The sequence below is a fragment of the Pelophylax lessonae genome (genome assembly GCF_965119305.1).
Source record: "Pelophylax lessonae genome assembly, chromosome: 9".
NCBI lineage: Eukaryota > Metazoa > Chordata > Amphibia > Anura > Ranidae > Pelophylax > Pelophylax lessonae.
Window position 1 is genome coordinate 273,757,489 of NC_138776.1, and position 71,766 is coordinate 273,829,254.

Genomic DNA, 71,766 nt, shown 5'->3' on the forward strand with positions numbered 1-71,766 from the left:
TAGAAGAGGTGAAGTAGGAGACACAGGTCACGGAAGAGGTGAAGTAGGAGACACAGGTCATGGAAGAGGTGAGGTAGGAGACACAGGTCATGGAAGAGGTGAGGTAGGAGACACAGGTCACGGAAGAGGTGAAGTAGGAGACACAGGTCATGGAAGAGGTGAGGTAGGAGACACAGGTCATGGAAGAGGTGAAGTAGGAGACACAGGTCATGGAAGAGGTGAGGTAGGAGACACAGGTCATAGAAGAGGTGAAGTAGGAGACACAGGTCACGGAAGAGGTGAAGTAGGAGACACAGGTCATGGAAGAGGTGAGGTAGGAGACACAGGTCATGGAAGAGGTGAGGTAGGAGACACAGGTCACGGAAGAGGTGAAGTAGGAGACACAGGTCATGGAAGAGGTGAGGTAGGAGACACAGGTCATGGAAGAGGTGAGGTAGGAGACACAGGTCATGGAAGAGGTGAGGTAGGAGACACAGGTCATGGAAGAGGTGAGGTAGGAGACACAGGTCATAGAAGAGGTGAAGTAGGAGACACAGGTCATGGAAGAGGTGAGGTAGGAGACACAGGTCATGGAAGAGGTGAGGTAGGAGACACAGGTCACGGAAGAGGTGAGGTAGGAGACACAGGTCATGGAAGAGGTGAAGTAGGAGACACAGGTCATGGAAGAGGTGAGGTAGGAGACACAGGTCACGGAAGAGGTGAGGTAGGAGACACAGGTCATGGAAGAGGTGAGGTAGGAGACACAGGTCATGGAAGAGGTGAGGTAGGAGACACAGGTCACGGAAGAGGTGAGGTAGGAGACACAGGTCACGGAAGAGGTGAAGTAGGAGACACAGGTCATGGAAGAGGTGAAGTAGGAGACACAGGTCACGGAAGAGGTGAGGTAGGAGACACAGGTCATGGAAGAGGTGAAGTAGGAGACACAGGTCATGGAAGAGGTGAAGTAGGAGACACAGGTCATGGAAGAGGTGAGGTAGGAGACACAGGTCATGGAAGAGGTGAGGTAGGAGACACAGGTCATGGAAGAGGTGAAGTAGGAGACACAGGTCATGGAAGAGGTGAGGTAGGAGACACAGGTCATGGAAGAGGTGAGGTAGGAGACACAGGTCATGGAAGAGGTGAAGTAGGAGACACAGGTCATGGAAGAGGTGAGGTAGGAGACACAGGTCATAGAAGAGGTGAGGTAGGAGACACGGGACACTGGAGAGGTGAGGTAGGAGACACAGGTCATGGAAGAGGTGAAGTAGGAGACACAGGTCATGGAAGAGGTGAAGTAGGAGACACAGGTCACGGAAGAGGTGAAGTAGGAGACACAGGTCATGGAAGAGGTGAAGTAGGAGACACAGGTCATGGAAGAGGTGAAGTAGGAGACACAGGTCACGGAAGAGGTGAGGTAGGAGACACAGGTCATAGAAGAGGTGAAGTAGGAGACACAGGTCATGGAAGAGGTGAGGTAGGAGACACAGGTCATGGAAGAGGTGAGGTAGGAGACACAGGTCATGGAAGAGGTGAAGTAGGAGACACAGGTCATGGAAGAGGTGAGGTAGGAGACACAGGTCATGGAAGAGGTGAAGTAGGAGACACAGGTCATGGAAGAGGTGAGGTAGGAGACACAGGTCACGGAAGAGGTGAGGTAGGAGACACAGGTCACGGAAGAGGTGAAGTAGGAGACACAGGTCACGGAAGAGGTGAGGTAGGAGACACAGGTCACGGAAGAGGTGAAGTAGGAGACACAGGTCACGGAAGAGGTGAGGTAGGAGACACAGGTCACGGAAGAGGTGAGGTAGGAGACACAGGTCATGGAAGAGGTGAAGTAGGAGACACAGGTCATGGAAGAGGTGAGGTAGGAGACACAGGTCATGGAAGAGGTGAGGTAGGAGACACAGGTCATGGAAGAGGTGAAGTAGGAGACACAGGTCATGGAAGAGGTGAGGTAGGAGACACAGGTCATGGAAGAGGTGAGGTAGGAGACACAGGTCATGGAAGAGGTGAAGTAGGAGACACAGGTCATGGAAGAGGTGAGGTAGGAGACACAGGTCAAAGAAGAGGTGAAGTAGGAGACACAGGTCATGGAAGAGGTGAGGTAGGAGACACAGGTCATGGAAGAGGTGAGGTAGGAGACACAGGTCATGGAAGAGGTGAAGTAGGAGACACAGGTCATGGAAGAGGTGAGGTAGGAGACACAGGTCATGGAAGAGGTGAGGTAGGAGACACAGGTCATGGAAGAGGTGAGGTAGGAGACACAGGTCACGGAAGAGGTGAAGTAGGAGACACAGGTCATGGAAGAGGTGAAGTAGGAGACACAGGTCACGGAAGAGGTGAGGTAGGAGACACAGGTCATGGAAGAGGTGAGGTAGGAGACACAGGTCATGGAAGAGGTGAGGTAGGAGACACAGGTCAAAGAAGAGGTGAAGTAGGAGACACAGGTCATGGAAGAGGTGAGGTAGGAGACACAGGTCACGGAAGAGGTGAAGTAGGAGACACAGGTCATGGAAGAGGTGAGGTAGGAGACACAGGTCACGGAAGAGGTGAGGTAGGAGACACAGGTCATGGAAGAGGTGAGGTAGGAGACACAGGTCATGGAAGAGGTGAAGTAGGAGACACAGGTCACGGAAGAGGTGAGGTAGGAGACACAGGACACGGAAGAGGTGAGGTAGGAGACACAGGACCCTGGAGAGGTGAGGTAGGAGACACAGGACTCTGGAGAGGTGAGGTAGGAGGTATGGGAGAGGTGAGGTAGGAGACATGGGATAGGTGAGGTAGGAGACATGGGAGAGGTGAGGTAGGAGGTATGGGATGCTGGAAAGGTGAGGTAGGAGACATGGGAGACGTGAGGTAGGAGGTATGGGATGCTGGAGAGGTGAGGTAGGAGACACAAGACCCTGGAGAGGTGAGGTAGGAGACACAGGACTCTGGAGAGGTGAGGTAGGAGGTATGGGAGAGGTGAGGTAGGAGACATGGGATAGGTGAGGTAGGAGACATGGGAGAGGTGAGGTAGGAGGTATGGGATGCTGGAAAGATGAGGTAGGAGACATGGGAGAGGTGAGGTAGGAGGTATGGGATGCTGGAGAGGTGAGGTAGGAGACACAGGACCCTGGAGAGGTGAGGTAGGAGACACAGGACTCTGGAGAGGTGAGGTAGGAGGTATGGGATGCTGGAGAGGTGAGGTAGGAGACACGGGACACTGGAGAGGTGAGGTAGGAGACATGGGAGAGGTGAGGTAGGAGACATGGGAGAGGTGAGGTAGGAGACATGGGACACTGGAGAGGTGAGGTAGGAGACACGGGAGATTTGAGGTAGGAGACACGGGACAGTGGAGAGGTGAGGGAGGAGACACGGAGATTTGAGGTAGGAGACACGGGACAGTGGAGAGGTGAGGGAGGAGACATGGGACACCAGAGAGGTGATGTAGTGGATATAGGACACTGGAGAGGTGAGGTAGGAGACAAGGATCGTTGGAGAGGTGAGGTCACAAACAAGGGACACTGTAGAGGTGAGGTAAGAGACATGGGAGAGTTGAGGTAGGAAACATGAGATACTGGAGAGGTGAGGTAGGAGACACAGGTCATGGAAGAGGTGAGGTAGGAGACACAGGTCATGGAAGAGGTGAAGTAGGAGACACAGGTCATGGAAGAGGTGAGGTAGGAGACACAGGTCATGGAAGAGGTGAAGTAGGAGACACAGGTCATGGAAGAGGTGAGGTAGGAGACACAGGTCATGGAAGAGGTGAGGTAGGAGACACAGATCATGGAAGAGGTGAGGTAGGAGACACAGGTCATGGAAGAGGTGAGGTAGGAGACACAGGTCATGGAAGAGGTGAGGTAGGAGACACGGGACACTGGAGAGGTGAGGTAGGAGACACAGGACACTGGGGAGGTGAGGTAGGAGACATGGGACACTGGAGAGGTGAGGTAGGAGACACGGGACACTGGAGAGGTGAGGTAGGAGACACGGGACACTGGAGAGGTGAGGTAGGAGACACAGGTCATGGAAGAGGTGAGGTAGGAGACACAGGTCATAGAAGAGGTGAGGTAGGAGACACGGGTCATGGAAGAGGTGAGGTAGGAGACACAGGTCATGGAAGAGGTGAGGTAGGAGACACAGGTCATGGAAGAGGTGAAGTAGGAGACACAGGTCATGGAAGAGGTGAGGTAGGAGACACAGGTCATGGAAGAGGTGAGGTAGGAGACACAGGTCATGGAAGAGGTGAGGTAGGAGACACAGGTCATGGAAGAGGTGAAGTAGGAGACACAGGTCACGGAAGAGGTGAGGTAGGAGACACAGGTCATGGGAGAGGTGAGGTAGGAGACACAGGTCACGGAAGAGGTGAGGTAGGAGACACAGGTCACGGAAGAGGTGAGGTAGGAGACACAGGTCAAGGAAGAGGTGAGGTAGGAGACACAGGTCATGGAAGAGGTGAGGTAGGAGACACAGATCATGGAAGAGGTGAGGTAGGAGACACTGGTCATGGAAGAGGTGAGGTAGGAGACACAGGTCATGGAAGAGGTGAGGTAGGAGACACAGATCATGGAAGAGGTGAGGTAGGAGACACAGGTCATGGAAGAGGTGAGGTAGGAGACACGGGACACTGGAGAGGTGAGGTAGGAGACACAGGACACTGGGGAGGTGAGGTAGGAGACATGGGACACTGGAGAGGTGAGGTAGGAGACACGGGACACTGGAGAGGTGAGGTAGGAGACACAGGTCATGGAAGAGGTGAGGTAGGAGACACAGGTCATGGAAGAAGTGAGGTAAGAGACACAGATCATAGAAGAGGTGAGGTAGGAGACACAGGTCATGGAAGAGGTGAGGTAGGAGACACAGGTCATAGAAGAGGTGAGGTAGGAGACACAGGTCATGGAAGAGGTGAAGTAGGAGACACAGGTCATGGAAGAGGTGAGGTAGGAGACACAGGTCATGGAAGAGGTGAGGTAGGAGACACAGGTCATAGAAGAGGTGAGGTAGGAGACACAGGTCATAGAAGAGGTGAGGTAGGAGACACAGGTCATGGAAGAGGTGACACAGGTCATGGAAGAGGTGAAGTAGGAGACACAGGTCACGGAAGAGGTGAGGTAGGAGACACAGGTCATGGAAGAGGGGAAGTAGGAGACACAGGTCATAGAAGAGGTGAGGTAGGAGACACAGGTCATGGAAGAGGTGAAGTAGGAGACACAGGTCATGGAAGAGGGGAAGTAGGAGACACAGGTCATGGAAGAGGTGAGGTAGGAGACACAGGTCATGGAAGAGGTGAGGTAGGAGACACAGGTCACGGAAGAGGTGAGGTAGGAGACACAGGTCACGGGAGAGGTGAGGTAGGAGACACAGGTCATGGAAGAGGTGAGGTAGGAGACACAGGTCATGGAAGAGGTGAAGTAGGAGACACAGGTCACGGAAGAGGTGAGGTAGGAGACACAGGTCACGGAAGAGGTGAGGTAGGAGACACAGGACCCTGGAGAGGTGAGGTAGGAGACACAGGACTCTGGAGAGGTGAGGTAGGAGACACAGGACTCTGGAGAGGTGAGGTAGGAGGTATGGGAGAGGTGAGGTAGGAGACATGGGATAGGTGAGGTAGGAGACATGGGAGAGGTGAGGTAGGAGGTATGGGATGCTGGAAAGGTGAGGTAGGAGACATGGGAGAAGTGAGGTAGGAGGTATGGGATGCTGGAGAGGTGAGGTAGGAGACACAGGACCCTGGAGAGGTGAGGTAGGAGACACAGGACTCTGGAGAGGTGAGGTAGGAGGTATGGGAGAGGTGAGGTAGGAGACATGGGATAGGTGAGGTAGGAGACATGGGAGAGGTGAGGTAGGAGGTATGGGATGCTGGAAAGATGAGGTAGGAGACATGGGAGAGGTGAGGTAGGAGGTATGGGATGCTGGAGAGGTGAGGTAGGAGACACAGGACCCTGGAGAGGTGAGGTAGGAGACACAGGACTCTGGAGAGGTGAGGTAGGAGGTATGGGATGCTGGAGAGGTGAGGTAGGAGACACGGGACACTGGAGAGGTGAGGTAGGAGACATGGGAGAGGTGAGGTAGGAGACATGGGAGAGGTGAGGTAGGAGACATGGGACACTGGAGAGGTGAGGTAGGAGACACGGGAGATTTGAGGTAGGAGACACGGGACAGTGGAGAGGTGAGGGAGGAGACACGGAGATTTGAGGTAGGAGACACGGGACAGTGGAGAGGTGAGGGAGGAGACATGGGACACCAGAGAGGTTTTGTAGTGGATATAGGACACTGGAGAGGTGAGGTAGGAGACAAGGATCGTTGGAGAGGTGAGGTCACAAACAAGGGACACTGTAGAGGTGAGGTAAGAGACATGGGAGAGTTGAGGTAGGAAACATGAGCTACTGGAGAGGTGAGGTAGGAGACACAGGTCATGGAAGAGGTGAGGTAGGAGACACAGGTCATGGAAGAGGTGAAGTAGGAGACACAGGTCATGGAAGAGGTGAGGTAGGAGACACAGGTCATGGAAGAGGTGAGGTAGGAGACACAGATAATGGAAGAGGTGAGGTAGGAGACACAGGTCATGGAAGAGGTGAGGTAGGAGACACAGGTCATGGAAGAGGTGAGGTAGGAGACACGGGACACTGGAGAGGTGAGGTAGGAGACACAGGACACTGGGGAGGTGAGGTAGGAGACATGGGACACTGGAGAGGTGAGGTAGGAGACACGGGACACTGGAGAGGTGAGGTAGGAGACACGGGACACTGGAGAGGTGAGGTAGGAGACACAGGTCATGGAAGAGGTGAGGTAGGAGACACAGGTCATAGAAGAGGTGAAGTAGGAGACACAGGTCATGGAAGAGGTGAGGTAGGAGACACAGATCATGGAAGAGGTGAGGTAGGAGACACTGGTCATGGAAGAGGTGAGGTAGGAGACACAGGTCATGGAAGAGGTGAGGTAGGAGACACAGATCATGGAAGAGGTGAGGTAGGAGACACAGGTCATGGAAGAGGTGAGGTAGGAGACACGGGACACTGGAGAGGTGAGGTAGGAGACACAGGACACTGGGGAGGTGAGGTAGGAGACATGGGACACTGGAGAGGTGAGGTAGGAGACACGGGACACTGGAGAGGTGAGGTAGGAGACACAGGTCATGGAAGAGGTGAGGTAGGAGACACAGGTCATGGAAGAAGTGAGGTAAGAGACACAGATCATAGAAGAGGTGAGGTAGGAGACACAGGTCATGGAAGAGGTGAGGTAGGAGACACAGGTCATAGAAGAGGTGAGGTAGGAGACACAGGTCATGGAAGAGGTGAAGTAGGAGACACAGGTCATGGAAGAGGTGAGGTAGGAGACACAGGTCATGGAAGAGGTGAGGTAGGAGACACAGGTCATAGAAGAGGTGAGGTAGGAGACACAGGTCATAGAAGAGGTGAGGTAGGAGACACAGGTCATGGAAGAGGTGACACAGGTCATGGAAGAGGTGAAGTAGGAGACACAGGTCACGGAAGAGGTGAGGTAGGAGACACAGGTCATGGAAGAGGGGAAGTAGGAGACACAGGTCATAGAAGAGGTGAGGTAGGAGACACAGGTCATGGAAGAGGTGAAGTAGGAGACACAGGTCATGGAAGAGGGGAAGTAGGAGACACAGGTCATGGAAGAGGTGAGGTAGGAGACACAGGTCATGGAAGAGGTGAGGTAGGAGACACAGGTCACGGAAGAGGTGAGGTAGGAGACACAGGTCACGGGAGAGGTGAGGTAGGAGACACAGGTCATGGAAGAGGTGAGGTAGGAGACACAGGTCATGGAAGAGGTGAAGTAGGAGACACAGGTCACGGAAGAGGTGAGGTAGGAGACACAGGTCACGGAAGAGGTGAGGTAGGAGACACAGGACCCTGGAGAGGTGAGGTAGGAGACACAGGACTCTGGAGAGGTGAGGTAGGAGACACAGGACTCTGGAGAGGTGAGGTAGGAGGTATGGGAGAGGTGAGGTAGGAGACATGGGATAGGTGAGGTAGGAGACATGGGAGAGGTGAGGTAGGAGGTATGGGATGCTGGAAAGGTGAGGTAGGAGACATGGGAGAAGTGAGGTAGGAGGTATGGGATGCTGGAGAGGTGAGGTAGGAGACACAGGACCCTGGAGAGGTGAGGTAGGAGACACAGGACTCTGGAGAGGTGAGGTAGGAGGTATGGGAGAGGTGAGGTAGGAGACATGGGATAGGTGAGGTAGGAGACATGGGAGAGGTGAGGTAGGAGGTATGGGATGCTGGAAAGATGAGGTAGGAGACATGGGAGAGGTGAGGTAGGAGGTATGGGATGCTGGAGAGGTGAGGTAGGAGACACAGGACCCTGGAGAGGTGAGGTAGGAGACACAGGACTCTGGAGAGGTGAGGTAGGAGGTATGGGATGCTGGAGAGGTGAGGTAGGAGACACGGGACACTGGAGAGGTGAGGTAGGAGACATGGGAGAGGTGAGGTAGGAGACATGGGAGAGGTGAGGTAGGAGACATGGGACACTGGAGAGGTGAGGTAGGAGACACGGGAGATTTGAGGTAGGAGACACGGGACAGTGGAGAGGTGAGGGAGGAGACACGGAGATTTGAGGTAGGAGACACGGGACAGTGGAGAGGTGAGGGAGGAGACATGGGACACCAGAGAGGTTTTGTAGTGGATATAGGACACTGGAGAGGTGAGGTAGGAGACAAGGATCGTTGGAGAGGTGAGGTCACAAACAAGGGACACTGTAGAGGTGAGGTAAGAGACATGGGAGAGTTGAGGTAGGAAACATGAGCTACTGGAGAGGTGAGGTAGGAGACACAGGTCATGGAAGAGGTGAGGTAGGAGACACAGGTCATGGAAGAGGTGAAGTAGGAGACACAGGTCATGGAAGAGGTGAGGTAGGAGACACAGGTCATGGAAGAGGTGAGGTAGGAGACACAGATAATGGAAGAGGTGAGGTAGGAGACACAGGTCATGGAAGAGGTGAGGTAGGAGACACAGGTCATGGAAGAGGTGAGGTAGGAGACACGGGACACTGGAGAGGTGAGGTAGGAGACACAGGACACTGGGGAGGTGAGGTAGGAGACATGGGACACTGGAGAGGTGAGGTAGGAGACACGGGACACTGGAGAGGTGAGGTAGGAGACACGGGACACTGGAGAGGTGAGGTAGGAGACACAGGTCATGGAAGAGGTGAGGTAGGAGACACAGGTCATAGAAGAGGTGAAGTAGGAGACACAGGTCATGGAAGAGGTGAGGTTGGAGACACAGGTCATGGAAGAGGTGAGGTAGGAGACACAGGTCACGGAAGAGGTGAAGTAGGAGACACAGGTCATGGAAGAGGTGAAGTAGGAGACACAGGTCACGGAAGAGGTGAAGTAGGAGACACAGGTCACGGAAGAGGTGAGATAGGAGACACAGGTCATGGAAGAGGTGAAGTAGGAGACACAGGTCACGGAAGAGGTGAGGTAGGAGACACAGGTCACGGAAGAGGTGAGGTAGGAGACACAGGTCATGGAAGAGGTGAGGTAGGAGACACAGGTCATAGAAGAGGTGAGGTAGGAGACACAGGTCATGGAAGAGGTGAAGTAGGAGACACAGGTCATGGAAGAGGTGAGGTAGGAGACACAGGTCATGGAAGAGGTGAAGTAGGAGACACAGGTCACGGGAGAGGTGAGGTAGGAGACACAGGTCACGGGAGAGGTGAGGTAGGAGACACAGGTCATGGAAGAGGTGAAGTAGGAGACACAGGTCATGGAAGAGGTGAGGTAGGAGACACAGGTCATGGAAGAGGTGAAGTAGGAGACACAGGTCATGGAAGAGGTGAGGTAGGAGACACAGGTCACGGAAGAGGTGAAGTAGGAGACACAGGTCATGGAAGAGGTGAAGTAGGAGACACAGGTCACGGAAGAGGTGAAGTAGGAGACACAGGTCACGGAAGAGGTGAGATAGGTGTTATACCTGAAGGGTTTCACATGTACTGTCACTTTAAGGCTGGCTCCACCCAGGAGTGATGACAAGGGTCAAGGGGCAGAGTGGCCATCTTTAGACACATGTAGACATGTATTGATATGCAGAGCTGTCCTGTAATGCTGTACAGTGAGTCCTGAATAAACAACCGTTGTTCCAGACCAGAGTCCTGTGTCTCTCACAACACGGAGAATATAACAGTGGCGACGAGGGTGGGATTTTCAAGGTTACTATCCGTGTGAGAAAGGAAAGGAAGAAAAAAAAACTCTGGATTGTCAGGAATACAAAACCCACAGAGCCCAGCAGGAAAATGTCATTGATCGGGACATTAAGTGAATTTGATGGAGAACAGACAACGTGGATTTCTTGGATTGAAAGATTAGAACAATATTTCTGTGCAAATGCCATCCCAGGCGACAGGCAAGTAGCAGTGTTTCTGACAGTGGTTGGTGCTAGGACATATGACACTCTTAGGGATCTCCTTTTCCCTGAAAAACCAGCAACTAAGACTTTGGCAGAGCTCCTGACACTGTTAGGGAATCACTTCCAGCCTAAACCACTAGAGATTGCAGAAAGATTCAGGTTCTATCAGCGGCAGCAGCAGCCAGGTGAAGATATTAAGGCTTATGTGCTCGCCCTTCGCAGACTAGCCTCAACCTGTTCTTTTGGGGAGTACTTACCAACTGCACTGAGGGATAAGTTTGTCATGGGACTGAATAGTGAGTCTAGCCAAAAGAGACTGTTAACAGAGAAAGACCTTACCCTTACAAAGGCAATTGAGATAGTTTCAGTGATGGAAATGGCTGTGAAAGATACAGAGGCATTGAACCCCCAGAGCAGAAGGGGAGAGGTTAAAGAGGAAGTTTTCAGAACAGCAGTCAAGCAAACTGCAGCTAACTGTAAATATAGAACCTCACCAACCAGGACGTCAGCTTGCTACCGTTGTGGGAATACAGACCATGATCACAAAGTCTGCCGGTTTAAGGATCAGCTCTGTCATAATTGTGGAAAGGCAGGCCATCTGAAACGAGTCTGCCGTAGTAAGAAGGTGCGAAATAAACAACCTCTGAACCCCAGGACAAAGGCATATATGGTGGGAAGATATACATCGTCATCTGAATCAGAGGATGAGGAAGTGCTCCACAGATTGGACATACATCATATGCATTCAGCACCCTCAGCAATGACTGTAGAGGTAACCGTGGAAGGAAAGAAACTCAAGATGGATGTAGACACAGGAGCAGCAGTTTCAGTTATCACCCAGAAACAATGGAGAAAACTTCTGATCCGAACAACTGTCCGTCCAACACCAATCAAACTGCAGACATATTCAAAGCAGATACTCCACCCACTGGGGTACGTGAAAGTACAGGTATCCTACAAGGGTCAGACAAAGAGAATGCCATTGTATATCCTAGAACATGGGGGACCCCCTCTTTTTGGGAGAGACTGGATTGCTCACTTTGGCATGCCAGACATCGCCATTAACCCCTGCAACACCGTGACCATCCCATCAGGGGATGAAGAGGGATGGGTGAAGTCCCTGAAACAGCGATTCCCGCAAGTCTTTGATAACCATTTGGGAAAAATAAAGCATGACTGTGTGAGACTCAGGCTGAAACCCAATGCCCAGCCTAGGTTCTTCAAAGCTCGGACGGTACCTTTCGCACTCCGAGCAGGTGTGGAAGCTGAACTAAGCCGGCTGGAAGAACAAGGTGTCATCTCAAAGGTAGAGCACAGCGAGTGGGCATCACCAGTTGTACCAGTAAAGAAAGCGAATGGGGACTTACGCATTTGTGGCGATTTCCGCATGGCACTAAATTCTCAACTGGAGATAGACCAGTATCCCCTACCCAGAGTAGATGACATTTTTGCCTCTCTTGCAGGAGGTCAAAAGTTCACCAAGCTTGATCTCAGGCAAGCTTATTTACAGTTTGAGGTCCACCCTTCGTCCCGCAAGTTTCTAACAATCAACACTCACAAGGGACTGTATGAATACAATCGGATGGTGTTTGGGGTAGCCTCCGCCCCAGCCATTTGGCAACGCAAAATGGATGAGATTTTGGCGGACATTCCTTTCACACAGTGCCTGTTAGATGACATGCTCATCACGGGCCTGACGGACCAGGAACACAAGCGTAACGTGGAGCTTGTGTTGGCCAGACTCCAAGAGCAGGGTCTAAAAGTGAACTTAGCGAAATGCCAATTCATGGTACCTAAATTGGAGTTTTGTGGCCACCTTGTGGATGCAGAGGGTATACACACCACGGAAGCCAAAGTTGATGCTTTAGTAAAAGCTCCAGCCCCGAACAAACGTCCAGCAGCTGCGATCATACCTGGGCTTGCTGAACTATTACCACAAATTCCTGCCGGATCTAGCACACACTTTGTTTCCATTAAACAAGCTTTTGGAGAAACACTCCAGATGGAACTGGTCGGCTGCATGCCAACGTGCTTTTGAAGTTTCTAAGCGAAAGCTGTTGGCGTCACGCATGCTCGTGCACTATGACCTCCAAAGGCCTCTCACCTTGGCTTGTGATGCCTCACCCTATGGTCTAGGGGCTGTACTATCTCACGTTTTACCAGATGGGTCAGAGAAACCTGTGGCATTCGCCTCCAGGTCCTTGACAAAAGCAGAAAGCAATTACTCTCACATTGACAAAGAGGCTCTGGCGCTCATATGGGCAATTAAGAAGTTTCATCTTTACCTGTATGGTAGGGAATTCACCATACTGACTGATCATAAACCACTCCTTCAGATCTTTAGCCCTGACAAAGGCATCTCCCAGACGACTGCAGCCCGTCTTCAACGCTATGCCCTATTCTTGGGAGCATATAGCTACAAAATCCAGTATCGCAGCCATGATGCCAACGCTAATGCAGACGCCATGTCCCGTCTGACAAGGACATTAACAGACTCTTCTCCACCTGTCAAGAGTTGTCGTTACACTAGCCTGTCCTTTCTGTCTTCCGGGGAAGTAGCAGCCCATACAGCCAAGGATACCTTCCTTAAGACAATACTCTCCTGGGTACGGTACGGTTGGCCTGCAACTGTCACACAGGATTATGAGCCTTACTTCCGTAGGCGTCTGGAATTAACTGTGTCTGGCAACTGTGTTTTATGGGGAGACCGAGTGATCGTTCCACAGACCCTCCGGAGACACATTCTGGAATTGCTACATACTGGTCATCCCGGGGGCACACGTATGAAACAAAAGGCCCGAGGCTATGTGTGGTGGCCAAACCTCGACTCCGATATCACGACATATGTGAATGCGTGTGCTGGATGTGCACAAACTGCGAGAGACCCTCCTCGAGGGTGCGTCCAGCCCTGGACTTGGCCCACGGTTCCCTGGTTTCGCCTACACTTGGACTTTGCAGGCCCGATCAGAGGACACACCTTTTTGATCATTATTGATGCCCATTCAAAGTGGCCTGAGGTCGTTCCTGTTACTCAGCCAACGACTAAGGCGACGATTTCCATACTGTTACATCTCGCTGCTACGTTTGGATACCCCAGAGAAATTGTCACAGACAACGGTGCACAATTCACAAGCCAGGAGTTTCAGGGTTTCCTGACTGCCCACAACATCAAACACAAGTTGACCGCACCTTACCACCCGGCTACAAATGGTCAAGCAGAAAGGTTTGTACAGACCTTCAAACGCTATTTCAAAGCTACTGTGGCTACAAGTAAACAACAGTCCCTGTCACCCCAGCAGCTGGACTCCTTCCTTTCTGCTTACAGAACCACACCACATGCAACCACTGGGAAAACTCCAGCTGAACTTCTTTTGGGTCGGCAGCCATGGACTGTTTTGGATATGCTCCGCCCTCAAACGGTCCAGGAACATGTACGGCAGTCCCAAGACAAGAGGGTCGAACACGACGAGATTCCCCGGTTTACAGCCCAGCAAAAGGTATGGGCCCGATCTTATGGCGCTTCCAACACTCGTTGGCTTCCTGCTATCGTCGCAGAGACTTTGGGACCCAAAATGTATAGGGTCTGCCTGGAAGATGGTTCCATTTGCAGAAGGCATGTGGACCAATTGCGTTCTCGTTCTCAGCTGCCCGAATCCCTGACATCGGCTGCACCTCCAGTGTCTCAAGGATCTGCTCCTACCGGATCAGGAGGCATTGAGACTGATGCTTGGGGAGACTCTGAACTTTTGAACTCAGCTCCAACAGAGCCCTCCAGCCCTGGTCCAGAGGTCTGCTCACCCTCTGAGCTAGGGAATCCCCTCTTGGCCCCGCCGGTGTCCATTCCGGCCAGCCCTGCTTCCTCCAGCCCCGAGTCGCTGGGTGCCCGTCCTCAACGACACTGTCGCCCTCCTGACCGGTTTCAAATGCAAGACCGGTTACGAGACTTTCGACGGGCCCGCCGAAAGTGATCCGCTGCCATTTTCTCCCCGGAGCTTCCCTGGAAGTTGTTCTCACATCCGGACATGGAAGAAACCATGTAAATCTCCTGAGTTGGAGGACTGTATTGGACAATTATGAGTTACTGTTTTATGCCTGTTCTCGTTTTGTTGTTTTGTTTTTTTTTGTTTTTTGTTTTTTTTTAGGTATGGATGGAAGGTGTTATACCTGAAGGGTTTCACATGTACTGTCACTTTAAGGCTGGCTCCACCCAGGAGTGATGACAAGGGTCAAGGGGCAGAGTGGCCATCTTTAGACACATGTAGAGATGTATTGATATGCAGAGCTGTCCTGTAATGCTGTACAGTGAGTCCTGAATAAACAACCGTTGTTCCAGACCAGAGTCCTGTGTCTCTCACAACACGGAGAATATAACAATAGGAGACACAGGTCATGGAAGAGGTGAAGTAGGAGACACAGGTCACGGAAGAGGTGAGGTAGGAGACACAGGTCACGGAAGAGGTGAGGTAGGAGACACAGGTCATGGAAGAGGTGAGGTAGGAGACACAGGTCATAGAAGAGGTGAAGTAGGAGACACAGGTCATGGAAGAGGTGAGGTAGGAGACACAGGTCATGGAAGAGGTGAAGTAGGAGACACAGGTCACGGGAGAGGTGAGGTAGGAGACACAGGTCACGGGAGAGGTGAGGTAGGAGACACAGGTCACGGAAGAGGTGAGGTAGGAGACACAGGTCATGGAAGAGGTGAAGTAGGAGACACAGGTCATGGAAGAGGTGAAGTAGGAGACACAGGTCATGGAAGAGGTGAAGTAGGAGACACAGGTCATGGAAGAGGTGAGGTAGGAGACACAGGTCACGGAAGAGGTGAAGTAGGAGACACAGGTCATGGAAGAGGTGAAGTAGGAGACACAGGTCATGGAAGAGGTGAAGTAGGAGACACAGGTCATGGAAGAGGTGAGATAGGAGACACAGGTCATGGAAGAGGTGAAGTAGGAGACACAGGTCATGGAAGAGGTGAGATAGGAGACACAGGTCATGGAAGAGGTGAAGTAGGAGACACAGGTCATGGAAGAGGTGAGATAGGAGACACAGGTCATGGAAGAGGTGAAGTAGGAGTCGCGTCACGGAAGAGGTAAATATAATACCTTCTATTGCATGGATCTCATGTTTCCAGCTACCCCAGGGCTGTTTGCCGGCACAGGGACAGGTTCAGCATAGTTGAAAGTGTTGTGGAAATGTTATTAGGATTAGTGAGGACATTTTTCAGGATTGTTATTCTGGCTCCTGTTGTCGGTTTTCTTGCAGTACTCTCATTAGAGGGAGTACGGGGGAACCGGCATTGAGGAAAGACTACTGGCAGTGAAAACCTTCCCTTAGATGTGTAGACGTGTTCGCTCTACAAAGACGTCTCTGCCGGTGAACACTCTGTGCGCTATGCGTGGATCCGTTTGCTGGTAGAGATCTATGTGTATTGCAGTGTTCAAGGATCAAGCAGCAAGGATATGACCGTCAGCAGGGGCCCCTGGATAATGTGCAGATTTGTTCGCTCAGCGGGGATATGTTTGCTGTGCGGAGTCAATATAATTTTGATATCTATCTGCCTCTATGAAGGGATACACGCTCATGTCTTTCTACTGTGCCTGATCACCATAGTAGAAACAGCATGGCTCTTTCCCTGCAGATAGCCTCACGTCTATGCAAAGAGTAGTATCATCCTATTAGACATTGTTCTCTGAGCTTTGCTGAATGGGAGTCACACCAGTAGTAGTGGTGGGAATACATGCACGAGTTTTATCAGAGCAGCGTTCACGGTTCTACACGCTGGTTTCATTGTGTAGTGTTAGGGAAGCCGTGCACTCTGTTCTACTCATTCACCATCGTGTACTCCCACTTTCTATTGTATATTTGAATTTATACAAGTGTGTCATTGGCTGATTCTATGTAACTTGAGTCATGTGACTGATTGGCTGATGTTGTGTAGTCATCACTTCCTGCTGTTGTCCCATAAAAAAAAAAAAGATCTCCATGCCTTAAGGAGGACAATCTAATGAGCAAGCAATGTGATAGCAGCCTGTGTGTCTGTATTCCTGGGTACTGCTGAGCTCTCCATTACCTTATAAACAGAGCTGAGAACTGCGCTTATTACCACAACGGGATGGATTGGCGTACATTAATATCCAAATCTGCACTTATTAGCGCAACTGAGTTATATGTGCATCAAGCGTATAATAATTTCCAAGACAAAAGAAACTTCTCTAAAGCTCAGGAGTCATGGAAAACCCATCATAACCTTAGAAGCCCGCCTTCATTTTGCTAATTTCCTCCGTAACACCAATTCATTTTGTAAACATTTCGTTATAATTTCCCCGTATTTCACCAAAAAAACGTATTCCATCGGCAGCCCTGGTCTGAGGTCATCGGAAGAATGTGAGGGGACGTGGATGAAGGACGTTTCTCATCCATGATGTAGAGGAGATGCTCTCATATGTCGTACAATGCCGTGCATCCGCTGAGTACAACACACAGCCCCGGCACAGCCTAGACCTGTCCATATACGGAATCCACACATCACCATATGATGGATAATAACGTCCGTCGCCCCCCCCCCCCCCCAATAAATATCTTATTTCACCATACAGCTGTGCTTACGTTTTTATTTGCAGTGCGGAGATGAAAAATACACAAAGACATCAAATATAATTGCACATAAAAAGCAAAAATAACAAGTAATAAAGAGAGTGTAATCTACAATAATAAAGCTACAGTCTGACCACCAGGATGTCAAGTTTTGGGAGGTTCTCCTGGATGACGGGGACCCGGAATCAATTTGCAATGGTGCTTGCTCTGATTTTGGCCATTGATGGAATTGTTGATGCGTTCGGTCCTCGCCCGACTATGACATCCCTGCACTCAAGTATTTGGCTTCCGGCTTCTCTGGAAATAATTAGCTAAATATGTTGAAGACCCCATAGGAGCCAAGGCCAATCTGGGACCCTCTGTATGGATACCTGTATGAGGCCGATGTTTCTTGGATTGTGTGGCTGGTAGGAGGTCACCTTTCCCATTATTTTCCTCTTTAGACTCTTCCACTCTAAGAACCACACTGAGTGTTGCCTAGGCCCCCTTAGCTTGAAAGGTTTTTGTGTCCCCTCCGGAGAGATTTACCTGGTGACTGTCAATGTGATCTCAACGTTTGCAGTTGTCACCAGAAGAATAGAGGGGGAATTTAGCAATGGGGGCACCTGGTTATAACAGTTGTGGAGAGATTTCCTGCTGTGTCTCTGGGGTGGGGAAGGTACAGGAGAAGTATCGGGGAGTAACGATTCCAAGCTACTCTCAGGCCTGGTATAAGAAAATGAGTTTATTTCCAGGCGGCTCTCTGATAGTTGTAGGTCTGAACACCTCTCGGATCAAACAGAGTTCAACGAGGGAAGTTGCTTGCTAGGGCCAACCATAAAGGGTATCCCCAAATGTGAACCCCCCCCCCCCCCCCCCCGAGGATGACTGTCCCTAAAGGTTGTCCTGAGAGAGACATGAAAGCCAGAAGTCACAATTTGGAAGAAAAAAAAAAGAAGGGGTTCCTCAGGCCTGGCGTATACTGAAGACAGGAAATGTATATCAGACGGAGAATGGAGCGATCCCGAAGAGTCATCTCTAGGATAACAATGATCTGGACTTGTACATAATGTGTCTGGAAATTCAGAATGTTTAAGGCTTATAGTACCCCCAAGATTCTTTTTTCTATCCATAAAAAGGCTGTCCACCTCTCTGGAGACCCCTGAACCTGGTATAAAGATGTCCGTCCGTATCTTTGGAGAGCACTGGGCACAGTTTCTGAACATGGCCATCCATCGCTCTACAGATTACTGGGCCTCATCTGCAGGCCAGTGGTTAGAGTTGGTCCTCCCTGTCCCTTATACGGTATGGAGCTCTATAAAATGGGTGGGCAGGTGGTGAGAGCGGGTTGTGTCTGTCTGGTATACAGTACAGAGCTCTATACAATGGCCGGTCCAGCGGTTAGGGCTGGCTCTGTCTCTTTGGTACAAGGTATAGAGTTCCATACAATGGTGGATGGTCAGTTCTGTCTGTCTGCCCAGTATATGGTACAGAGTTCTATACAATGGTTGAGGGCCGGTTCTGTCTGTCTGTCCAGGAGATGGTACAGAGTTCTATACAATGATTGAGGGTCAGTTCTGTCTGTCTGTCTGTCCGGGAGATGGTACAGAGTTCTATACAGTGGGTGAGGGCAGGTTCGGTCTGTCTGTCCGATAGATGGTACAGAGTTCTATACAATGGTTGAGGGCCGATTATGTCTGTCTGTCTGGTAGATGGTACAGAGTTCTATACAATGGTTGAGGGCCAGTTCTGTCTGTCTGTCCGGTAGATGGTACAGAGCTTTATAGAATGGTTGAGGGCCAGTTCTGTCTGTCTGTCCGGTAGATGGTACAGAGTTCTATACAATGATTGAGGGTCAGTTCTGTCTGTCTGTCTGTCTGGTAGATGGTACAGAGTTCTATACAATGATTGAGGGCCAGTTCTGTCTGCCCAGTAGATGGTACAGAGTTCTATACAATGGTTGAGGGCCAGTTCTGTCTGTCTGTCTGTCTGGTAGATGGTACAGAGCTTTATACAATGGTTGAGGGCCAGTTCTGTCTGTCTGTCCGGTAGATGGTACAGAGTTCTATACAATGATTGAGGGTCAGTTCTGTCTGCCTGTCTGGTAGATGGTACAGAGTTCTATACAATGATTGAGGGCCAGTTCTGTCTGTCTGTCCGGTAGATGGTACAGAGTTCTATACAATGATTGAGGGTCAGTTCTGTCTGTCTGGTAGATGGTACAGAGCTTTATACAATGGTTGAGGGCCAGTTCTGTCTGTCTGTCTGGTAGATGGTACAGAGCTTTATACAATGGTTGAGGGCCAGTTCTGTCTGTCTGGTAGATGGTACAGAGTTTTATACAATGGTTGAGGGCCGGTTATGTCTGTCTGTCTGGTAGATGGTACAGAGTTTTATACAATGGTTGAGGGCCGGTTCTGTCTGTCTGTCTGGTAGATGGTACAGAGTTCTATACAATGATTGAGGGTCAGTTCTATCTGTCTGTCTGGTAGATGGTACAGAGTTCTATACAGAGGGTAAGGGCCGGTTCTGTCTGTCTGTCTGGTAGATGGTACAGAGTTTTATACAATGGTTGAGGGCCGGTTATGTCTGTCTGTCTGGTAGATGGTACAGAGTTCTATACAATGATTGAGGGTCAGTTCTGTCTGTCTGGTAGATGGTACAGAGTTCTATACAGAGGGTAAGGGCCGGTTCTGTCTGTCTGTCTGGTAGATGGTACAGAGCTTTCTACAATGGTTGAGGGCCAGTTCTGTCTGTCTGTCCGGGAGATGGTACAGAGTTCTATACAATGATTGAGGGTCAGTTCTGTCTGTCTGTCTGGTAGATGGTACAGAGCTTTATACAATGGTTGAGGGCCAGTTCTATCTGTCTGTCTGGTAGATGGTACAGAGTTCTATACAATGGTTGAGGGCCGGTTATGTCTGTCTGTCTGGTAGATGGTACAGAGTTCTATACAATGATTGAGGGTCAGTTCTGTCTGTCTGGTAGATGGTACAGAGCTTTATACAATGGTTGAGGGCCAGTTCTGTCTGTCTGTCCGGTAGATGGTACAGAGTTTTATACAATGGTTGAGGGCCAGTTCTGTCTGTCTGGTAGATGGTACAGAGTTTTATACAATGGTTGAGGGCCGGTTATGTCTGTCTGTCTGGTAGATGGTACAGAGTTTTATACAATGATTGAGGGTCAGTTCTATCTGTCTGTCTGGTAGATGGTACAGAGTTCTATACAGAGGGTAAGGGCCGGTTCTGTCTGTCTGTCCGGTAGATGGTACAGAGCTTTCTACAATGGTTGAGGGCCAGTTCTGTCTGTCTGGTAGATGGTACAGAAGTCTATACAGTGGGTGAAGGCCAGTTATGTCTACCTCTCTGGTATATGGAGTTCTACGTACTGGTTAAGGGCCGGTTCTGTCTGGTATAAGGTTTTGATCTCTATGTACTGGTTGGGGGCCGGTTCTGTCTGGTATAAGGTTTTGATCTCTATGTACTGGTTGGGGGCCGGTTCTGTCTGGTATAAGGTTTTGATCTCTATGTACTGGTTGGGGGCCGGTTCTGTCTGGTATAAGGTTTTGATCTCTATGTACTGGTTGGGGGCCGGTTCTGTCTGGTATAAGGTTTTGATCTCTATGTACTGGTTGGGGGCCGGTTCTGTCTGGTATAAGGTTTTGATCTCTATGTACTGGTTGGGGGCCGGTTCTGTCTGGTATAAGGTTCTGATCTCTATGTACTGGTTGGGGGCCGGTTCTGTCTGGTATAAGGTTTTGATCTCTATGTACTGGTTGGGGGCCGGTTCTGTCTGGTATAAGGTTCTGATCTCTATGTACTGGTTGGGGGCCGGTTCTGTCCATCTCTCTGGTATATGGTATGGATTTCTATACACCGGGGGAGGGGGTGGTTTGGCTCGGCAGACTATTTGGCACTATAAGGCCTGTGACTTGTTCTTCCAGACACTGTCTTTGGACTGATCCCATTATCCCTCCCCAGCTTCTAAGGCCAAATAAGGTCTCTTCGTTGAGCGTTTCATAAGTGCAAATTCCAAAATTCATCCGAAAGTACGAATTTTAACATCAGGAAAAGTGCTGCCAATCTTTCCTTATTTTGCCGGGGTGGGGGGGGGGGGGGTGGTGACCTTAATTTTCGGACACATTTCTTGCTCTGTAAAGAAAGCACATTTCAGTCTTAAATACGGGATGACGATTGTCTGTCACATCCAGCATGGCATCCGCGGTACTTCGGTGATGGAACGCGCCGGTGGTGTTAGAAGGCCCGAAGTCTCTAGAGGTGAACTCCACATTCCATTGTAGGAACATGTTGAATGTGGAACGTTGCTATTGGTTCCCGTATTTCAGGCTCAGTGGAACGTTGCTATTGATTCCCTGGTGACAGTCCCGTATTTCAGTCTCACTGGTCAGCCAGCATCCTCTCCCCGGTGATGAAGACAGGCGGCAGCTGCGGGTGGCTCTTCTGGTGTCGGAGAAGTTTGGTGTACTGGGTGAAGTCTCTGCCACAGCCGGAGCACAGGAACAGCTCCTCAGCAGGGTGCGCTCTGCGGTGGGTGACAAGCTCGGACTCCACCTTGAAGCACTTGCCGCAGTCCTCGCAGGAGAACTTCCTCTCTCGGTTGTGCATGAGCTGGTGGTGGAAGAAGTCGTCGGGTCGGGTGAAAGACTGGCCGCACTCCAAACACTTGCAAAGCTTCTTGCCAGCATGGATCTTCCCGTGGGTGACCAAGCTGGAGCGGGCGTTGAAGCGCCTGCCGCACTCGGTGCAGCCGTATGGCTTCTCTCCGGTGTGGGTGCGGCGGTGGATGACCAGGGCGGTGTTGTGGCGGTAGTACTTGCCGCACTCCAGGCATGGGAAGAGTTTGACGCTCAGCGCATGCATGGGCTCGTGTCTGGTGAAGGCCTCAATGGTGGCAAACATCTTCTTGCAGTTGGAGCAGTAAGTGGGAGTTAGGACCAGGGAAGAGGTGACATCGGGCTGTGTGAGGGGCGGGGAGGGCCGGCTCCCTTCAGTCATATAAGCCCCGCCCTTACTAAAGTCCGCCATATTGGAGAGAGCATACTGCGCGGGGGAAGGGTGTCGGGTGCTCAGAAAATTTCCGCTCCACGGTGGCTCCGCTGACCCCATGATTGCAGAAGGTCGCTCATCAAAACGACCTGCGGGGGGATGGGTGGCGGCACCCAGGAACTGGCCAGTAGAGGGCGGAATCCGATTCTCCATCAGATGGGGGGCCTTGGCCACAGGATCTGCAGTCCAGGACTGTGGGAGGGGCGGAGCATCAGATGAACCTGCGGGGGAGAAGTCACTCATTAGTACTGCGGTCCTGGAAATCACCAACACGCCCAGCAAATGTCTGAGATACAAAACTCCACCCACAACTCCTCCTCTAGGGAGGGGCACATCCTGACGATGTCACCCAGCAGCCATTAGTAGACCCCAATTATTGCCCTCTACAGCCTGCGTCCACCCAACCCACCCCCTCCCCCATCTATGGGTGCAGTCTCTGGGATGTCACATGACGGGAAGTACCGCTCTCTATGGGGTGTGCGGGCTCTGTGACGTCACATGACGGGAAGTACGGCTCTGTATGGGGTGGGCGGGCTCTGTGATGTCACATGACGGGAAGTACCGCTCTGTATGGGGTGTGCGGGCTCTGTGACGTCACATGACAGGAAGTACGGCTCTGTATGGGGTGGGCGGGCTCTGTGACGTCACATGACGGGAAGTACGGCTCTGTATGGGGTGGGCGGGCTCTGTGACGTCACATGACGGGAAGTACGGCTCTGTATGGGGTGGACGGGCTCTGTGACGTCACATGACGGGAAGTATGGCTCTGTATGAGTTGTGCGGGCTCTGTGACGTCACATGACAGGAAGTACGGTGTAACGTGAGAATTACCTACCCCGTGAGAAAAACCTACCCCTCGTCACTTCCGGCCAGGAACAGCTGAGCAGCGCAGCAGTGCACATGCTCACAGCCCCGGATACCTAATGGAAGAGCTGAGGATCAGACTACTGCGCATGCGCACTAGTCTGAAACGATCTCGGTGTCCGTTAAAAAAACCTACCGACGCGGTGGTGACATAAAATAGCTGTGCTGCACTATGAGTCATCTCCGCTCCTGTCCCGGTCACTGCCCTGATCTTGGCTAGTAAATATAAAAGCGGCTGGCGGCTCCGTGATTTATCTTTTCATACAGCCGCCGCTGCTTTTATATTTAGTAGCCGAGATCAGGGAAGTGACCGGGACAGGAGCGGAGATGACTCATGGTGCAGCACAGCTGTTTTAATGTAACTGCTCGCGTTACACAGACTGCCGTGAACCGGAAGTGATGAGGGTAGGCTTTTCTCACGGATAGGTAATTCTCACGGAACAACGGCTCTGTATGGGGTGTGCGGGCTCTGTGACGTCACATGACAGGAAGTACGGCTCTGTATGGGGTGGGCGGGCTCTGTGACGTCACATGACGGGAAGTACGGCTCTGTATGGGGTGGGCGGGCTCTGTGACATCACATGACGGGAAGTACGGCTCTGTATGGGGTGGGCGGGCTCTGTGACGTCACATGACGGGAAGTACGGCTCTGTATGGGGTGTGCGGGCTCTGTGACGTCACATGACAGGAAGTACGGCTCTGTATGGGGTGGGCGGGCTCTGTGACGTCACATGACAGGAAGTACGGCTCTGTATGGGGTGGGCGGGCTCTGTGACGTCACATGATGGGAAGTACGGCTCTGTATGGGGTGGGCGGGCACTGTGACGTCACATGGTGAAAAGTACGGCTCTGTATGGGGTGTGCAGGCTCTGTGACGTCACATGACAGGAAGTACCGCTCTCTATGGGGTGGGCGGGCTCTGTGACGTCACATGATGGGAAGTACGGCTCTGCATGGGGTGGGCGGGCTCTGTGACGTCACATGACGGGAAGTACAGCTCTGTATGAGGTGTGCGGGCTCTGTGACGTCACACGACAGGAAGCACGGCTCTGTATGGGGTGGGCGGGCTCTGTGACATCACATGACAGGAAGTACGGCTCTGTATGGGGTGTGCAGGCTCTGTGACGTCACATGACAGGAAGTACGGCTCTGTATGGGGTGTGCAGGCTCTGTGACGTCACATGACGGGAAGTACGGCTCTGTATGGGGTGGGCGGGCTCTGTGACGTCACATGACAGGAAGTACCGCTCTCTATGGGGTGGGCGGGCTCTGTGACGTCACATGATGGGAAGTACGGCTCTGCATGGGGTGGGCGGGCTCTGTGACGTCACATGACGGGAAGTACAGCTCTGTATGAGGTGTGCGGGCTCTGTGACGTCACATGACAGGAAGCAAGGCTCTGTATGGGGGTGGGCGGGCTCTGTGACGTCACATGACAGGAAGTACGGCTCTGTATGGGGTGGGCGGGCTCTGTGACGTCACATGACGGGAAGTACGGCTCTGTATGGGGTGGGCGGGCTCTGTGACAACACATGACAGGAAGTACGGCTCTGTATGGGGTGGGCGGGCTCTGTGACATCACATGACGGGAAGTACGGCTCTGTATGGGGTGGGCGGGCTCTGTGACGTCACATGACAGGAAGTACGACTCTGTATGGGATGGGCGGGCTCTGTGACGTCACATGACGGGAAGTACGGCTCTGTATGGGGTGGGCGGGCTCTGTGACGTCACATGACAGGAAGTACGGCTCTGTATGAGGTGTGCGGGCTCTGTGACGTCACATGACAGGAAGTACGGTGTAACGTGAGAATTACCTACCCCGTGAGAAAAACCTACCCCTTGTCACTTCCGGCCAGGAACAGCTGAGCAGCGCAGCAGTGCGCATGCTCACAGCCCCGGATACCTAATGGAAGAGCTGAGGATCAGACTAATGCGCATGCGCACTAGTCTGAAACGATCTCGGTGTCCGTTAAAAAAACCTACCGACGCGGCGGTGACATAAAATAGCTGTGCTGCACTATGAGTCATCTCCGCTCCTGTCCCGGTCACTGCCCTGATCTTGGCTAGTAAATATAAAAGCGGCTGGCGGCTCCGTGATTTATCTTTTCATACAGCCGCCGCTGCTTTTATATTTAGTAGCCGAGATCAGGGAAGTGACCGGGACAGGAGCGGAGATGACTCATGGTGCAGCACAGCTGTTTTAATGTAACTGCTCGCGTTACACACACTGCCGTGAACCGGAAGTGATGAGGGTAGGCTTTTCTCACGGGTAGGTAATTCTCACGGAACAACGGCTCTGTATGGGGTGTGCGAGCTCTGTGACGTCACATGACAGGAAGTACGGCTCTGTATGGGGTGGGCGGGCTCTGTGACGTCACATGACGGGAAGTACGGCTCTGTATGGGGTGGGCGGGCTCTGTGACGTCACATGATGGGAAGTACGGCTCTGTATGGGGTGGGCGGGCACTGTGACGTCACATGGTGAAAAGTACGGCTCTGTATGGGGTGTGCAGGCTCTGTGACGTCACATGACAGGAAGTACCGCTCTCTATGGGGTGGGCGGGCTCTGTGACGTCACATGATGGGAAGTACGGCTCTGCATGGGGTGGGCGGGCTCTGTGACGTCACATGACGGGAAGTACAGCTCTGTATGAGGTGTGCGGGCTCTGTGACGTCACATGACAGGAAGCACGGCCCTGTATGGGGTGGGCGGGCTCTGTGACATCACATGACAGGAAGTACGGCTCTGTATGGGGTGTGCAGGCTCTGTGACGTCACATGACAGGAAGTACGGCTCTGTATGGGGTGGGCGGGCTCTGTGACGTCACATGACGGGAAGTACGGCTCTGTATGAGGTGTGCGGGCTCTGTGACGTCACATGACAGGAAGTACGGCTCTGTATGGGGTGGGCGGGCTCTGTGACGTCACATGACAGGAAGTACGGCTCTGTATGGGGTGGGCGGGCTCTGTGACGTCACATGATGGGAAGTACGGCTCTGTATGGGGTGGGCGGGCACTGTGACGTCACATGGTGAAAAGTACGGCTCTGTATGGGGTGTGCAGGCTCTGTGATGTCACATGACAGGAAGTACCGCTCTCTATGGGGTGGGCGGGCTCTGTGACGTCACATGATGGGAAGTACGGCTCTGCATGGGGTGGGCGGGCTCGGTGACGTCACATGACGGGAAGTACAGCTCTGTATGAGGTGTGCGGGCTCTGTGACGTCACATGACAGGAAGCACGGCTCTGTATGGGGTGGGCGGGCTCTGTGACATCACATGACAGGAAGTACAGCTCTGTATGGGGTGTGCAGGCTCTGTGACGTCACATGACAGGAAGTACGGCTCTGCATGGGGTGGGCGGGCTCTGTGACGTCACATGACGGGAAGTACGGCTCTGTATGGGGTAGGCGGGCTCTGTGACATCACATGACGGGAAGTACGGCTCTGTATGGGGTGGGCGGGCTCTGTGACGTCACATGACGGGAAGTACGGCTCCGTATGGGGTGGGCGGGCTCTGTGACGTCACATGACGGGAAGTACGGCTCTGTATGGGGTGGGCGGGCTCTGTGACGTCACATGACGGGAAGTACGGCTCTGTATGAGGTGTGCGGGCTCTGTGACGTCACATGACAGGAAGTACGGTGTAACGTGAGAATTACCTACCCCGTGAGAAAAACCTACCCCTCGTCGCTTCCGGCCAGGAACAGCTGAGCAGCGCAGCAGTGCGCATGCTCACAGCCCCGGATACTTATGGAAGAGCTGAGGATCAGACTAATGCGCATGCGCACTAGTCTGAAACGATCTCGGTGTCCGTTAAAAAAACCTACCGACGCGGCGGTGACATAAAATAGCTGTGCTGCACTATGAGTCATCTCCGCTCCTGTCCCGGTCACTGCCCTGATCTTGGCTAGTAAATATAAAAGCGGCTGGCGACTCCGTGATTTATCTTTGACGTCACATGACGGGAAGTACGGCTCTGTATGGGGTGGGCGGGCTCTGTGACATCACATGACGGGAAGTACGGCTCTGTATGGGGTGGGCGGGCTCTGTGACGTCACATGACGGGAAGTACGGCTCTGTATGGGGTGGGCGGGCTCTGTGACATCACATGACGGGAAGTACGGCTCTGTATGGGGTGTGCGGGCTCTGTGACGTCACATGACAGGAAGTACGGCTCTGTATGGGGTGGGCGGGCTCTGTGACGTCACATGACAGGAAGTACGGCTCTGTATGGGGTGGGCGGGCTCTGTGACGTCACATGACGGGAAGTACGGCTCTGTATGGGGTGGGCGGGCTCTGTGACATCACATGACGGGAAGTACGGCTCTGTATGGGGTGGGCGGGCTCTGTGACGTCACATGACGGGAAGTACGGCTCTGTATGGGGTGGGCGGGCTCTGTGACATCACATGACGGGAAGTACGGCTCTGTATGGGGTGGGCGGGCTCTGTGACGTCACATGACGGGAAGTACGGCTCTGTATGGGGTGGGCGGGCTCTGTGACATCACATGACGGGAAGTACGGCTCTGTATGGGGTGGGCGGGCTCTGTGACATCACATGACGGGAAGTACGGCTCTGTATGGGGTGGGCGGGCTCTGTGACGTCACATGACGGGAAGTACGGCTCTGTATGGGGTGGGCGGGCTCTGTGACGTCACATGACGGGAAGTACGGCTCTGTATGGGGTGTGCAGGCTCTGTGACGTCACATGACGGGAAGTACGGCTCTGTATGGGGTGGACGGGCTCTGTGACGTCACATGACAGGAAGTACCGCTCTCTATGGGGTGGGCGGGCTCTGTGACGTCACATGATGGGAAGTACGGCTCTGCATGGGGTGGGCGGGCTCTGTGACGTCACATGACGGGAAGTACAGCTCTGTATGAGGTGTGCGGGCTCTGTGACGTCACATGACAGGAAGCACGGCTCTGTATGGGGTGGGCGGGCTCTGTGACGTCACATGACAGGAAGTACGGCTCTGTATGGGGTGGGCGGGCTCTGTGACGTCACATGACAGGAAGTACGGCTCTGTATGAGGTGGGCGGGCTCTGTGACGTCACATGATGGGAAGTACGGCTCTGTATGGGGTGGGCGGGCACTGTGACGTCACATGGTGAAAAGTACGGCTCTGTATGGGGTGTGCAGGCTCTGTGACGTCACATGACAGGAAGTACCGCTCTCTATGGGGTGGGCGGGCTCTGTGATGTCACATGATGGGAAGTACGGCTCTGCATGGATTGGGCGGGCTCTGTGACGTCACATGACAGGAAGTACGGCTCTGTATGGGGTGGGCGGGCTCTGTGACGTCACATGACAGGAAGTACGGCTCTGTATGATGTGGGCGGGCTCTGTGACGTCACATGACAGGAAGTACGGCTCTGTATGGTGTGGGCGGGTTCTGTGACGTCACATGACGGGAAGTATGGCTCTGTGACGTCACATGACATGAAGTACGACTCTGTATGGGATGGGCGGGCTCTGTGACGTCACATGACAGGAAGTAATGCTCTATATGGGGGTGTGGCCTCATGTGGGCCATCCCCAATCCTGGCTCCACCCTTACCTGTAGTGTTTTGCCCCTCCTCCATCTTCTCTCTTCGGATTTGGGGCTCCTGGAAGAGCACTCAGCAGTCACGTGACCCTGACGCTGGACAGGCCCCGCCCCTCCTGTCTGTCACTCGTAAGCTCCTCCCACTCCCTCTATAATCTCTCCCCCTCACAGTAGACCCGCCCCTTCTCGCCGTACTCGGTGCGCGGCCTCTCACACTCCGATCCGATCCCCCGTCCGTGTGCCCGACACCCTCTGCGCGTCCACGCCGCTCTCCGTGCCCACTGCGCATGTGCGCACAGTCCACAGCCCCGCCCCGCCCTTTTACGTATCCTTTGCCCGCCAAAGTCCCTCCCCGGTAGAATCTCCTCCGTATTGCTCCGCCCCCTAATCTCATCCTTGAAACTATCGGCAGTACACCGGGACCCCTCCTTGTGCCCCGCCTACACAAGGCAGTCTCCGCCCCTACACACGGCAGTCTCCGCCCCTACACACGGCAGTCTCCGCCCCTACACACGCAGTCTCCGCCCCTACACACGGCAGTCTCCGCCCCTACACACGGCAGTCTCCGCCCCTACACACGGCAGTCTCCGCCCCTATGGAAGATTTAAAGTGGTAGTCCATCTAAAATCATAGAAGTGTTGGATCCTCCTGGTGACTTCCCTCCGCTTTCCACCAATCACTTCCCACTGACACACATTGTATTTATTGATGGGAAATCTCTTCCCAATTATAGATTATTTATCAATGTGTTAGTCCATCCAACACTCCCCTCCCCTCCCCCCAGACTGACAATGCTGTCCCCTGTGCTCCTTCCTCCAGAGTGGGGGGGAGGGGAGAAGAGAGGGAAAAGTAATGCAGCCGCCTCATCCAATGATAGGAAAGCTGTGATATTACTGCATGTAATGCTCCACCCCCTACACAGCAAACCCCACCCCCATTCTCAGAAGTCTCCACCCCCCTACACAGCAAACCCCACCCCCATTCTCAGAAGTCTCCACCCCCTACACAACAAACCCCACCCCCATTCTCTGAAGTCTCCACCCCCCCTACACAGCAAACCCCACCCCCATTCTCAGAAGTTTCCACCCCCTACACAGCAAACCCCACCCCCATTCTCTGAAGTCTCCACCCCCTACACAGCAAACCCCACCCCCATTCTCTGAAGTCTCCACCCCCTACACAGCAAACCCCACCCCCATTCTCAGAAGTTTCCACCCCCTACACAGCAAACCCCACCCCCATTCTCTGAAGTCTCCACCCCCTACACAGCAAACCCCACCCCCATTCTCTGAAGTCTCCATCCCCATACACAACAAACCCCACCCCCATTCTCTGAAGTCTCCACCCCCTACACAGCAAACCCCACCCCCATTCTCTGAAGTCTCCACCCCCTACACAGCAAACCCCACCCCCATTCTCTGAAGTCTCCATCCCCATACACAGCAAACCCCACCCCCATTCTCTGAAGTCTCCACCCCCTACACAACAAACCCCACCCCCATTCTCTGAAGTCTCCACCCCCCACACAGCAAACCACACCCCCATTCTCAGAAGTCTCCACCCCCCTACACAACAAACCACACCCCCATTCTCAGAAGTCTCCACCCCCCTACACAACAAACCCCACCCCCATTCTCTGAAGTCTCCACCCCCCCTACACAGCAAACCCCACCCCCATTCTCAGAAGTTTCCACCCCCTACACAGCAAACCCCACCCCCATTCTCTGAAGTCTCCACCCCCTACACAGCAAACCCCACCCCCATTCTCTGAAGTCTCCACCCCCTACACAGCAAACCCCACCCCCATTCTCAGAAGTTTCCACCCCCTACACAGCAAACCCCACCCCCATTCTCTGAAGTCTCCACCCCCTACACAGCAAACCCCACCCCCATTCTCTGAAGTCTCCATCCCCATACACAACAAACCCCACCCCCATTCTCTGAAGTCTCCACCCCCTACACAGCAAACCCCACCCCCATTCTCTGAAGTCTCCACCCCCTACACAGCAAACCCCACCCCCATTCTCTGAAGTCTCCATCCCCATACACAGCAAACCCCACCCCCATTCTCTGAAGTCTCCACCCCCTACACAACAAACCCCACCCCCATTCTCTGAAGTCTCCACCCCCCACACAGCAAACCACACCCCCATTCTCAGAAGTCTCCACCCCCCTACACAACAAACCACACCCCCATTCTCAGAAGTCTCCACCCCCCTACACAACAAACCCCACCCCCATTCTCTGAAGTCTCCACCCCCCCTACACAGCAAACCCCACCCCCATTCTCAGAAGTTTCCACCCCCTACACAGCAAACCCCACCCCCATTCTCTGAAGTCTCCACCCCCTACACAGCAAACCCCACCCCCATTCTCTGAAGTCTCCACCCCCTACACAGCAAACCCCACCCCCATTCTCAGAAGTTTCCACCCCCTACACAGCAAACCCCACCCCCATTCTCTGAAGTCTCCACCCCCTACACAGCAAACCCCACCCCCATTCTCTGAAGTCTCCATCCCCATACACAACAAACCCCACCCCCATTCTCTGAAGTCTCCACCCCCTACACAGCAAACCCCACCCCCATTCTCTGAAGTCTCCACCCCCTACACAGCAAACCCCACCCCCATTCTCTGAAGTCTCCATCCCCATACACAGCAAACCCCACCCCCATTCTCTGAAGTCTCCACCCCCTACACAACAAACCCCACCCCCATTCTCTGAAGTCTCCACCCCCCACACAGCAAACCACACCCCCATTCTCAGAAGTCTCCACCCCCCTACACAACAAACCCCACCCCCATTCTCAGAAGTCTCCACCCCCCTACACAACAAACCCCACCCCCATTCTCTGAAGTCTCCACCCCCCTACACAGCAAACCCCACCCCCATTCTCAGAAGTCTTCACCCCCCCAGATATAAGAAGGTAAGTTCAGAAACCCATCACCCCCACCCTACACTGACCCATCCCCCATCCCAGCTAAGGAAGGGTCCATGGGAGTGTTAGGAGACACAAATCCCACCCCCACCCTAATAAACAGAGTAGGGGCCACCACCCCTCCCCCCTCCCCCCCCTATATCTCAGCTGAGGATGGGGAGCCTGGGGAACAGCAACCACCCCCCTTCCCTAATGGATATCGGTGGTTCAACGCTCCCCATCCCCCGATATCTCAGCTGAGGATGGGTCATTGGGGGAACCATGGGTACAGCAATGACACGGATGATGAGCCAGGCCTTCTCATCCAACATCAGTAACCAACCTCACAAATTCCCACAGACACCCAACAAAATCTTATAGAAAGCCTCAGAGGAGTAGCAAAGGATGAGGGGTGACTTTATATATATATTAGGGTCCAAGTATATATCATGGATCTCCTGTATACCCATCAGGAGTGACACGGGGGACAAATACAGGATCTGACAAAAGTAAGTACACCCCATCCCATGTGACTACAATGTAAAGTAGTGAGTGTACAGCTTGTATAACAGTGTAAATTTACTGTCCCCTCAAAATAACTCAACACACAGCCATTAATGTCTAAACCACTGGCAACAAAAGTCAGTACACCCCTAAGTGACAATGTCCAAATTGGGCCCAAAGTGACAATATTTTGTGTGGCCACCATTATTTTCCAGCACTGCCTTAACCCTCTTGGGCATGGAGTTCACCAGAGCTTCACAGGTTGTCACTGGAGTCCTCTTCCCCTCCTCCATGATGACATCACAGAGCTGGTGGATGTTAGAGACCTTCCCCTCCTCCCCCTTCTGTTTGAGGATCCCCCACAGATGCTCAATAGGGTTTAGGTCTGGAGACATGCTTGGCCAGTCCATCACCTTTACCCTCAGCTTCTTTAGCAAGGCAGTGGTCATCTTGGAGGTGTTTGGGGTCGTTATGTTGGAATACTGCCCTGCCCCCCAGTCTCTGAAGGGAGGGGATCATGCTCTGCTTCAGTATGTCACAGTACATGTTGGCATTCATGGTTCCCTCAATGATCTGTAGCTCCCCAGTGCCGGCAGCACTCATGCCGCCCCAGACCATGACACTCCCACCACCATGCTGACTGTAGGAAGACACACTTGTCTTTGTACTCCTCACCTGGTTGCCCCCACACACGCCTGACACCATCTGACACCAAATAAGTTTATCTTGGTCTCATCAGAGCACAGGAGATGGTTCCAGTAATCTATGTCCTTAGTCTGCTTGTCTTCAGAAAACTGTTTGTGGGCTTTCTTGTCCATCATCTTTAGAAGAGGCTTCCTTCTGGGATGACAGCCATGCAGACCAATTTGATGCAGTGTGCGGCGTATGGTCTGAGCACTGACAGGCTGACCCCTCCCCCACCCCTTCAACCTCTGCAGCAATGCTGGCAGCACTCATACCTCTATTTCCCAAAGACAACCTCTGGATATGACGCTGAGCACGGCACTCAACTTCTTTGGTGGACCATGGTGAGGCCTGTTCTGAGTGGAACCTGTCCTGTTATACCGCTGTATGGTCTTGGCCCCCGTGCTGCAGCTCAGTTTCAAGGTCTTGGCAATCTTCTTATAGCCTAGGCCATCTTTATGTAGAGCAACAATTCTTTTTTTCAGATCCTCAGAGAGTTCTTTGCCATGAGGAGCCATGTTGAACTTCCAGTGACCAGTATGAGAGAGTGAGAGCGATAACACCAAATATAACACACCTCCCCCCATTCACACCTGAGACCTTGTAACACTAACGAGTCACATGACCCCGGGGAGGGAAAATGAATGATTGGGCCCAATTTGGAGATTGTCACTTAGGGGTGTACTCACTTTTGTTGCCAGCGGTTTAGACATTAATGGCTGTGTGTTGAGTTATTTTGAGGGGACAGTAAATTTACACTGTTATACAAGCTGTACACTCACTACTTTACATTGTAGTCACATGGGAGGGGTGTACTTACTTTTGTCAGATACTGTATATATGGAGTTTGGTCATGCATATTGTAGCTAAGATTAGGCACTGATAGAAGTGTGAAACGCGTCAGCTGTTTTGTTGCCTCACCACTGTATGCTGTAAGAATTTTACCTTTTTTCAATAATCGGGATTGCATTGGAGTGCGGCCGTCCGGAGACCCCTCCGATAGTTGGGGTGCCTCTGTAACTGGATGTGAACTGGTAGTCATCAACCCCATGGGTACATGCCAAACTCAACCTGTTATGATCACCGCTGGGCTGTCAGGCTTCAACTGGCTGACGCAGTTCTATTCCACCAGGCAGCATTGAACACAGCAGGAGCGGCGCCCGTAGTCCCGCCCACCCTGCCAGGAAGTATTGAACACAGCAGGAGCGGCGCCCGTAGCCCCACCCACCCTGCCAGGCAGCATTGAACACAGCAGGAGCAGCACCCATAGCCCCACCCACCCTGCCAGGCAGCATTGAACACAGCAGGAGCAGCACCCGTAGTCCCACTTACCCCACCAGGCAGTATTAAACACAGCAGGATTAGCGCCCGTAGTCCTGCCCACCCCGCTAGGCAGCATTGAACACAGCAGGAGCAGCGCCCATAGTCCCACCCATCACTAGAGAGCGGTGGGCGGGACTATGGGCGGTAATCCAGCTGTGCTTAATGCTGCCTGATGGGGTGGGCAGGACTACGGGGGCCGCTCCTGCTGTGTTCAATACTGCCTGGCAGGGTGGGTGGGACTAAGGGTGCTGCTCCTGCTGTGTTCGATGCTGCCTGCGGGACTGCAACATTGCGGCTGACAGATCGGACCCCTAACTGACATTTTTGGGGGGATCAGTGACATCACTACAGTAATCAGTGCTATACATATTCACTGTCACTGTACTAATGACACTGGCAGGGAAGGGGTTAACACTGTTGGTAATCAAGGGGCTAATGTATGCCTCATGCTTACTGACGTGTGTGGGGGGAGGGGGTTGTGTGACGTGTGTGGGGGGGGGGGGGGGGATTGTGTGACACAGACACAGATCGCAGGTTGTGCAATGCTGAATCCTGTAATCTGTCCCTGCCTGTCACAGAGAAGATCCGCCTGCTTTGTTTACACAAGTGGGCGGATTTCCTCACTCGATCCCCGACGATCGGGGAAGAGCGGTGGTGATCACCGCCTCTCCTCCTCTGGCCCGACTCTCGCTGTGTCTGAATACAGCGCAGAGAGAGGGAGGAATCCAGCGACGTAGGTTTACATCGCTGGACCCAGGCGAGCCGCTCTGCTGCAGTACCAGCAACGTGAGCAGTCAGCTAGTGGTTAATTAAAAAAAGTGCATTTTTTCCCAAAAAAATGCGTTTGTAAGACCGCTGCGCAAATACGGTGTGATTAAAAATATTGCAACAATCTCCATTTTATTCTCTAGGGTCTCTGCTAAAAAAATATATATAATGTTTGGGAGTGCTAAGTAATTTTTCATCATTTTAGGCCAATTTGTTTTCTGCTACATATTTTTGGTAAAAAAAAAAAAAAATCCCAATAAGCGTATTTTGATTGGTTTGCGTAAAAGTTATCGTGTTTACAAACTAGGGGAACGCTTTATGTTATTTGTATTTTTTATTTACTAGTAATGGCGGTGATCTGCGATTTTTAGCGGGACTGCAACATTGTGGCGGACAGATCGGACCCCTAACTGACATTTTTTTTTCTTTATTTTTTGGGGGGCTCGTCCGGGATCTAACTGACATTTTTGAGGGTACCAGTGACATTGCTACAGTAATCAGTGCTAAACATATGCACGGTCGCTGTACTAATGATACTGGCAGGGAAGGGTTTGTGCTAAAAATATGCACTGTCACTGTACTAATGACACTGGCAGGGAAGGGGTTAACACCAGGGGGCGATCAAAGGGTTAAATGTGAGCTTAGGAGGTGTTTTCTAACTGTATGGGGGAGGGAATTGTGAAATGACCATAGAGACCTGTGTTCCTATATAGAAGGCGCTCTGTGATCATTCCAGAGAGAAGAACGGTCAGCTGTGTTTACAACATCCGACCGTCCTTCTCCCTCAGGGGGGTGCCAGGTGCCAATCAGTGCCGCCGGTCCTGTGGATCGGCATCCCCGCTCGCCCCCAGGAGCACTCCCGCCGTACAGGTACGGCGATTCGCGCAGCTGAGCCAGCTTGCCAAAGTATATATGCAGCAGGCGGTCGGCAAGTGGTTAAGCACTGATACGATAAGTGCGAAACGCGTCAGCTGTATTGTCCCTGCACCACTGTATGCTGTAAGAATTTCACCTTTTTCATTAAAGGGGATTGGATTGGAGTGCGGTGTCTTGTTTGCAGACGTTGTGAGAGCCGCCTCCCTCTTCCTAGGGTTACATAAAGATTTATTGGAGGATCTTCCACTTTCAGACGTATTGTGTTCATTATCAAAGGGAGGGGCTAAACATTCCAAACCACACCCACAGAGAGAATAAAATGTTTTAATCAGAAGATATTTATCAACTTGTAATTAATCATTTGTTGAAGTATAAAATGGACAGCCCAAGGAAATATACGCATTTCTCATTTACAGGATAAAAATCTCAAAATGTATAAAAAAGGAAAACATTGTGCCGGCCTTCCGGAGAAAACCGGAATATAGAGGATTCCAGGCCGGTGGCGGGACCATAGGATAGGCCGATGGCGGGACCATAGGATAGGCCGATGGCGGGACCATAGGATAGGCCGATGGCGGGACCATAGGATAGGCCGGTGGTGGGACCATAGGAGATCACAGGTGTCTGCGTGAGAAGAGGATCCGGGAGCGGAAGTCAAAGGGAAAGTCGTCAGGGTCAAACATGTCCCATCTCATATGTGGTCCCATGTCGTAGGACGGGGCTTTCTCCCGCTTACACCTCATCATGAACCACGTTTTACCCATCATCCTGAAAGCAGAGAAAGAGAAGAGTTCAGGACAAGGAGCATTCGCACCATGGAACAATGGCTCTGGACTAAGGTCCCAACAGGGACAAGAATTTTATGTAACATCAGATGATAAACCCTGAGCCTTTCATCAAAGATACATGGAGGTCTAACAGGGACCGAGGTCCTCACTGAGGAGACAATGGCTTCTCTGGTATAAGGACCTCTCACAGGGACCGGGGTCCTCACTGAGGCGACAATGGCTTCTCTGGTATAAGGACCTCTCACAGGGACCGGGGTCCTCACTGAGGTGACAATGGTTCTATTTCATGGGTTCTCTGGTATAAGGACCTCTCACAGGGACCGGGGTCCTCACTGAGGGACAATGGCTTCTCTGGTATATGGACCTCTAACAGGGACCGGGGTCCTCACTGAGGAGTCTCAGATTGGACGATGGCCTCGGTTTAGAGGAGGAGTCTCTCACACTCAGACCTACTTCTTGGTGGAGACGGTGCATTCGGGAGATTTGAAGGCCTGGTGGTAACGTCTCATTTCCTCATCTTCCTTCTTGGTATTCACTTTAAACATCACATAGAGAATGGAGAGACTGCGGCTTTGCCTGGTGGCGTTGTCAAGGACTTCACAAGTAGAGGACGGCAGAATACAACCCAACAGGCTGGAGAGAGAGAGAGAGAGAGAGGAGGTGAGGAATTATTACAACAACGGGAGGATGATGGATAGAACTTCCTATCACACACAATACATAGGACCCAACCCAACTCTACCCAACCCGACCCGACCCTACCCAACCCTACCCAACCCGACCCAACCCAACCCAACCCAACCCAACCCTAACCCTAACCCAACCCTACCCTACCCAACCCTACCCAACCCTACCCTACCCAACCAAACCCGACCCTAACCCAACCCTAACCCAATCCAACCCAACCAAACCAAACCCAACCCAACCCTAACCCAACCCTACCCGACTGACCCTACCCAACCCTACCTAACCAACCCAACCCGACCCGACCCAACCCAACCCTACCCAACCCTACCCAACCCGACCCAACCCAACCCAACCCTACCCAACCCTACCCTACCCAACCAAACCCGACCCTAACCCAACCCTAACCCAATCCAACCCGACCAAACCAAACCCAACCCAACCCTAACCCTACCCTACCCAACCCAACCCTACCCGACTGACCCTACCCAACCCTACCTAACCAACCCAACCCGACCCGACCCAACCCAACCCAACCCAACCCGACCCTACCCCTAACCCTACCCAACCCTAACGCTAGGTCTAAAAAACAGTCCATGGGGCCCAACCCAACCCCCATCCATTTCTATATCCAACACACAGCCCATAGGACCCAACCTCCATCCATTTTTATATCCAACACACAGCCCATAGGACCCAACCCCCATCCATTTCTATATCCAACACACAGCCCATAGGACCCAACCCCCATCCATTTCCATATCCAACACACAGCCCATAGGACCCAACCCCCATCCATTTCTATATCCAACACACAGCCCATAGGACCCAACCCCCATCCATTTCCATATCCAATACACAGCCCATAGGACCCAACCCCCATCCATTTCTATATCCAGCACACAGCCCATAGGACCCAACCCCCATCCATTTTTATATCCAACACACAGCCCATAGGACCCAACCCCCATCCATTTTTATATCCAACACACAGCCCATAGGACCCAACCCCCATCCATTTGTATATCCAACACACAGTCCATAGGACACAACCCAACCCCCATCCATTTCTATATCCAACACACAGTCCATAGGACCCAACCAAACCCTAGCCAATGCCGATGATGTGAGGGCGTGACATGCAGGTATGATATGGGGTGCTTCCAGTACCGTACAGGTATAGCGGGGGTGCCTCCAGTACTGTACAGGTATGGCGGGGGTGCCTCCAGTACTGTAGAGGTATGGGCGGGGGTGCTTCCAGTACTGTACAGGTATGGCGGGGGTGCCTCCAGTACTGCACAGGTATGGCGGGGGTGCCTCCAGTACTGCACAGGTATGGCGGGGGGTGCCTCCAGTACTGCACAGGTATGGCGGGGGGTGCCTCCAGTACTGTACAGGTATGGCGGGGGTGCCTCCAGTACTGTACAGGTATGGCGGGGGTTCCTCCAGTACTGTACAGGTATGGCGGGGGTTCCTCCAGTACTGTACAGGTATGGCGGGGGTTCCTCCAGTACTGTACAGGTATGGCGGGGTGCCTCCAGTACTGTACAGGTATGGCGGGGGTGCCTCCAGTACTGTACAGGTATGGCGGGGGTTCCTCCAGTACTGTACAGGTATGGCGGGGGTGCCTCCAGTACTGTACAGGTATGGCGGGGTGCCTCCAGTACTGTACAGGTATGGCAGGGGTGCCTCCAGTACTGTACAGGTATGGCGGGGGTGCCTCCAGTACTGTACAGGTATGGCGGGGGTGCCTCCAGTACTGTACAGGTATGGCGATGGTTCCTCCAGTACTGTACAGGTATGGCGAGGGTGCCTCCAGTAATGTAGAGGTATGGCGGGGGTGCCTCCAGTACTGTACAGGTATGGCGGGGGTGCCTCCAGTACTATAGAGGTATGCCGGGGGTGCCTCCAGTACTGTACAGGTATGGCGAGGGTTCCTCCAGTACTGTACAGGTATGGCGGGGGTGCCTCCAGTAATGTAGAGGTATGGCGGGGGTGCCTCCAGTACTGTACAGGTATGGCGGGGGTGCCTCCAGTACTGTACAGGTATGGCGGGGGTGCCTCCAGTACTGTACAGGTATGGCGGGGGTGCCTCCAGTACTGTACAGGTTAAAGGGGTCTCCTACATATAGGTGATAATGGAAACAAGGACTCCTCCTTACCACAAGTCTTCGATGTTACTCTCTTGGATGATCAGGGTTGCAAACAACGAGTTTTTCCAGCCGGAAGTAGAGTTCACGTCATCGGCGAAGCGACAACTTCGGAAGCTGCAATAATTAAAACACAAGATTAGGAAACTTCTTGGGTCACCAAGAATGGAAGGTGAGTCCGGATCCCTTGGACACTTACCAAACCTGGGAACACTTCTTCAGCACAGGAACCAACGCGGACATGTGTTCCCGATTCAGCACATACCCGGACAGAGTGACTTTCTTGCCCGCACACGCCTTTAAGCAGAAGGCCAATTGGTAGACCCAGTTGTCGGGTTTCTGGCACTGCGAGAAGGTCAGATTCACGGCCCGAGTCACCACAAACTGCATGAACTCGTCATCCCGCGTCTCGTACAGGAACAAAATGCGCTCCGTATCGAACTCCGTTATCTCGCCCCCAAAGAGCCACGTGATCATGGCCGTGGTCCCTTGGAAGGACAGGTTACATTCACAGTCACAACTCTTGTTGAAGTCTTCAAGTTGCGATTGATTTAGGAGGCCAAAAAGAAATCTGACGGGCAGGGCCAGATGCGGGTGTTTTTCCAGCAGGTCCGTTAAGGATTGCCCCTTACAGACCTCCGGCAGGTAAGTGCTCTCTCTCACCACCCTACTTCCGGATCTGCTGCTCTCTCCCTCCCTGGACATGGCGTAGTGCAGCACAGCCAGGAACTCCTGAAAGCTGTGATGGACAAAGCTGTAACAGGTGCGCTTCCCAATGTTACCATGGAAGAAGACGTTGCTCAGGAATACCGATTCCACCAGAGACACGGAAAGTTTGTGTCTTCTCAGGTCTTCTTCTTCAAAGAGGACCTTCCTGTTCAAAACGCCTTCGTTGGCCAAGGCGCAGACCTTCTTCAAGCAGGGAACGATGCCGCCATTCCTGCTGTGGTAGATGATCAAACCCTTGAGGTAGTAGAGGAACATGGAGGTGTCCGTTGTGAAATTGGAAGGATACTTGGAAATCTGTTGTTTGGTGACAGTGGAGACAACCCAACACATGAACGGCACGGTGCAGAGACTGAAAAGAACCTCGTTCCTCTTGGTTATGTCAACGGCCTTCTCCGAGTCTCTCTTCCCGAAGTACGTCTCGATGTAATGCTCCCGGGCGTCCGCTGCATACCCAACAATTTCCACAAGCCGGGGCATATCTGGTAAGAACGTCTGCAGCTGTTCCAGTAGAAAGGGTCTGGTGGTGATGATCAGAGAAGCTCCCTTGACTAGCTGTCCCTTCAGCAGACTCCTCAAGAGGACATCCTTGTTGGCCTCCTTAAACGGGTCTTGGCAGAACTCGCTCTGCTCCTTCAAACTGCATTTCATTTCCTCAAAGCTGGCAATCAAGAACCCCACTCTTTCCCCATTGCTCAGGATGTACCTCATGACATCAGGGGGGAGATTCAGTCGGCTGGTCTTGCTGATAAGTGCAACGAAGCTTAGATTTCCAGTGATCTTGGTGAAATCCTTGTAACTCAGATAGAAAAGGAAGTCGAACTTCCCGTCGTAGAGATCGCTGGTGGCCCAGTCAAAGAGGATCTTGCGGCCGGTCAGAGATTTCCCGATGCCGGCCGGCCCGTGTATGATCACAGTCTTTGGAACGACCCCGGTGTCATCTGGGTCGAAGAGCTTCTCGATGGAGGTCGGGGAGTACTCCTCAGAAAACCTTTCAATCAGTATTCGAGCTTGCTCCTCCCCTGAGGAACTCAACTCCCGCTTCTTCTCCTCTTCACCCCGAAACTTCTTTAAGAGCACCAGCTTGGTGTACCTCTTCCTCAGGAGGGTGCTCTCCCCCAGGCGGGCGTTCCGGTCCTTTATCAACTCAAAACTGTATTTGATGTTCCCCTTGTGTGTCTCCATGTGCGCTTCAAATTCTTCATCCGTTACTGTTTGGAAATTGAAAAGAAAAAAAAAAAAGATATTTTGAATATTTCCAATCAATTAAAGACAATATCAATATTCTATAACCACTTCAAGACCACCATACCTATATATGCAGTGAGGGGAAAAAGTATGTGCCCCCCCTGCTGATTTTGTACGTTTGCCCACTGACAATGAAAGGATCAGTCTATAATTTTATTGGTCGGTTTATTTTACCAGTGAGAGACGGAATAACAACAAAAATATCCAGAAAAACGCATTTCATAAAAGTTATAAATTGATTTGCATTTTAATGAGTGAAATAAGTATTTGATCCCCGACCAATCAGCAGATTTCTGTCTCCCAGGTGTCTTCTATACAGGTAATGAGCTGAGATTAGGAGGATTCTCTAATAGGGAGTGCTCCTAATCTCAGCTTGTTACCTGTATAGAAGACACCTGTCCACAGAACCAACCAATCAGATTCCAATCTCTCCACCATGGCCAAGACCAAAGAGCTGTCCAAGGATGTCAGGGAGAAGATTGGAGATCTACACAAGGCTGGAATGGCTACAAGACCATCGCCAAGCAGCTTGGTGAGAGGTGACAACAGTTGGTTGGAAGAAACAGAAAATAACTGTCAGTCTCCTCAGTCTGGGGCTCCATGGAAGATCTCACCTCGTGGAGGTTCAATGATGATGGAGAACGGTGAGGAATCAGCCCAGAACTACACAGGAGAATCTTCTCAATGATCTCAGCTGGGACCATCGTCACCAAGAAAACAATTGGTAACACACTACCCCATGGAGGACTGAAATCCTGCAGCACCCGCAAGGTCCCCCTGCTCAGGAAATCACATGGTACAGCCCGTCTGATGTCTGCTAATGAACATCTGAATGATTTAGAGGAGAATTGGGGGAAAGTGTTGTGGTCAGATGAGACCAAAATCAACTCAACTCGCTGTGTTTGGAGGAGGAGGAATGCTGCCTATGACCCCAAGAACCCCATCCCCCACCGTCACACATGGAGGGGGAAACATTATGCTTTAGGGGTGTTTATCTGCTAAGGGGACAACTTCACCGCATCAAAGAGACGATGGACAGGGCCATGTACAATCAAATCTTGGGTGAGAACCTCCTTCCCTCAGCCAGGGCATTTAGAATAGGTCATGGATGGGTCTTCCAGCATGACAATGACCCAAAACACACGGCCAAGGCAACAAAGGAGTGGCTCAAGAAGAAGCACATTAAGGTCCTGGAGAGGCCTAGAAAGTCTCCAGACCCTAATCCCATAGAAAATATGTGGAGGGAGCTGAAAGTTTGAGTTACCAAACGTCAGCCTGGAAACCTTAATGACTTGGAGATCTGCAGAGAGGAGAAAATCCCTCCTGAGATGTGTGCAAACCTGGAGGCCAACTACAAGAAACGTCTGACCTCTGTGACCCCAACTACAAGAAACGTCTGACCTCTGTGACCCCAACTACAAGAAACGTCTGACCTCTGTGACCCCCAACTACAAGAAACGTCTGACCTCTGTGACCCCCAACTACAAGAAACGTCTGACCTCTGTGACCCCCAACTACAAGAAATGTCTGACCTCTGTGACCTCTGACCTCTGTGACCCCCAACTACAAGAAACGTCTGACCTCTGTGCTTCCCAACTACAAGAAACGTCTGACCTCTGTGACCCCAACTACAAGAAACGTCTGACCTCTGTGCTTCCCAACTACAAGAAACGTCTGACCTCTGTGACCCCAACTACAAGAAACGTCTGACCTCTGTGACCCCCAACTACAAGAAACGTCTGACCTCTGTGACCCCCAACTACAAGAAACGTCTGACCTCTGTGACCCCCAACTACAAGAAATGTCTGACCTCTGTGACCTCTGACCTCTGTGACCCCCAACTACAAGAAACGTCTGACCTCTGTGACCCCAACTACAAGAAACGTCTGACCTCTGTGACCCCCAACTACAAGAAACGTCTGACCTCTGTGACCCCCAACTACAAGAAACGTCTGACCTCTGTGACCTCTGTGACCCCAAATACAAGAAACGTCTGACCTCTGTGACCCCAACTACAAGAAACGTCTGACCTCTGTGACCCCCAACTACAAGAAACGTCTGACCTCTGTGACCCCCAACTACAAGAAATGTCTGACCTCTGTGACCCCCAACTACAAGAAACGTCTGACCTCTGTGACCCCCCAACTACAAGAAATGTCTGACCTCTGTGACCCCCAACTACAAGAAATGTCTGACCTCTGTGACCTCTGACCTCTGTGACCCCCAACTACAAGAAACGTCTGACCTCTGTGACCCCCCAACTACAAGAAATGTCTGACCTCTGTGACCCCCAACTACAAGAAATGTCTGACCTCTGTGACCTCTGACCTCTGTGACCCCCAACTACAAGAAACGTCTGACCTCTGTGACCCCCAACTACAAGAAACGTCTGACCTCTGTGCTTCCCAACTACAAGAAACGTCTGACCTCTGTGACCCCAACTACAAGAAACGTCTGACCTCTGTGACCCCCAACTACAAGAAACGTCTGACCTCTGTGACCCCCAACTACAAGAAACGTCTGACCTCTGTGACCTCTGTGACCCCAAATACAAGAAACGTCTGACCTCTGTGACCCCAACTACAAGAAACGTCTGACCTCTGTGACCCCCAACTACAAGAAACGTCTGACCTCTGTGACCTCTGTGACCCCAAATACAAGAAACGTCTGACCTCTGTGACCCCAACTACAAGAAACGTCTGACGTCTGAACTCTGATCATTTCTTTGTCAGCGGGCGAACGTACAAAAATCAGCAGGGGGTCACATACTTTTTCCCCTCACTGTAGGCTGTGGCTTTGAAGTGGATAGCCGGGGTTATGGATGAAGCGATCGGTTGGGTTGCACCGATATCTCTGAGGATATGAAGTATCAGTGTTCTCTGATACCTGAATATGTGAAAACCGGGGGCCAATCCGGTGCTAGACACTACTCACACTAAGAAACAGATGTCAAACACAAGGCCCGCGGGCCGAATTCGGCCCCCCCCCCCCCCCAGGCCTTTTCATGTGGCCCTCACACCTCTCCTGCAGCTGCAGCACCCCCCTTGTCTCTCCCCCCACATTATCTCAGTAGTCGGGAGCAGAGAGGACGGAACTCCTTTGCCAGATCCTGCACTTCTCTGTGCAGCTGCAGAAAGGCTCGTCTTTGCCCCCCCCCCTCCTCCTTCTCAGCAGTCCACAGCAGAGAGGAGGGCAGAACTCATCCAACAGATCCTGCACCTCTCTGTGCAGCCACAACACCACCCTTTCTCTTCCTCCCCTGGTTTCAGCATTCAGCAGACTCTGGAAGCCGATTCCAGCCCTCCTCTGGTCCTCCCCCAGACCCTGCACTTCCTTCCTCTCAGATCCAGCTGCATCTTCTTCCTGGCAGCAGCACAAGGTAAGGGGGTGCATTGTGATGTAAGGAAGGGTGGGTGACTCTTGACGTCTGATAGTGGGGGGGGGGGGGCTCTTCACATCTCATGTTAGTGTGTGTAGGGGGGTGTGGGGTGCTCTGGACATCTAACTGGCCCTTTGAGGGCAACCATAATTCTGATGTGGCCCGCGACTGAATTTAGTTTGACACCCCTGCACTAAGACATCACTATCTGCCCAAGTGTATGTCAGAGGTCAAGGCTATCCAACGCGTTTTGCCTTAATGGCTTTCCCAGGGATATTGGGCGAAGACAGTCAGTACTTGTAGTTGTACTTGTGGCTACCTAAAGAAATCCTAGGGGTATTTGCACTACATGGCCAAAGGACACCATGGCCAACACCCATCTCTCTGAACTTGGCCAAAGGACCCCAGTCTGTCCAACATCTGGTCTACAAGCCAAAGGTATCAATATAAAGTCCATCCTCCATTGGCTGCCATCAAAGCCTCCACTAAAGGTCCTCTACATTTGAGTCCAACCAGTCTTCCAGAATCCCTAGGAGCTTTCCTGTGAGGGAATAGAGGACAGACTTCATACGATAAACCTTAGTTTAGGGGTGAGAGGTCGGACTGACGTTCCGATACTTTCCTACTCAGGTTTCCTAATATTGACCTTTAGCCTTCACAGGAAAGCTCCTTTAGAGTCTGGAAGACTGGTTGGACTCAAATGTAGAGGACCATTAGTGGAGGCTTTGATGGCAGCCAATGGAGGATGGTGATTATATTGATACTCTTGGCTTGTAGGCCAGATGTTGACCAGTCCTTTGGTTATGTAGTGCTCTGATCAGGAAGGTACTAAGCATGCAGGTAGGTGTACCTTGATCCATCGTCTTCTCCATAAACGACACCGTGGCCGGATAGTTCCTTTTCAAGACTTGGTAGAGTTTGTCCTTCTGGGAGTTGGTCCAGTCCTGGATGACGGAGAAGAGTTTGCTCATCCTATCCTGGCTCGTTTTTTTGGTCTTCACAGCTTCATAATCCTCGGAGATGAGAAGTTTGTCCTGCATCAGCTGTGTGAGGACCACATCAACATTCTCTATATGAAGGATCAGTTCCTCCTTATGCTGGTCTACAAAGTGTTTCCGGCCTTCTGGGGACAAGGAGAGGAGTGACATCATAAAGAGCACAGAAGACAAGAAAACAGATTCTCCAACCCTAAACATGGGCCAACCCCCACCCTAAACATGGGCCAAATCCAACCCTTAATGTGGGCCAACCCCGAAAATGGGCCAACCCACCAACATGAGCCAAACCGAACATGGGCAAACCCCCAACCCTAAACATGGGCCAACCCCCACCCTAAACATGGGCCAAATCCAACCCTAAACATGGGCCAAATCCAACCCTTAAAGCGGAGTTCCACCCTGGATTTGTTTTTTTTTTTTTTAATACCCCCGGGACAGTCAGGGCTAGTGCATTCCACAATGGCTAGCCTCTGATCTGTCCCGGGTTGCACTTACCTGCAAGACGAAATACTTACCTTGCAAACGTCTTGTCCAGCGCTGCCATCTCAGATGTGGGCAGCTTGAAGCCAGCGCGTCCTCTTCGGCGTCTTCTTCCGCCTTCTGTGGTCCCACGATGCTCTGCGCCGGCCCCGACGTCACTTCCGGGTCGCGCGCGTCACCCCTCCACAGCTTCTGGGCATGCCCAGAAGCTGTTTAGAAGGGGATGACGCGCGCGACCCGGAACTGACGTCGGGGCCGGTGCAGGCGCAATGATTCCTGGGAGCTATGACGTCCAGCTCCCAGGAATCATTGCAGAGCCAGGAAGTGACGACGGGCCGCGGCCGAGGAAGGAGGAAGAAGGAAGTAAGGTAAGTATATTTTCTTCGCTACGAGGTAAGTAAAAAAAAAAAAAATATGCGATTATCCATTTCTTTTTCAGGTGACCCGGAGCGAGAAGATGGAGGTAAGTATAAAAATAGGGTGGAACTCCACTTTAATGTGAGTCAACCCCGAAAATGGGCCAACCCACCAACATGAGCCAAACCGAACATGGGCAAACCTCCAACCCTAAACAGGGGCCAAAAACCACCCTAAACATGGGCCAAATCCAACCCTAAATGTGGGCCAACCCTCAACCCCGAAAATGGGCCAACCCCCCAACATGAGCCAAACCGAACATGTGCAAACCTCCAACCCTAAACATGGACCAAACCTAAACATGTGCCAACCCCCACCCTAAACATGGGCCAACCCCCACCCTAAACATGGGCCAAATCCAACCCAGAAAATGGGCCAACCCCCAACATGAGCCAAACCGAACATGGGCCAACCCGCAAACCCTAAACATGGACCAACCCTAAACATGGACCAACCCTAAACATGTGCCAACCCCCAACCCTGAACATGGGCCAACCCCCAACCCTGAACATGGGCCAATCCCCAACCCTGAACATGGGTCAACACCCAACCCTTAACATGGGCTAACCCTGAACATGGGCCAACCCCCAACATAGGCCAACCCCAACACGGAACATAAGCCAACCCTCAACCACAAACATGATTCAACCCCAACCATGGGCCAACCCTCAACCCCAAACATGGGCCAACCCCCAACCATGGACCAACCTACAACCCTAAATATGGGCCAACCCCAACCCTAAACATGGGCCAACCCTAAATGAACCAAACCCACAACCCTAAACATGAGTCCAAACTGAATCCCTAATATGAGCCTGACCCCCAACCCTGAACATTGGCCCACCCTAAACATGAGTCCAACATCAAATCCCTAATTTGAGCCTGACCCCCTGTCAGGGTGCCAGGAAACCAGACAATACGGGGATGCGGGTAAAATAAAGCAGTTTATTGGAGAAAACAACAGTAATTGCAGAGCAAGAGTGAGGAAGAGAGAGCAGGAACAAGCCAGGGAAAAATCAGGAGTGGGTAGTCATCCAAGCCGGGGTCGGGTCCAGAAGTGGGTAGTCTACCGATGCGGGGTTGTCTGGCAATGCCGGGTCTAAGAGCCAGGAGAGTTGTCAGCCAAGTCAGGCCATACATGGAGGAACACAGAGAACAGAAGACTGCTAGCAGAGATGCACCTTGGAGCACAAACACAAGGGCAAGGACTGCAACCCAACAGGTGATAGATAAAGTCAGGTTTGTGACATCATCACTGTGCGACGCCCAGGCAGCAGGAAGCGATGATGAAATCAGAGTCTATAGGAGGCACACGTCCAAGATGGCTGCCAACAGGAGGGCAAGGTAAGACCTTGACACCCCCAACCCTTAACCCACTTCTGGTCTTATCTGTCCTCTGTACACTTCCTGTCATGGGAGGTCGGGGCAGTTGTTCCTCCCTTTTCCCTGGCATGGGATCTGATTGGTGGAGGAATTCTTGTTGGGGGGGGGGGGGGAGACATTAAAGAGAACCTGTCTCTTAGGCTATGGAACTGTTAGGTCCAGGGTGATTCTTTATATCCCCTCCCTCATTATTTCCACTAATGTACCCCTAATTCTCATCTAAGGCCCCCCATAATAAAGGACCCCTCCAGACATATTCCATCCCAGAGTGACACTCTAACTGACGCATTCAGAACTGTGTTTACCTGCAGAGGGCGTGGCCATCACTGGGGTCACCGGCTGGGTGGGGTCACCTGTGGAAACAGCAGAAGAGATAATGAGGTCTGTGCACCCCAAAACCGACACAGGGCAGCCTTCAAATCCTCCTCCCCCCCAAAATATAGAACAGACCCCCTCCCCCAAAATATAGAACAGACCCCCTCCCCCAAAATATAGAACAGACCCCCCTCCCCAAAATATAGAACAGACCCCCTCCCCCAATATATAGAATGGACCCCCTCCCCCAAAATATAGAACAGACCCCCTCCCCCAATATATAGAATGGACCCCCTCCCCCAAAATATAGAACAGACCCCCTCCCCCAAAATATAGAACAGACCCCTCCCCCAAAATATAGAACTTTCAGAACTGATCTCAGATTGAACATTTTTTCTCTGAGGGTCCCCAAACTTCATTTCATGATCGGCTATTCCCATTCTACCATAACACTGCTTAGCAGGCCACTAATAACCGGGGACCTGGTGACGGGAATCCATCACCGTGGGGGATCTGGTGAAGGGGGTCCATCACTGTGGGGATCTGGTGAAGGGGGTCCATCACTGTGGGGATCTGGTGACGGTGGTCCATCACTGTGGGGATCTGGTGACGGGGGTCCATCACTGTGGGGATCTGGTGACGGGGGTCCATCACTGTGGGGATCTGGTGATTGGAGTCCATCACCGTGGGGATCTGGTGACGGGGGTCCATCACCGTGGGGATCTGGTGACAGGGATCCATCACTGTGGGGATCTGGTGAAGGGGGTCCATCACTGTGGGGATCTGGTGAAGGGGGTCCATCACTGTGGGGATCTGGTGACGGGGGTCCATCACTGTGGGGATCTGGTGACGGGGGTCCATCACTGTGGGGATCTGGTGACGGGGGTCCATCACTGTGGGGATCTGGTGATTGGAGTCCATCACCGTGGGGATCTGGTGACGGGGGTCCATCACCGTGGGGATCTGGTGACAGGGGTCCATCACCGTGGGGATCTGGTGACAGGGGTCCATCACTGTGGGGATCTGGTGATGGGGTCCATCACTGTGGGGATCTGGTGACGGGGGTCCATCACCGTGGGGATCTGGTGACGGGGGTCCATCACCGTGGGGATCTGGTGACAGGGGTCCATCACTGTGGGGATCTGGTGATGGGGTCCATCACTGTGGGGATCTGGTGATTGGAGTCCATCACCGTGGGGATCTGGTGACGGGGGTCCATCACCGTGGGGATCTGGTGACAGGGGTCCATCACCGTGGGGATCTGGTGACAGGGGTCCATCACTGTGGGGATCTGGTGATGGGGTCCATCACTGTGGGGATCTGGTGACGGGGGTCCATCACCGTGGGGATCTGGTGACGGGGGTCCATCACCGTGGGGATCTGGTGACGGGGGTCCATCACCGTGGGGATCTGGTGATGGGGTCCATCACTGTGGGGATCTGGTGACTGGAGTCCATCACCGTGGGGATCTGATAAGCCTGACCCCTGTAGTGATGAGCTCTATCACTGTCTGAGCTGGGCTGGCAGCTGCTCTCTTCTCTGTGCTCAGGCTGCTCAGCTGTCGGATAATTTTCAGCACTCATTGTTTCCTCAGTGGCTCACCTGGTTATCATTATCTGCTGGACAGCCCCGCCTACAGCCAGCCCCGCCTACAGCCAGCCCCTTCTGGCTATTTAGGCTGCCTTGTTCATTCCTTCCCTGCCTTCACCTGGTCAACATATCTGGATTGTCCCTGTGACAGACTTTGCCTGGCTGACGTCCCTTCTGTATCCCGATCCTCTGACTACGCTGATTTCTGGCTCCCTGATCATTGGCTCCGTTTTGTCTTCTGCCCCCTGGATTATATTTTCTCCACCCTTCTGATCTGTACTATTTTTACCATTATATTATAGGAGAGATCTTCCTGTATTTTCTGTCCTCCAGGAAATGAGGGGAAATCATCATTGGGGGATGGGAATGAGGGCCCAGGAATGGAGGTGTGGTCAGCGCTGTCTGGGGTTGGGGGAGTGGTGAAGGAATGGAGGTGTGGTCAGCGCTGTCTGGGGTTGGGGGAGTGGTGAAGGAATGAAGGTGTGGTCGGTGCTGTCCAGTGATGGGGGGTGTGGTCAGTGCGGGGATGGGTGAGTGGTTGGCATTGTCCAGGGACGGGGGCGTGGTCCAGGGATGGGTGTGTGGTGTGGGATGAGGGAGTGGTCCAGGGACAGGGTCGGCGGTGTGGTCCAGAAATGGGGCAGTGAGGGAGTGGCCCGGGAATGAGGGTGTGGTTTGGAGATGGGGGAGTGGCCCAGGGATGGGGGGTGTGGTTCAGGGATGGGGGAGTGGCCTGGGATGAGGGTGTAGTCAGCGCTGTCCGGTGATGGGGGTGTGCTCCAGAAATGAGGCAGTGGTCAGGGGTGTGGTCCAGGGAAGGGGGTGTGGTCTGTAGATGTGGTCAGCGCTGTCTGGGGATGAGTGTGGTTAGGGGATGGGGGTGTGGTCCAGGAATTGGGGTGTGGTCAGCGCTGTCTGGGGATGAGTGTGGTTAGGGGATGGGGGTGTGGTCCAGGAATTGGGGTGTGGTCAGCGCTGTCCGGGGGTGTGGTCCAGGAATGGGGGTGTGGTCCAGGAATGGGGGTGTGGTCAGTGCTGTCCGGGGATGGGGGTGTGGCCCAGGAATGGGGGTGTGGTCCAGGAATGGGGGTGTGGTCGGCGCTGTCTGGGGATGAGTGTGGTTAGGGGATGGGGGTGTGGTCCAGGAATTGGGGTGTGGTCAGCGCTGTCCGGGGGTGTGGGTGTGGTCCAGGAATGGGGGTGTGGTCAAGGAATGGGGGTGTGCTCAGCGCTGTCCGGGGGTGTGGTCCAGGAATGGGGGTGTGGTCAGTGCTGTCCGGGGATGGGGGTGTGCTCAGCGCTGTCCGGGGGTGTGGTCCAGGAATGGGGGTGTGGTCAGTGCTGTCCGGGGATGGGGGTGTGGCCCAGGAATGGGGGTGTGGTCCAGGAATGGGGTGTGGTCCAGGAATGGGGGTGTGGTCAGTGCTGTCCGGGGGTGTGGTCCAGGAATGGGGGTGTGGTCAGTGCTGTCCGGGGGTGTGGTCCAGGAATGGGGGTGTGGTCAGTGCTGTCCGGGGGTGTGGGTGTGGTCCAGGAATGGGGGTGTGGTCAGTGCTGTCCGGGGATGGGGGTGTGGTCCAGGAATGGGGGTGTGGTCAGTGCTGTCCGGGGATGGGGGTGTGGCCCAGGAATGGGGGTGTGGTCCAGGAATGGGGGTGTGGTCCAGGAATGGGGGTGTGGTCAGTGCTGTCCGGGGGTGTGGTCCAGGAATGGGGGTGTGGTCCAGGAATGGGGGTGTGGTCCAGGAATGGGGGTGTGGTCAGTGCTGTCCGGGGGTGTGGTCCAGGAATGGGGGTGTGGTCAGTGCTGTCCGGTGATGGGGGAGATATCAGTCCTCTTAGGGGGGGGAAGTGTAGCAGAGTGGGGGGAAGGGTGTGTGTTGCCCCCACTTCCTCCCAGCCCCGCCCTGGAGTTCCCCTTTAACACCGCGAAGCTCCTCCCCCCGTGGCCGTGTTGTCGGGGGTCTCAGTCTCACCTCACGGAGAGCCCCTCTTCCCACCACCGGCTGCGGTATCCAGGAAAAGAGCCACACTCCGCCCCTGATTGGCCAATCCCGCTTCCGCAATCCGGACCCCACCAATCAGAGGCCGCAATGAGGACGGGGCGGGGTTTTCTTCTTTTGCTGCGACTCTTCCGCATAACGATCTCGCAACTTCGGAAGACCACGCCTCCGGGGCGGAGATTAGTGCGGGGAGTGTCCGCCATTTTCCTGGAGACCGGAAATCCATAGAGATATAATGGGGAGAGCTCAGGGAAGATGTCTCCGGGGCGGGGACAGGCTGAGGAAGATTCCAGAATACCGAAACCTATGAGAAAAGGTCCTGGAAGGGACGTCCTGAGTTTACTGCGCTGTGACAGAAGAGGAAGGCGGCGGACATCTTCCTACACCCAGACCAGTCCTCTATGTCACAACTCTCCTTCTATCCTGACATACAGTCTTATATTATTATTATATTATATACAGCGACAAGCCTGCAGGCAGAAGGTGGAGACGGCCATCTTGGTACACCCCACACTGCTCAGAGGAGGCCATGTTGGTACACCCCTCACTGCTCAGCGGAGACCATCTTGGTACAACCCGCACTGCTCAGCGGAGGCCATCTTGGTACACCCCGCACTGCTCAGCGGAGGCCATCTTGGTACACCCCGCACTGCTCAGCGGAGGCCATCTTGGTACACCCCGCACTGCTCAGCGGAGGCCATCTTGGTACACCCCGCACTGCTCAGCGGAGGCCATCTTGGTACACCCCTCACTGCTCAGCGGAGGCCATCTTAGTACACCCCTCACTGCTCAGCGGAGGCCATGTTGGTACACCCCACACTGCTCAGCGGAGGCCATCTTGGTACACCCCGCACTGCTCAGCGGAGGCCATCTTGGTACACCCCGCACTGCTCAGCGGAGGCCATCTTGGTACACCCCGCACTGCTCAGCGGAGGCCATCTTGGTACACCCCTCACTGCTCAGCGGAGGCCATCTTAGTACACCCCTCACTGCTCAGCGGAGGCCATGTTGGTACACCCCACACTGCTCAGCGGAGGCCATCTTGGTACACCCCGCACTGCTCAGCGGAGGCCATCTTGGTACACCCCGCACTGCTCAGCGGAGGCCATCTTGGTACACCCCACACTGCTCAGCGGAGGCCATCTTGGTACACCCCACACTGCTCAGAGGAGGCCATGTTGGTACACCCCTCACTGCTCAGCGGAGGCCATGTTGGTACACCCCACACTGCTCAGCGGAGGCCATCTTGGTACACCCCGCACTGCTCAGCGGAGGCCATCTTGGTACACCCCGCACTGCTCAGCGGAGGCCATCTTGGTACACCCCTCACTGCTCAGCGGAGGCCATCTTGGTACACCCCGCACTGCTCAGCGGAGGCCATCTTGGTACACCCCTCACTGCTCAGCGGAGGCCATCTTAGTACACCCCACACTGCTCAGTGGAGGCCATGTTGGTACACCCCTCACTGCTCAGCGGAGGCCATGTTGGTACACCCCACACTGCTCAGCGGAGGCCATCTTGGTACACCCCGCACTGCTCAGCGGAGACCATCTTGGTACACCCCGCACTGCTCAGCGGAGGCCATCTTGGTACACCCCACACTGCTCAGCGGAGGCCATCTTGGTACACCCCGCACTGCTCAGCGGAGGCCATCTTGGTACACCCCTCACTGCTCAGCGGAGGCCATCTTAGTACACCCCACACTGCTCAGTGGAGGCCATGTTGGTACACCCCTCACTGCTCAGCGGAGGCCATGTTGGTACACCCCACACTGCTCAGCGGAGGCCATGTTGGTACACCCCACACTGCTCAGAGGAGGCCATGTTGGTACACCCCTCACTGCTCAGCGGAGGCCATATTGGTACACCCCACACTGCTCAGCGGAGGCCATCTTGGTACACCCCGCACTGCTCAGCGGAGGCCATCTTGGTACACCCCGTACTGCTCAGCGGAGGCCATCTTGGTACACCCCGCACTGCTCAGCAGAGGCCATCTTGGTACACCCCACACTGCTCAGCGGAGGCCATGTTGGTACACCCCGCACTGCTCAGCGGAGGCCATCTTGGTACACCCCATACTGCTCAGCGGAGGCCATCTTAGTACACCCCACACTGCTCAGTGGAGGCCATGTTGGTACACCCCTCACTGCTCAGCGGAGGCCATGTTGGTACACCCCACACTGCTCAGAGGAGGCCATGTTGGTACACCCCACACTGCTCAGCGGAGGCCATCTTGGTACACCCCTCACTGCTCAGCGGAGGCCATCTTGGTACACCCCACACTGCTCAGCGGAGGCCATGTTGGTACACCCCTCACTGCTCAGCGGAGACCATCTTGGTACACCCCACACTGCTCAGCGGAGGCCATGTTGGTACACCCCACACTGCTCAGTGGAGGCCATGTTGGTACACCCCTCACTGCTCAGCGGAGGCCATGTTGGTACTCCCCACACTGCTCAGCGGAGGCCATGTTGGTACACCCCACACTGCTCAGAGGAGGCCATGTTGGTACACCCCACACTGCTCAGCGGAGGCCATCTTGGTACACCCCTCACTGCTCAGCGGAGGCCATCTTGGTACACCCCACACTGCTCAGCGGAGGCCATGTTGGTACACCCCTCACTGCTCAGCGGAGACCATCTTGGTACACCCCACACTGCTCAGCGGAGGCCATGTTGGTACACCCCACACTGCTCAGCGGAGGCCATGTTGGTACACCCCACACTGCTCAGTGGAGACCATCTTGGTACACCCCACACTGCTCAGTGGAGGCCATGTTGGTACACCCCGCACTGCTCAGCGGAGGCCATCTTAGTACACCCCTCACTGCTCAGCGGAGGCCATGTTGGTACACCCCTCACTGCTCAGCGGAGGCCATCTTGGTACACCCCACACTGCTCAGCGGAGGCCATGTTGGTACACCCCTCACTGCTCAGCGGAGACCATCTTGGTACACCCCGCACTGCTCAGCGGAGGCCATCTTGGTACACCCCTCACTGCTCAGCGGAGGCCATCTTAGTACACCCCACACTGCTCAGTGGAGGCCATGTTGGTACACCCCTCACTGCTCAGCGGAGGCCATGTTGGTACACCCCACACTGCTCAGCGGAGGCCATGTTGGTACACCCCACACTGCTCAGAGGAGGCCATGTTGGTACACCCCTCACTGCTCAGCGGAGGCCATATTGGTACACCCCACACTGCTCAGCGGAGGCCATCTTGGTACACCCCGCACTGCTCAGCGGAGGCCATCTTGGTACACCCCGTACTGCTCAGCGGAGGCCATCTTGGTACACCCCGCACTGCTCAGCAGAGGCCATCTTGGTACACCCCACACTGCTCAGCGGAGGCCATGTTGGTACACCCCGCACTGCTCAGCGGAGGCCATCTTGGTACACCCCATACTGCTCAGCGGAGGCCATCTTAGTACACCCCACACTGCTCAGTGGAGGCCATGTTGGTACACCCCTCACTGCTCAGCGGAGGCCATGTTGGTACACCCCACACTGCTCAGAGGAGGCCATGTTGGTACACCCCACACTGCTCAGCGGAGGCCATCTTGGTACACCCCTCACTGCTCAGCGGAGGCCATCTTGGTACACCCCACACTGCTCAGCGGAGGCCATGTTGGTACACCCCTCACTGCTCAGCGGAGACCATCTTGGTACACCCCACACTGCTCAGCGGAGGCCATGTTGGTACACCCCACACTGCTCAGTGGAGGCCATGTTGGTACACCCCTCACTGCTCAGCGGAGGCCATGTTGGTACTCCCCACACTGCTCAGCGGAGGCCATGTTGGTACACCCCACACTGCTCAGAGGAGGCCATGTTGGTACACCCCACACTGCTCAGCGGAGGCCATCTTGGTACACCCCTCACTGCTCAGCGGAGGCCATCTTGGTACACCCCACACTGCTCAGCGGAGGCCATGTTGGTACACCCCTCACTGCTCAGCGGAGACCATCTTGGTACACCCCACACTGCTCAGCGGAGGCCATGTTGGTACACCCCACACTGCTCAGCGGAGGCCATGTTGGTACACCCCACACTGCTCAGTGGAGACCATCTTGGTACACCCCACACTGCTCAGTGGAGGCCATGTTGGTACACCCCGCACTGCTCAGCGGAGGCCATCTTAGTACACCCCTCACTGCTCAGCGGAGGCCATGTTGGTACACCCCTCACTGCTCAGCGGAGGCCATCTTGGTACACCCCACACTGCTCAGCGGAGGCCATGTTGGTACACCCCTCACTGCTCAGCGGAGACCATCTTGGTACACCCCGCACTGCTCAGCGGAGGCCATCTTGGTACACCCCGCACTGCTCAGCGGAGGCCATCTTGGTACACCCCTCACTGCTCAGCGGAGACCATCTTGGTACACCCCTCACTGCTCAGCGGAGGCCATGTTGGTACACCCCGCACTGCTCAGCGGAGGCCATCTTGGTACACCCCACACTGCTCAGCGGAGGCCATATTGGTACACCCCACACTGCTCAGCGGAGGCCATCTTGGTACACCCCTCACTGCTCAGCGGAGGCCATCTTGGTACACCCCGCACTGCTCAGCGGAGGCCATCTTGGTACACCCCGTACTGCTCAGCGGAGGCCATCTTGGTACACCCCGCACTGCTCAGCGGAGGCCATCTTGGTACACCCCGCACTGCTCAGCGGAGGCCATCTTGGTACACCCCGCACTGCTCAGCGGAGGCCATCTTGGTACACCCCATACTGCTCAGCGGAGGCCATCTTAGTACACCCCACACTGCTCAGTGGAGGCCATGTTGGTACACCCCACACTGCTCAGCGGAGGCCATGTTGGTACACCCCACACTGCTCAGAGGAGGCCATCTTGGTACACCCCTCACTGCTCAGCGGAGGCCATCTTGGTACACCCCACACTGCTCAGCGGAGGCCATCTTGGTACACCCCGCACTGCTCAGCGGAGGCCATCTTGGTACACCCCTCACTGCTCAGCGGAGGCCATCTTGGTACACCCCTCACTGCTCAGCGGAGGCCATCTTGGTACACCCCGCACTGCTCAGCGGAGGCCATCTTGGTACACCCCGCACTGCTCAGCGGAGGCCATCTTGGTACACCCCACACTGCTCAGCGGAGGCCATGTTGGTACACCCCGCACTGCTCAGCGGAGGCCATCTTGGTACACCCCGCACTGCTCAGCGGAGGCCATCTTGGTACACCCCACACTGCTCAGCGGAGGCCATCTTAGTACACCCCACACTGCTCAGTGGAGGCCATGTTGGTACACCCCTCACTGCTCAGCGGAGGCCATGTTGGTACACCCCACACTGCTCAGAGGAGGCCATGTTGGTACACCCCACACTGCTCAGCGGAGGCCATGTTGGTACACCCCACACTGCTCAGAGGAGGCCATGTTGGTACACCCCTCACTGCTCAGCGGAGACCATGTTGGTACACCCCTCACTGCTCAGCGGAGACCATCTTGGTACACCCCTCACTGCTCAGTGGAGGCCATGTTGGTACACCCCTCACTGCTCAGCGGAGGCCATCTTGGTACACCCCACACTGCTCAGCGGAGGCCATGTTGGTACACCCCTCACTGCTCAGCGGAGGCCATCTTGGTACACCCCGCACTGCTCAGCGGAGGCCATCTTGGTACACCCCGCACTGCTCAGCGGAGGCCATCTTGGTACACCCCTCACTGCTCAGCGGAGACCATCTTGGTACACCCCTCACTGCTCAGCGGAGGCCATGTTGGTACACCCCGCACTGCTCAGCGGAGGCCATCTTGGTACACCCCACACTGCTCAGCGGAGGCCATATTGGTACACCCCACACTGCTCAGCGGAGGCCATCTTGGTACACCCCTCACTGCTCAGCGGAGGCCATGTTGGTACACCCCACACTGCTCAGAGGAGGCCATGTTGGTACACCCCACACTGCTCAGCGGAGGCCATGTTGGTACACCCCACACTGCTCAGAGGAGGCCATGTTGGTACACCCCTCACTGCTCAGCAGAGACCATGTTGGTACACCCCTCACTGCTCAGCGGAGACCATCTTGGTACACCCCTCACTGCTCAGTGGAGGCCATGTTGGTACACCCCTCACTGCTCAGCGGAGGCCATCTTGGTACACCCCACACTGCTCAGCGGAGGCCATGTTGGTACACCCCTCACTGCTCAGCGGAGACCATCTTGGTACACCCCGCACTGCTCAGCGGAGGCCATCTTGGTACACCCCGCACTGCTCAGCGGAGGCCATCTTGGTACACCCCTCACTGCTCAGCGGAGACCATCTTGGTACACCCCTCACTGCTCAGCGGAGGCCATGTTGGTACACCCCGCACTGCTCAGCGGAGGCCATCTTGGTACACCCCACACTGCTCAGCGGAGGCCATATTGGTACACCCCACACTGCTCAGCGGAGGCCATCTTGGTACACCCCTCACTGCTCAGCGGAGGCCATCTTGGTACACCCCGCACTGCTCAGCGGAGGCCATCTTGGTACACCCCGTACTGCTCAGCGGAGGCCATCTTGGTACACCCCGCACTGCTCAGCGGAGGCCATCTTGGTACACCCCGCACTGCTCAGCGGAGGCCATCTTGGTACACCCCGCACTGCTCAGCGGAGGCCATCTTGGTACACCCCATACTGCTCAGCGGAGGCCATCTTAGTACACCCCACACTGCTCAGTGGAGGCCATGTTGGTACACCCCACACTGCTCAGCGGAGGCCATGTTGGTACACCCCACACTGCTCAGAGGAGGCCATGTTGGTACACCCCACACTGCTCAGCGGAGGCCATCTTGGTACACCCCTCACTGCTCAGCGGAGGCCATCTTGGTACACCCCACACTGCTCAGCGGAGGCCATCTTGGTACACCCCGCACTGCTCAGCGGAGGCCATCTTGGTACACCCCTCACTGCTCAGCGGAGGCCATCTTGGTACACCCCTCACTGCTCAGCGGAGGCCATCTTGGTACACCCCGCACTGCTCAGCGGAGGCCATCTTGGTACACCCCGCACTGCTCAGCGGAGGCCATCTTGGTACACCCCACACTGCTCAGCGGAGGCCATGTTGGTACACCCCGCACTGCTCAGCGGAGGCCATCTTGGTACACCCCGCACTGCTCAGCGGAGGCCATCTTGGTACACCCCACACTGCTCAGCGGAGGCCATCTTAGTACACCCCACACTGCTCAGTGGAGGCCATGTTGGTACACCCCTCACTGCTCAGCGGAGGCCATGTTGGTACACCCCACACTGCTCAGAGGAGGCCATGTTGGTACACCCCACACTGCTCAGCGGAGGCCATGTTGGTACACCCCACACTGCTCAGAGGAGGCCATGTTGGTACACCCCTCACTGCTCAGCGGAGACCATCTTGGTACACCCCACACTGCTCAGCGGAGACCATCTTGGTACACCCCGCACTGCTCAGCGGAGGCCATCTTGGTACACCCCACACTGCTCAGCGGAGGCCATGTTGGTACACCCCTCACTGCTCAGCGGAGACCATGTTGGTACACCCCTCACTGCTCAGTGGAGGCCATGTTGGTACACCCCTCACTGCTCAGCGGAGGCCATCTTGGTACACCCCACACTGCTCAGCGGAGGCCATGTTGGTACACCCCTCACTGCTCAGCGGAGACCATCTTGGTACACCCCGCACTGCTCAGCGGAGGCCATCTTGGTACACCCCGCACTGCTCAGCGGAGGCCATCTTGGTACACCCCTCACTGCTCAGCGGAGACCATCTTGGTACACCCCTCACTGCTCAGCGGAGGCCATGTTGGTACACCCCGCACTGCTCAGCGGAGGCCATCTTGGTACACCCCACACTGCTCAGCGGAGGCCATATTGGTACACCCCACACTGCTCAGCGGAGGCCATCTTGGTACACCCCTCACTGCTCAGCGGAGGCCATCTTGGTACACCCCTCACTGCTCAGCGGAGGCCATCTTGGTACACCCCTCACTGCTCAGCGGAGGCCATCTTGGTACACCCCGCACTGCTCAGCGGAGGCCATCTTGGTACACCCCGCACTGCTCAGCGGAGGCCATCTTGGTACACCCCGTACTGCTCAGCGGAGGCCATCTTGGTACACCCCGCACTGCTCAGCGGAGGCCATCTTGGTACACCCCTCACTGCTCAGCGGAGGCCATGTTGGTACACCCCGCACTGCTCAGCGGAGGCCATCTTGGTACACCCCATACTGCTCAGCGGAGGCCATCTTAGTACACCCCACACTGCTCAGTGGAGGCCATGTTGGTACACCCCACACTGCTCAGCGGAGGCCATGTTGGTACACCCCACACTGCTCAGAGGAGGCCATGTTGGTACACCCCACACTGCTCAGCGGAGGCCATCTTGGTACACCCCTCACTGCTCAGCGGAGGCCATCTTGGTACACCCCACACTGCTCAGCGGAGGCCATGTTGGTACACCCCTCACTGCTCAGCGGAGACCATCTTGGTACACCCCACACTGCTCAGCGGAGGCCATGTTGGTACACCCCACACTGCTCAGTGGAGGCCATGTTGGTACACCCCTCACTGCTCAGCGGAGGCCATCTTGGTACACCCCACACTGCTCAGCGGAGGCCATGTTGGTACACCCCTCACTGCTCAGCGGAGACCATCTTGGTACACCCCACACTGCTCAGTGGAGGCCATGTTGGTACACCCCGCACTGCTCAGCGGAGGCCATCTTAGTACACCCCTCACTGCTCAGCGGAGACCATCTTGGTACACCCCTCATTGCTCAGCGGAGGCCATCTTAGTACACCCCGCACTGCTCAGCGGAGGCCATCTTGGTACACCCCACACTGCTCAGCGGAGGCCATATTGGTACACCCCACACTGCTCAGTGGAGGCCATCTTGGTACACCCCTCACTGCTCAGCGGAGGCCATCTTGGTACACCCCGCACTGCTCAGCGGAGGCCATGTTGGTACACCCCACACTGCTCAGCGGAGGCCATCTTGGTACACCCCACACTGCTCAGCGGAGGCCATCTTGGTACACCCCTCACTGCTCAGCGGAGACCATCTTGGTACACCCCTCACTGCTCAGCGGAGGCCATGTTGGTACACCCCACACTGCTCAGCGGAGGCCATCTTGGTACACCCCACACTGCTCAGCGGAGGCCATCTTGGTACACCCCTCACTGCTCAGCGGAGGCCATCTTGGTACACCCCTCACTGCTCAGCGGAGACCATCTTGGTACACCCCACACTGCTCAGTGGAGGCCATCTTGGTACACCCCGCACTGCTCAGCGGAGGCCATCTTGGTACACCCCACACTGCTCAGCGGAGGCCATGTTGGTACACCCCGCACTGCTCAGCGGAGGCCATCTTGGTACACCCCGCACTGCTCAGCGGAGACCATCTTGGTACACCCCGCACTGCTCAGCGGAGGCCATCTTGGTACACCCCGCACTGCTCAGCGGAGGCCATCTTGGTACACCCCTCACTGCTCAGCGGAGACCATCTTGGTACACCCCTCACTGCTCAGCGGAGGCCATGTTGGTACACCCCGCACTGCTCAGCGGAGGCCATCTTGGTACACCCCACACTGCTCAGCGGAGGCCATGTTGGTACACCCCACACTGCTCAGCGGAGGCCATCTTGGTACACCCCTCACTGCTCAGCGGAGGCCATCTTGGTACACCCCTCACTGCTCAGCGGAGGCCATCTTGGTACACCCCTCACTGCTCAGCGGAGGCCATGTTGGTACACCCCGCACTGCTCAGCGGAGGCCATCTTGGTACACCCCACACTGCTCAGCGGAGGCCATATTGGTACACCCCGCACTGCTCAGCGGAGGCCATCTTGGTACACCCCGCACTGCTCAGCGGAGGCCATCTTGGTACACCCCGCACTGCTCAGCGGAGGCCATCTTGGTACACCCCGCACTGCTCAGCGGAGGCCATATTGGTACACCCCTCACTGCTCAGCGGAGGCCATGCCCTCTAGTGACCAGAGTGCCTATTCCTCATTGGCTAGGAGAGACGCCCTCTAGTAACCGCACTGGGGGGGGGGGAGGAGAGAACAGGAGACTTCCTCATACCAGTACATGGTACAGCAGACACATATCAGGAATATGAAGTGTTGGGGTAACAAATACTGTAATGCATGGAGGGGGGTAAAAAACTTTCTTAGTGTAGGGCACTTTAATGCCCATCACCCCCCCCCCTCCCAGTGTGACTCAGAACTTTCCGGATCGGTAGCTATGGGGGGGGTGACTCACCTTCCTGGATGATCCAGGGGGCGTCTCCCTGGCAGCGCGCTCGCTGGGTGAAGATAATTGGGGATGGAATGTTCTGAGTCACACTGAGTGCTGAGTCTCCGGGGGAGGGGGGGGGGGGGAGTTCTGTATAAAATAGATATAAACTCTGCGCCTGCGCAATAATTACCCCTAATAAAGGGGGGGAGGGGGAATCCCAGTACGCTGCTCACTAATTCATAAATATATCTATAAAAACATGCAAACATATAAAGTGCCCAACCCCCGTGTGTTCTGTCTCTATAAATAGAAATTATTATTGTACAGAATTTAGAGTATCTGACAAAAGTAAGTACACCCCTCCCATGTGACTACAATGTAAAGTAGTGAGTGTACAGCTTGTATAACAGTGTAAATTTACTGTCCCCTCAAAATAACTCAACACACAGCCATTAATGTCTAAACCGCTGGCAACAAAAGTCAGTACACCCCTAAGTCACAATGTCCAAATTCGGCCCAATTAGCCATTTTCCCTCCCCGGTGTCATGTGACTCGTTAGTGTTACAAGGTCTCAGGTGTGAATGGGGAGCAGGTGTGTTATATTTGGTGTTATCGCTCTCACTCTCTCATACTGGTCACTGGAAGTCCAACATGGCTCCTCATGGCAAAGAACTTTCTGAGGATCTGAAAAAAAGAATTGTTGCTCTACATAAAGATGGCCTAGACCAGTGATGGCAAACCTTGGCACCCCAGATGTTTTGGAACTACATTTCCCACAATGCCCAACTACACTGCAGAGTGCATGAGCATCATGGGAAATGTAGTTCCAAAACATCTGGGGTGCCAAGGTTCGCCATCACTGGCCTAGGCTATAAGAAGATTGCCAAGACCCTGAAACTGAGCTGCAGCACTGTGGCCAAGACCATACAGCGGTATAACAGGACAGGTTCCACTCAGAACAGGCCTCACCATGGTCCACCAAAGAAGTTGAGTGCCGTGCTCAGCGTCATATCCAGAGGTTGTCTTTGGGAAATAGACGTATGAGTGCTGCCAGCATTGCTGCAGAGGTTGAAGGGGTGGGAGGGTCAGCTTTCCAAGGAAACGTTCGCCCTTGCTCCCCATGACGCTGAGACTGCTCTCGTTGAGTGTTCATTCACTTGCGATCGGGGATCCATGTTCTTCAACCTGTAGGCTTTCTGTATCAATTTGACCACCCAGGACACCGAGGTTCTGCTGGATGCTTTTTTTCTTCTGTTCTGGCCCCCCGGGATGATAAACCGTCTCTCGGAGGTCCTGAATTTCCAGGTAGTCACCGAGAACTTTGGATATATCCAGCTCATGATTCCGAGTCTGAAAAAACTGGTATGGCAACCTTAGGAGTAAACCCTAGGAGAGGGCGAAGCTCCACTCTGTCCGGGAGGAAAGAAATTTATCCGTCACCTTTTCCCAAAGAATGGAGATTCTTCTACCAGTCGTAATGACCACCAAAAATGCCATCTTCAGTGTTAGATTCCAGATTGAGGCTCGTTCTACAGGTGATTGTGTACAGAGACTCCATCTTGAAGCTCTTGAGATAGATGTACCAGTTGAGCCTCTTTAAGTCTATTACCGGCCTCCAACCACCGGTCTACTTCTGCACTAAGAACAGGGTGGAATAAAAACCTGCAAATTGCTCCCCAAAGGGAACAGCTAGCGCTGCTTGTGGAGTTGAAGTGATGTTATAAACTGGTTTAGGGCCAGCGCTCTCTGCGGGGAGACTGGGGTTTCTGCCCAAAGTCCAAAAGTGACTGTACTGGATTGTGGACAGAACCCATGGGTCCTGGCATTTGATGGCCCAGATCGGGAAAAAACGTCTTAGCTGTGCTCCTACCGGGAGTGTCTCGGCTCTTCTGGCATCAAAACAACTTAGTCCCCTTGTGACGGGACTCCAAAACTTGTACTGTCTAGTTCTTGGGGTAACTATAGCCAGATTCACGGATCCCGTGTTCCAGATTTCTAAGGAAGCAGTCTTCTTGGCGGAGATACCCAGTCAGGGTGTCCTGTTCCGTCACACCCCTCTTGAGGGGTGGCGAGGGTCTGGTTTCTTCTGGCCTCTAAGAAGGATGCCTGAGTGCTCTTCCATGATCTCTTGTTGTCCCTGAATTGCCGTGATTGCCTGAAGTCTCTGGAGTTTGAGTGTCTGAATCCCGATAAATAGACTCTTGACCTCCGTAGTTTCCTATCCTGAAGAAGCAAGCCAGATTTGCCCCCAGTTACCCAGGAGATAGCTCTGTCCAGCTTTTCCCCAAACAAGGATTTGCCATCAAATAGAATCTTGCACTCCATGAGGACGGTAATCAAAGTATGGGCATCATCTATTCCCTACGCTAAAAATAATTGGGGACGTTACTCTCCAAACACTCCTCTATGGATGAATCCCTCTTTACCGGAATTTCACTCCATTCTGGACCCTGCTCTGTGGACTAGTTGTGGTATTCACTATTTATCCCATGTTCTTGAGGGTGGCGCATTACAGACGTTCGACCAACTTAAACGGAAATTCGAATTACCTAACTCCTACTTTTTTTTCGATTCCTCCAGCTCCGGCGTGCTTTCACTTCAAAATCTGGGACATCTCCTTTGCTTTTGTTCCAGTCTGATATGGAGGTGCTCCTTAGGGACGACTCCCTGAAAAAAGTACTTTCGTCAATCTATAAGGCCTTACAGCTGTCTGTGCATCATGGGTTGGAGGGCCTTCATTATTTTTGGGTGGCAGAGCTGCTGGGGCTCGATGCGGAGGACTGGGAGGATGTGTGGGAAATCACTGTTCTCTCACCTCGTATCCTCTAGAGATCGTCTGATCCAGTTTAAAATCCTTCACAAGTTCCATTTTACAGCATATAGACTGCAAAAAATGTACCCAGAGTGCCCGTCGTGCTGTTGGCCTTGTCAAGCCGATTCGGCCAATTATTTACACATGATCTGGTCTTGATCTCTCCTGCAGGGAGTGTTCTCAGTTTTATCACCAGTTTAACTACTGACCCTATACCTCCAATGGGGGATGTCTGTATTTTGGGTCTGGTGGATGCTCTGGCCCAGTCTAGAGCTGTTCGCACATTAATCAGTCTACTCCTGTTTTACACTCGAAGGAGCATTACTCTCCTTCTGCAACTCCTCTGAGTATGTGGAGATCATTGGTAAACTCGGTCATCCCTTTCTACGTGGAAACCTCTATGAGCAGGGGTTGTCTGAATGCCTGAAAAAATTCCAAAAAGGTGTGGGACATCTGGTTGGAGTCCCGCACCACTGTGACCGAACATTATGACCCCACGACTAGTAAACCCTAGAAAAGTAGGTGACCCAGTTTTGCTGGTAAAATTGCTGCACAACCTGCCAAATTAATCAAACCCCCCCCCCCCCGTGCGTTCACAGAGAATGGCACAGTGAACATTAACAACTGTTGTGGTTATTGATAACAGGGGTCTCGTTCCCCAATACCCAAACCGCTTATTATACTTGAGCCCTTTTATATCCTCTCTATTTATAGCAGCACGTTTTTTGGGCTGTTTTAAGTCTACTTTATTTTTTGATATGTTATAGTACACTTTTTTTGTTGTTGTCATTGTCTTTATGAGCCGGGGGTTTCTGTACCTTTTCTAATATATTTTTATTTTTTTCGAAAAAAAACAATAAAAAGAACCTTAAAAAAAAAAAAAATACGGAATCTTGCACCAGTTTTGCTTCGATGCCAGACCGGCCGTCCAAGGTTTTAACCACAAGGCCCGTTTCATCATGACTGAATGAAACATTGAACGAGCCGAGCAATGAATTGTGTCTATGGCCGTCTCTCCTACAAAATCTGCCGCCAATTTGAGCTCCTCCAGAGCCTTAATTATGTCGTCCCCGGGAACATCTTGTTGACATTTTCTGTCCAGGACCTTAGAGACGGAGGTTAGTGCAATAGCAGGCGTATAGGCTGCTCCTGCGGCTAGGTAACTCCTCTTAAGGTCCAGGTCAATTTGCCTATCTAGGGGGTCTTTAAATGAGGTTGAATCCTCCATAGGCAAGGTTACCTTCTTCAATAATCGAACTACTGCCGGGTCTACCACCGGCATTGAACTCAAAGACTGTGTATTGGTTTCTGCTACAACTTGCTCAATTGTCCCAGGGCAAATTTTTTGTCCGTGTTGCTCCATTGGTCCTCTATAATATCTCTAATCTCCCCCATCAAACGGAAGACAATCTGCTTTCTCTTAACCACTTAAGCCCCGGAAGACTTTACCCCCTTCCTGACCAGGGCCTATTTTGCAATTCGGCACTGCGTGACTTTAACGGACAATTGCGCGGTCGTGCGACGCTGTACTCAAATAAAATTGTCGTCCTTTTTTTCCCACAAACAGAGCTTTCTTTTGGTGGTATTTCATCACCTCTGCGATTTCTACTTTTTGCGCTATAAACAAGAAAAGAGCGACAATTTTGAAAAAATAACAATATTTTTCACATTTTTTTATATGAAATTCCCCCAAAAAAATGTAAAAATCAAAATTTTTTAACATTTTAGGCCAATTTGTTTTCTGCTACATATTTTTGGTATAAAAATCCTAATAAACGTATTTTGATTGGTTTGCGCAAAAGTTATTGCGTTTACTAACTACGGGAAAGATTTTTGTCATTTTTATTGTTTTTTTTAACGAGTAATGGTGGCGATCTGCAATTTTTTTTGCGGGACTGCGACATTGCGGCGGACAGATCGGACCCCTGACTGACATTTTTGACACTTTTGGGGGTACCAGTGACATTACTACAGTAATCAGTGCTATACATATGCACTGTTATTATAAAAATGACACTGGCAGGGAAGGGGTTAACTTTATTAGTGATCAAGGGGTTAAGTGTGTCCCTAGGGGCGTGATTCTAACTGTAAAGGGGCGTGGCTAGTGATGTAACCACAGAGACATACGATCCTACATAGCAGGACCGTATGATCTCTGCAGTTACATCAGGGAGAATGACAATTGGTTGTGATTACATCAGCCGCCTGCCTTTCTCCCTCTCCAGCGGGAGATTTCGAGTGGCCGGCGGACATCGGAACCGCCGGTTACTCGCGCGGACATGTCAGGGAATGAGCGGGGGTGGGAGCGCGCCACTGGCGGCACGCGCTCGCCCTCTAGAGGCTCGTAGGCGAGCGACGTAGTACTACGTCACTTTGCCTGTGCAGGGCTGTATGCCGCAGTAAATAGTCGTGCGGCGGTCGGCAAGTGGTTAAGAAACGGGAAGTAGGTTTTGGACTTCTGCGGTAGCTCTGCCGGTTCCTCCCAAGCAATGGCATTTTTTACCCCCATGAATAAAAGGCTGTACAAGAGAAAAACTGAAACCGGATGGTTCCGAATCCTCTGAAGATTCCTCCGAAGTCGAGATATTTGTTGTATCCTGAACTCGTGATACTTGTTGGACTGGTTGAGTGGGGATTATTGCTGCCAATTCCGAAAAGGAGTCCTTCATGGTTTGTTTGAGTAGGCCAACTACTTGCCAACTTTCAAGCTCTCGATTTGCAACATAGTCCCTGAGGCAGTCTTTGCAGACTACTTTATCAGGGAGTGGTATCGCGCCACATGCCATTGCCCAGCACTTTTTCCTTGATGAATGAGCTGGAGGCAAGAGAGAGTGACAGTGACTCTATGACCTTGATCTTTCTGATGACCTATGGTGCCATGAATGCGACCTGAGGTCTGGACTGTAGTCATCGCGACGTCATGAAGACTTCCTGGATCTTTTCGAGGGCACAGGACTGTAACAGACAAAGACTAATTGATGGGGACAAGGGCCTCATCCCCATAATCCTGGTTGGGGGGCAGGATTTGGGGGCTTCCAGATTCTGATTAGCCACCTGCCCGCAGACCCCAACAACCACAGGCCAGGGTTGTGGGGAAGAGGCCCTTGTCCCCATCAACACGGAGACAAGGTGCTTTGGGGTTGGGGGCACAGAGCTCACCCTGCCCCAGAGCACCCGCCCTCGCATGTTGAGGGCATGTGGCCTGGTATGGTCCATGAGCGGAGGAGGGGTGCTCGCTCGTTACCCCCCCCCCCTTTTTCTGCCCTGCCGGGCTGTATGCTTGGATAAATGTCTAGTACGGTCTTGGGGGATCTCTACTCCGTTTTTTTTTTCTATTGTTGCGTGGGGTCCCCTTCGAGATCCATGCCAGGCTCAAAGGGCCTAATATAATTCTGGGGGGGACCCATGTCTGTGTTTTTTTATAAATTGGGACTCCCATGTTGGAGTGGTGTGAACCCCGGCCGCAGTTGTATTTTAGTGAAAATGAATGGATTGAGTTGTATCACATTATTGGAGCATTTCTCTACAATTGCCGATCTCGTTCTTTCATCCGGGGAGTAACAATGTTGCGACTATTTCTGGGATGAAGGACTGAACTCGCACCACACAGATTCAGCCGCTGGGATATAGATCGTCTTTATAAATAAAGTTTCATAAACACAAATATTGTTTTTTGACAAACAGAAGTGCAACTTTAAAATAATCATGAAGAAACCCGGACCCTCTATTGGTGGAGCTTCCATCACACAGATTACCGGAATATATGACCGACATCAAGAAAAAAATCATTTTATTTGAATAAAATATTATTTTCATTGAGGAAATGAACACTGATGGGCAGATTGTTATATAAAGTGGAACTCCACTCTCCAACCAACATTCCTGATGTGTCATCACCAGGAACTTCTCTGTGTGATGCAACCATTGCTGGAACCCCCGACACCCATCTCCTCGCCTGTCCTTGGATTGATCTATCGGTGTCAGGAGGAAAACACCCCAAAACCCCAATACTTTCATGTGTCTGGCCAGTGGTGCTACTCTGTGTGATCCAACCATTGCTGGAACCCCCGGCACCCGTCTCCTCACCTGTCCTTGGGTTGATCTATCGGTGTCAGGAGAGCAACCCGACACCCCGATACTTCCATGTGTCTGGCCTGTGGTGTTCATCTTGGGTTTGTCTCATTCTGTGAGAATGAATTGGGGGGCCCTTCCCACACTCCTCTTCCAGCATCTCCCTGTATTGGGGAGATCTGTGTTGGTGGACCCCAGGATCGGGAGATATGGAGGTGGGTATCCAACTTTCCGAGGCAGGTCTCTGTCCTGGACGGTCTCTGATGTAGGATGAGAACATCACAAATCCTGAATGGGTCCAGTAAGATTCTATTTTTCATGATCACAGGTCACAATTCCAATGCGTTTCAGGCTCAAAGCTCCTCCATCAGCGAGTGATCGCTGAGAGTAACAAAGATGGTTCCAAGGTCGGCTGAGAATAAGATATTCCCCGATGTCTCCAGACTGAAAAGTATTCAAGCCCTGAGAAAGGGGGAGTTTTGTGTCCCCCAAAAGATCATGAAAAATAAAATCTTCCTGGACCCGTTCTCATCCTTTTCCTTTGCTCCGGGGGCCTCAGGGACACCCCTATTGGCAGAACTTACCTTGATATCTACCAGTCCTGGGGTCCACCAACACATCTTATTATTGATAAAGGAAAAGGAATTGGCAGCACTCCAGGTTGAGTCAAAATCCAGATTTATTGACTGGACATCCAAATATGACAATCGTGACAAGGTAGAGTCATCAGGCAATTACACCACCTTGAGCAGTGAGTTCTTGTCTCTTCAATTACATCCCATTATTACTGGGCAGGCTGGTGACAGAGTGAGAGTTGGGCTCCCCAATGATCCCCACAGAGTCCCCTCTAGGGAGGTCCATTGTGAGAAGATCACTGCTCTGACCAGCCACACCCAGTACTGATGATGTTCTCCAGAGCGAAGGTCAGAGGAGCACCTACCTTTGATAACGGTAATGAGGCACCAGGACCGGTCGACTTTACCGACCTATTCCAGCAGTCTGTTCATTGTGGGGGAGGGGGGAACCTAGGGGCGGAATCTGGAGCTCCTTCACCATAGTCATGTCTTTTCTGAAGGACCTTTTACTTTTATCAGAGTCATCCTCACAGATCTCCAGAATCGTTTCTTTATCATTTCTTTATTCTTCACTTTATGTTTATGGAAAGTTATTATTATTTTTCACAATTTTTCTTTATGAAAAAAAAAAATAGTAAATTACATTTTTTTTTTTTAAAAATACAAGAAAAAAAAAAAAAGAATAAACAAAATTCTACTACTAGAACTGGGGGGGAATCTCAGGGGTGTGGTGGGGCCGCCTATGTAAGGTAAGCTGTGAACTCTGGCGGAAGGCCCGCCCACACTCGGAGCAGGCGTATGGTTTCTGGTCGCCGTGTCTCCTGAGATGTTTTGTCAGACTGTCCCGCAGGGCGAAGCTTTCCCCGCACTCGGGACACAAGTACGGCCTTTCACTGGTGTGACGACTTCTCCGGTGTTGAGTTAGCGAGCTTGGCTGAGTGAAACATTTCCCGCACTCTGGACACGAATACGGCTTGTCCCCGGTGTGCGTGCGTTGGTGGAAGTCCAGACTGACGCGCTGAGTGAAGCTCCGCCCACATTCCATACACGTGAATGGCTTCTCTCCGGTGTGAAGTCTCTGGTGGGCCCCCAGGCTGGCGCTTTGGCTGAATCGCTGGCCACATTCGCTGCACTCGTAGGGTTTGTATCCGGTGTGAGTCCTCTCGTGTACGCCAAGCGAAGACTGCGTAGGAAAGTTCTTCCCACACGTGACGCACAGAAACCGCTTCCCTTCCACATGAATCCTTCGGTGGTATTCCAGCCGATGGGAATTCTTAAACTTCCTTCCACATTCCGGACAGGTGAAGGGTCTCAGGCACAGGGGACTGGTCTGGTGGGCGGCAAAGCTTTCCTTGTCGGTGAAGTTTTGGCCACATGAGGGACATGAAAAGGGATTCATCTCGGTGTGGACCTTCAGGTGGGCGTCCAGGTAGCTTTTACGGTAAAAACATTTCCCGCATTCTCCACAGATATGACCTCCTGTCTTTGCCTGCCGCTTCTTGGGAAGAGATGGAGGAATAGGATGGTCCCCTGTGTCTGGTTGCCATTCTTTGGTTGGTTGGACCCCATCGGGTTGGTTGTTTGCTGCCTGTTGAGCAAGCTGCTCTTTAATACGCCTTAAAGTGACGTTGACAGAGAACCGACAGTCCGAACACCAAAAGGACCAATCAGTGCGGTGCGTTCTGCACACACTCGTGCCGGATAGAGGGCAAAACCTTTTCTCGTATTCCACACATTGTAGGAGAAGCCTAGACAGTCTGTGGGCCATCGCTGGAGGAACATCTGAAAACCAGACCTGGTCTGATAAAGATTGGACTTCTCTGAGACTTCCTTCTATTGGCTCTCCATCAATACTGGAGGGGGGTCCATCATCATCGATTCCTGACAACAGTTGCTTCCCTGGAGAGTCAGTAAACGTTCTTCCTTCATCTACGATCGATTGCCCATGACTACTCCGTAGTGCGTATGTGTGGTCATGGGGGATGGATATAAAGTCATCACTCTGATGATCCCAAGACAGAGACTCGTCCTTAATAACACAAACGATTATCTCCTCATCTGTGTTAGGTTCCTCTTTACCCTCAGCAAATTTATATTCAATGGGGTCTGAAGAAATGTCCTGTCCATAGGAGAGGGGCTCCTCCTTTGGTTCGTCCTTGATAGGAATGGATGACGACCACATATGGGGTGTGGGGAGAGCCAATGGGAGAAATACATCACCATGGGTATGGGGTTCCTCCTTAATATGGGTGATCATTCCTCCTTCACATATGACATCTTCCTCCTTAATTTTACAGACGAGATATTCTTCATTGGTACCCGGTTCCTCTATGTGACCACAGGTGTTCATGTCTTCGGGATCTGAAGGATATGTGTGAACTTTAGGATCTGCGGGATCTGGAGGATCTGCGGGATCTGGAGGATCTGCGGGAACTGGAGGATCTGCGGGAACTGGAGGATATGCGGGAACTGGAGGATATG

At 53.1% G+C, this 71,766-nt stretch overlaps 3 protein-coding genes across 3 annotated transcripts; all 3 read right to left on the reverse strand.

The window, feature by feature from the left end:
* Positions 1-21,260: 21,260 nt before the first annotated feature.
* LOC309562838 (uncharacterized protein) lies at positions 21,261-28,475 on the reverse strand. Its single transcript, XM_082267153.1, has 2 exons — positions 28,399-28,475; positions 21,261-22,191 (listed from the first exon to the last, which is right to left on the reverse strand). Exons 1-2 carry the CDS (start codon positions 28,421-28,423, stop codon positions 21,302-21,304), a joined length of 915 nt encoding a protein of 304 aa, XP_082123279.1. The 5' UTR covers positions 28,424-28,475; the 3' UTR covers positions 21,261-21,301.
* Positions 28,476-36,054: 7,579 nt separating this feature from the next.
* LOC309562633 (NACHT, LRR and PYD domains-containing protein 3-like) lies at positions 36,055-51,683 on the reverse strand. Its single transcript, XM_082266889.1, has 7 exons — positions 51,593-51,683; positions 48,018-48,065; positions 45,285-45,557; positions 39,281-41,018; positions 39,094-39,198; positions 36,701-36,880; positions 36,055-36,227 (listed from the first exon to the last, which is right to left on the reverse strand). The coding sequence occupies exons 2-7, from the start codon at positions 48,034-48,036 to the stop codon at positions 36,074-36,076; spliced, it is 2,469 nt and encodes an 822-aa protein (XP_082123015.1). The 5' UTR covers positions 48,037-48,065; positions 51,593-51,683; the 3' UTR covers positions 36,055-36,073.
* An 18,302-nt stretch (positions 51,684-69,985) lies between these two features.
* On the reverse strand, positions 69,986-71,185 carry LOC309564482 (uncharacterized protein; the record flags this gene model as incomplete). Its single annotated transcript, XM_082269109.1, has 1 exon — positions 69,986-71,185. The coding sequence occupies exon 1, from the start codon at positions 71,051-71,053 to the stop codon at positions 69,986-69,988; it is 1,068 nt and encodes a 355-aa protein (XP_082125235.1). The 5' UTR covers positions 71,054-71,185.
* Positions 71,186-71,766: the final 581 nt, after the last annotated feature.

Coding starts and splice junctions, on each gene's coding strand:
- LOC309562838 (XM_082267153.1), bottom strand. CDS start 28,423: ATGGAGGAGGGGCAAAACACTACAG. Junction 22,192..28,398: donor GGAGGGGCAAAACACTACAG/GTAAGGGTGGAG, acceptor TCTCCCCCGCAG/GTTCATCTGATGCTCCGCCC.
- LOC309562633 (XM_082266889.1), bottom strand. Junction 39,199..39,280: donor AAGAAGTGTTCCCAGGTTTG/GTAAGTGTCCAA, acceptor TAATTATTGCAG/CTTCCGAAGTTGTCGCTTCG. Junction 36,881..39,093: donor AGTAACATCGAAGACTTGTG/GTAAGGAGGAGT, acceptor CTCTCTCTCCAG/CCTGTTGGGTTGTATTCTGC.